At 37.5% G+C, this 72,089-nt stretch overlaps 1 protein-coding gene across 1 annotated transcript; it reads right to left on the bottom strand.

Annotated features, from left to right (window-relative positions):
- Positions 1-33,198: 33,198 nt before the first annotated feature.
- LOC130469991 (secreted RxLR effector protein 161-like) lies at positions 33,199-35,365 on the bottom strand. The gene is made up of 2 exons (XM_056839544.1): positions 34,776-35,365; positions 33,199-33,250 (listed from the first exon to the last, which is right to left on the bottom strand). The coding sequence occupies exons 1-2, from the start codon at positions 35,363-35,365 to the stop codon at positions 33,199-33,201; spliced, it is 642 nt and encodes a 213-aa protein (XP_056695522.1).
- Between the last annotated feature and the right edge of the window lie 36,724 nt (positions 35,366-72,089).

Raw genomic sequence — 72,089 nt, 5'->3', positions numbered from 1 at the left:
TGCATAAGGAACGGGACGTTTAACTTTAGCAAAAGAAAGAGAGAGATGGGCGTCATAACACCCAGGACGCCTCCACAGAACACTATAAACGATAAAAAAGAGGGGGCCCATAAGCATGCAGAAAACAAGAGTTTTAATAGAGAACTTACTAGAAAATGATCAAACTGATGAGAAGTCTTGATAAATCTTCTAAATCCTCAGGAACAATGAACAAAGAATCCACGAACACTCAAACACAAACACAAGCAGATCTTTGGCAAAACGAAATTCTCTTTCTCTCTAAGAAAATTGCTCTGAGGTAACAAAAGAAAAATGAAAGAAGTTCTGAAGGTTTTAAAGGAAAACCTGAGCTCTGAAAAGCTCTCACACGTGGCACTCCCTCCGATCAAGCAGCCTACCCCATAGGGGCAAGGGGCATCCTCCTTGAGGGGCAAATGATGTGGCCTAAAAGAACGCCACCTGCCTGTACCATTAAAGCCCAGAAAGAAGGCCCAAAAGCCCATCAGCAGGCAAATCTCAAACCCACATGCACACGCAGGGCCAAGACCCATCAGTGGATCATGGGACCCACTTACTCAGGAAGGAGCCCATTCTGCTATTTTCCAAAGAGAAAGGCCCAAATACTTAAGAGGCCCACTTTGTAATATCCCTAATATTTTATGGTATAATTTTTTTTTTTTAGCTTTTGAAACTAAAGTCACTAAAGTTTTCCTAACTTTAACTTTCGAGACGAAACTTATTTTTTAGGGGGATAGATTGTAATACCCTAAAATTTCTTAACTTTAAGTTTCGGGACGAAACTTCTTATAAGGGGGATAGATTGTAATACCCTATATTTTTCAAATGTTAAGTTTCGGGACGAAACTTCTTTTAAGGGGGATAGATTGTAATACCCCAATATTTTATGATTTTATAAAATATACTTTTATCCAGAATAAGGTTAGAGTAGTATTTATCTATTATGAATGTTGTCCTAAATTAAATAGCCTAATTATATTTTTGAATAAAACCTATTTTAGTTTTAGTAGGACTCTTTTTACAAACATTATAAATACTCTTAAACCCTATTATTTTATAGTTCAGCCGTCGTGAGTTTAGGCATGAGTGTGTTCTTGATTGAAGAGAATATTAGTTGATCCTTGATAAAATCTTTATGTATCATAATTAGCATCATCCCTTAATGCTTCGGTTATCAAGCATGCAGACCAAATTTGTAATTCGTCGTATGTGAATCTGCGAGTTCGTGTGCTAGTGATTCTTGCTGCAAGTTTCAATTGGTTACTCGATATTAATGGAATAGGTAATCACCCGCACTGTTAACTTTGAGTTGTTAGATTATATTAATTATTGTTATATAGCCGTACTCTTATTAGCTTATTGGATTGCAGATGTGCGAAATTGTTATGTGATTTAGTCTTATGTGTTTATTACGTACGATTAACATTTACTTGTGCGTGTGTTAATTTTAATGTCTCTGGTGTTCTTTTATATGATATTTTGACGATTTCTGATTTTTATACATGCGTATACATATTATATTGATACGAGTTCTTAATAGTTTTGGTGATAATATACTTTCAGTAGTAGTTTAGCTCAATTATAATTTACGCACCCATTGAGGATTTTGGCTCATTGAGGAGTTGGTTTTGTATTAGAATTAAGATTAGTGTAGTACAGTAGTAGTATATTGAGGACTCATAGTTCAATGATTTGAGTTTGATCAAGAGCCACCGAGTGCCCAAAAGAATAGTTAAGGTACTAGATTTATAATAATGTGGGGTTCTTGTGCCAATATTGAGAAGTACATTATTTAACTTATGATAAGTACATTGATGATATTATGAGAAGGATGAGAATCGTCATATATACATATTATTGATTTGAGGCTCAACGTTATAGACCTTAGTCCTTTGCATGTTGGTAAGGAGATGATAACCATTAGTAGAAGAGCAAGATACGATCTTTATTATTTTCTTTATATCTCCAAAGTGGGATTTGGTCCAAAAGTGGCCTTGACTCAGAGAGTCTTTCTTAGCAGCTATTGAGAGTTTCAAGTTTTTATACTTGTTGGTTTATTCATTCGAATTACCCATGTCCAAGGCTAGGTATAGAACAAAGAGCAAATATGGCACCTATTGGTTTGAGTACGTTTAGTAGAGGAAAAGATCATATTAATATATTTGAGGTTCATAGGAAGAGAATATTTATAGTTTCCATAGAGTATGGGGTTAGTCATACCTTTGGGATTATACGTGTAACGTAGTTTCATACTACGTTGTTTAAATGAACAAGTATTATTCTATATTAGTATGTTTCTGCTTGTAACAGGTGATTACTCAGCTTTTTGCTGACGTGTGTGTTTATTTGCTATGTGTGTTTGCGGCCATGTCTTTTTCTTATGGTGGCCCTGCGACGACCCTTTTGGAATTTGTCCTCTATGGTGAGCAGTCAAGATGACTGGAGCAGATTGATCGTGAAGGATTGCAGTTAGAAGTTGAAGGAGCTCAAGTTCTATCGTTTAGTCTTGTATGACAGTTTAATATTATTCAGTTGTAAGGTTGTAAATAGATCACCTAGTAATTGAGTTGTAATAGTTTGAGTTTTGTAAGCCTTAGCACTTGACAATGTGGTCAAGTGTGGCGGTGATACCTCCGATCTAGTTATAAGCTTCCGCAATATTTTCTGTAAAGTCTTGTATATTTCTTATTTATTTAAAGTTAGTAAATCGGGGGTGTTACAAAAATTGTAATACCCTATATTTTTCAAATGTTAAGTTTCGGGACGAAACTTCTTTTAAGGGGGATAGATTGTAATACCCCAATATTTTATGATTTTATAAAATATACTTTTATCCAGAATAAGGTTAGAGTAGTATTTATCTATTATGAATGTTGTCCTAAATTAAATAGCCTAATTATATTTTTGAATAAAACCTATTTTAGTTTTAGTAGGACTCTTTTTACAAACATTATAAATACTCTTAAACCCTATTATTTTATAGTTCAGCCGTCGTGAGTTTAGGCATGAGTGTGTTCTTGATTGAAGAGAATATTAGTTGATCCTTGATAAAATCTTTATGTATCATAATTAGCATCATCCCTTAATGCTTCGGTTATCAAGCATGCAGACCAAATTTGTAATTCGTCGTATGTGAATCTGCGAGTTCGTGTGCTAGTGATTCTTGCTGCAAGTTTCAATTGGTTACTCGATATTAATGGAATAGGTAATCACCCGCACTGTTAACTTTGAGTTGTTAGATTATATTAATTATTGTTATATAGCCGTACTCTTATTAGCTTATTGGATTGCAGATGTGCGAAATTGTTATGTGATTTAGTCTTATGTGTTTATTACGTACGATTAACATTTACTTGTGCGTGTGTTAATTTTAATGTCTCTGGTGTTCTTTTATATGATATTTTGACGATTTCTGATTTTTATACATGCGTATACATATTATATTGATACGAGTTCTTAATAGTTTTGGTGATAATATACTTTCAGTAGTAGTTTAGCTCAATTATAATTTACGCACCCATTGAGGATTTTGGCTCATTGAGGAGTTGGTTTTGTATTAGAATTAAGATTAGTGTAGTACAGTAGTAGTATATTGAGGACTCATAGTTCAATGATTTGAGTTTGATCAAGAGCCACCGAGTGCCCAAAAGAATAGTTAAGGTACTAGATTTATAATAACGTGGGGTTCTTGTGCCAATATTGAGAAGTACATTATTTAACTTATGATAAGTACATTGATGATATTATGAGAAGGATGAGAATCGTCATATATACATATTATTGATTTGAGGCTCAACGTTATAGACCTTAGTCCTTTGCATGTTGGTAAGGAGATGATAACCATTAGTAGAAGAGCAAGATACGATCTTTATTATTTTCTTTATATCTCCAAAGTGGGATTTGGTCCAAAAGTGGCCTTGACTCAGAGAGTCTTTCTTAGCAGCTATTGAGAGTTTCAAGTTTTTATACTTGTTGGTTTATTCATTCGAATTACCCATGTCCAAGGCTAGGTATAGAACAAAGAGCAAATATGGCACCTATTGGTTTGAGTACGTTTAGTAGAGGAAAAGATCATATTAATATATTTGAGGTTCATAGGAAGAGAATATTTATAGTTTCCATAGAGTATGGGGTTAGTCATACCTTTGAGATTATACGTGTAACGTAGTTTCATACTACGTTGTTTAAATGAACAAGTATTATTCTATATTAGTATGTTTCTGCTTGTAACAGGTGATTACTCAGCTTTTTGCTGACGTGTGTGTTTATTTGCTATGTGTGTTTGCGGCCATGTCTTTTTCTTATGGTGGCCCTGCGACGACCCTTTTGGAATTTGTCCTCTATGGTGAGCAGTCAAGATGACTGGAGCAGATTGATCGTGAAGGATTGCAGTTAGAAGTTGAAGGAGCTCAAGTTCTATCGTTTAGTCTTGTATGACAGTTTAATATTATTCAGTTGTAAGGTTGTAAATAGATCACCTAGTAATTGAGTTGTAATAGTTTGAGTTTTGTAAGCCTTAGCACTTGACAATGTGGTCAAGTGTGGCGGTGATACCTCCGATCTAGTTATAAGCTTCCGCAATATTTTCTGTAAAGTCTTGTATATTTCTTATTTATTTAAAGTTAGTAAATCGGGGGTGTTACAAAAATTGTAATACCCTATATTTTTCAAATGTTAAGTTTCGGGACGAAACTTCTTTTAAGGGGGATAGATTGTAATACCCCAATATTTTATGATTTTATAAAATATACTTTTATCCAGAATAAGGTTAGAGTAGTATTTATCTATTATGAATGTTGTCCTAAATTAAATAGCCTAATTATATTTTTGAATAAAACCTATTTTAGTTTTAGTAGGACTCTTTTTACAAACATTATAAATACTCTTAAACCCTATTATTTTATAGTTCAGCCGTCGTGAGTTTAGGCATGAGTGTGTTCTTGATTGAAGAGAATATTAGTTGATCCTTGATAAAATCTTTATGTATCATAATTAGCATCATCCCTTAATGCTTCGGTTATCAAGCATGCAGACCAAATTTGTAATTCGTCGTATGTGAATCTGCGAGTTCGTGTGCTAGTGATTCTTGCTGCAAGTTTCAATTGGTTACTCGATATTAATGGAATAGGTAATCACCCGCACTGTTAACTTTGAGTTGTTAGATTATATTAATTATTGTTATATAGCCGTACTCTTATTAGCTTATTGGATTGCAGATGTGCGAAATTGTTATGTGATTTAGTCTTATGTGTTTATTACGTACGATTAACATTTACTTGTGCGTGTGTTAATTTTAATGTCTCTGGTGTTCTTTTATATGATATTTTGACGATTTCTGATTTTTATACATGCGTATACATATTATATTGATACGAGTTCTTAATAGTTTTGGTGATAATATACTTTCAGTAGTAGTTTAGCTCAATTATAATTTACGCACCCATTGAGGATTTTGGCTCATTGAGGAGTTGGTTTTGTATTAGAATTAAGATTAGTGTAGTACAGTAGTAGTATATTGAGGACTCATAGTTCAATGATTTGAGTTTGATCAAGAGCCACCGAGTGCCCAAAAGAATAGTTAAGGTACTAGATTTATAATAACGTGGGGTTCTTGTGCCAATATTGAGAAGTACATTATTTAACTTATGATAAGTACATTGATGATATTATGAGAAGGATGAGAATCGTCATATATACATATTATTGATTTGAGGCTCAACGTTATAGACCTTAGTCCTTTGCATGTTGGTAAGGAGATGATAACCATTAGTAGAAGAGCAAGATACGATCTTTATTATTTTCTTTATATCTCCAAAGTGGGATTTGGTCCAAAAGTGGCCTTGACTCAGAGAGTCTTTCTTAGCAGCTATTGAGAGTTTCAAGTTTTTATACTTGTTGGTTTATTCATTCGAATTACCCATGTCCAAGGCTAGGTATAGAACAAAGAGCAAATATGGCACCTATTGGTTTGAGTACGTTTAGTAGAGGAAAAGATCATATTAATATATTTGAGGTTCATAGGAAGAGAATATTTATAGTTTCCATAGAGTATGGGGTTAGTCATACCTTTGGGATTATACGTGTAACGTAGTTTCATACTACGTTGTTTAAATGAACAAGTATTATTCTATATTAGTATGTTTCTGCTTGTAACAGGTGATTACTCAGCTTTTTGCTGACGTGTGTGTTTATTTGCTATGTGTGTTTGCGGCCATGTCTTTTTCTTATGGTGGCCCTGCGACGACCCTTTTGGAATTTGTCCTCTATGGTGAGCAGTCAAGATGACTGGAGCAGATTGATCGTGAAGGATTGCAGTTAGAAGTTGAAGGAGCTCAAGTTCTATCGTTTAGTCTTGTATGACAGTTTAATATTATTCAGTTGTAAGGTTGTAAATAGATCACCTAGTAATTGAGTTGTAATAGTTTGAGTTTTGTAAGCCTTAGCACTTGACAATGTGGTCAAGTGTGGCGGTGATACCTCCGATCTAGTTATAAGCTTCCGCAATATTTTCTGTAAAGTCTTGTATATTTCTTATTTATTTAAAGTTAGTAAATCGGGGGTGTTACAAAAATTGTAATACCCTATATTTTTCAAATGTTAAGTTTCGGGACGAAACTTCTTTTAAGGGGGATAGATTGTAATACCCCAATATTTTATGATTTTATAAAATATACTTTTATCCAGAATAAGGTTAGAGTAGTATTTATCTATTATGAATGTTGTCCTAAATTAAATAGCCTAATTATATTTTTGAATAAAACCTATTTTAGTTTTAGTAGGACTCTTTTTACAAACATTATAAATACTCTTAAACCCTATTATTTTATAGTTCAGCCGTCGTGAGTTTAGGCATGAGTGTGTTCTTGATTGAAGAGAATATTAGTTGATCCTTGATAAAATCTTTATGTATCATAATTAGCATCATCCCTTAATGCTTCGGTTATCAAGCATGCAGACCAAATTTGTAATTCGTCGTATGTGAATCTGCGAGTTCGTGTGCTAGTGATTCTTGCTGCAAGTTTCAATTGGTTACTCGATATTAATGGAATAGGTAATCACCCGCACTGTTAACTTTGAGTTGTTAGATTATATTAATTATTGTTATATAGCCGTACTCTTATTAGCTTATTGGATTGCAGATGTGCGAAATTGTTATGTGATTTAGTCTTATGTGTTTATTACGTACGATTAACATTTACTTGTGCGTGTGTTAATTTTAATGTCTCTGGTGTTCTTTTATATGATATTTTGACGATTTCTGATTTTTATACATGCGTATACATATTATATTGATACGAGTTCTTAATAGTTTTGGTGATAATATACTTTCAGTAGTAGTTTAGCTCAATTATAATTTACGCACCCATTGAGGATTTTGGCTCATTGAGGAGTTGGTTTTGTATTAGAATTAAGATTAGTGTAGTACAGTAGTAGTATATTGAGGACTCATAGTTCAATGATTTGAGTTTGATCAAGAGCCACCGAGTGCCCAAAAGAATAGTTAAGGTACTAGATTTATAATAACGTGGGGTTCTTGTGCCAATATTGAGAAGTACATTATTTAACTTATGATAAGTACATTGATGATATTATGAGAAGGATGAGAATCGTCATATATACATATTATTGATTTGAGGCTCAACGTTATAGACCTTAGTCCTTTGCATGTTGGTAAGGAGATGATAACCATTAGTAGAAGAGCAAGATACGATCTTTATTATTTTCTTTATATCTCCAAAGTGGGATTTGGTCCAAAAGTGGCCTTGACTCAGAGAGTCTTTCTTAGCAGCTATTGAGAGTTTCAAGTTTTTATACTTGTTGGTTTATTCATTCGAATTACCCATGTCCAAGGCTAGGTATAGAACAAAGAGCAAATATGGCACCTATTGGTTTGAGTACGTTTAGTAGAGGAAAAGATCATATTAATATATTTGAGGTTCATAGGAAGAGAATATTTATAGTTTCCATAGAGTATGGGGTTAGTCATACCTTTGGGATTATACGTGTAACGTAGTTTCATACTACGTTGTTTAAATGAACAAGTATTATTCTATATTAGTATGTTTCTGCTTGTAACAGGTGATTACTCAGCTTTTTGCTGACGTGTGTGTTTATTTGCTATGTGTGTTTGCGGCCATGTCTTTTTCTTATGGTGGCCCTGCGACGACCCTTTTGGAATTTGTCCTCTATGGTGAGCAGTCAAGATGACTGGAGCAGATTGATCGTGAAGGATTGCAGTTAGAAGTTGAAGGAGCTCAAGTTCTATCGTTTAGTCTTGTATGACAGTTTAATATTATTCAGTTGTAAGGTTGTAAATAGATCACCTAGTAATTGAGTTGTAATAGTTTGAGTTTTGTAAGCCTTAGCACTTGACAATGTGGTCAAGTGTGGCGGTGATACCTCCGATCTAGTTATAAGCTTCCGCAATATTTTCTGTAAAGTCTTGTATATTTCTTATTTATTTAAAGTTAGTAAATCGGGGGTGTTACAAAAATTGTAATACCCTATATTTTTCAAATGTTAAGTTTCGGGACGAAACTTCTTTTAAGGGGGATAGATTGTAATACCCCAATATTTTATGATTTTATAAAATATACTTTTATCCAGAATAAGGTTAGAGTAGTATTTATCTATTATGAATGTTGTCCTAAATTAAATAGCCTAATTATATTTTTGAATAAAACCTATTTTAGTTTTAGTAGGACTCTTTTTACAAACATTATAAATACTCTTAAACCCTATTATTTTATAGTTCAGCCGTCGTGAGTTTAGGCATGAGTGTGTTCTTGATTGAAGAGAATATTAGTTGATCCTTGATAAAATCTTTATGTATCATAATTAGCATCATCCCTTAATGCTTCGGTTATCAAGCATGCAGACCAAATTTGTAATTCGTCGTATGTGAATCTGCGAGTTCGTGTGCTAGTGATTCTTGCTGCAAGTTTCAATTGGTTACTCGATATTAATGGAATAGGTAATCACCCGCACTGTTAACTTTGAGTTGTTAGATTATATTAATTATTGTTATATAGCCGTACTCTTATTAGCTTATTGGATTGCAGATGTGCGAAATTGTTATGTGATTTAGTCTTATGTGTTTATTACGTACGATTAACATTTACTTGTGCGTGTGTTAATTTTAATGTCTCTGGTGTTCTTTTATATGATATTTTGACGATTTCTGATTTTTATACATGCGTATACATATTATATTGATACGAGTTCTTAATAGTTTTGGTGATAATATACTTTCAGTAGTAGTTTAGCTCAATTATAATTTACGCACCCATTGAGGATTTTGGCTCATTGAGGAGTTGGTTTTGTATTAGAATTAAGATTAGTGTAGTACAGTAGTAGTATATTGAGGACTCATAGTTCAATGATTTGAGTTTGATCAAGAGCCACCGAGTGCCCAAAAGAATAGTTAAGGTACTAGATTTATAATAACGTGGGGTTCTTGTGCCAATATTGAGAAGTACATTATTTAACTTATGATAAGTACATTGATGATATTATGAGAAGGATGAGAATCGTCATATATACATATTATTGATTTGAGGCTCAACGTTATAGACCTTAGTCCTTTGCATGTTGGTAAGGAGATGATAACCATTAGTAGAAGAGCAAGATACGATCTTTATTATTTTCTTTATATCTCCAAAGTGGGATTTGGTCCAAAAGTGGCCTTGACTCAGAGAGTCTTTCTTAGCAGCTATTGAGAGTTTCAAGTTTTTATACTTGTTGGTTTATTCATTCGAATTACCCATGTCCAAGGCTAGGTATAGAACAAAGAGCAAATATGGCACCTATTGGTTTGAGTACGTTTAGTAGAGGAAAAGATCATATTAATATATTTGAGGTTCATAGGAAGAGAATATTTATAGTTTCCATAGAGTATGGGGTTAGTCATACCTTTGGGATTATACGTGTAACGTAGTTTCATACTACGTTGTTTAAATGAACAAGTATTATTCTATATTAGTATGTTTCTGCTTGTAACAGGTGATTACTCAGCTTTTTGCTGACGTGTGTGTTTATTTGCTATGTGTGTTTGCGGCCATGTCTTTTTCTTATGGTGGCCCTGCGACGACCCTTTTGGAATTTGTCCTCTATGGTGAGCAGTCAAGATGACTGGAGCAGATTGATCGTGAAGGATTGCAGTTAGAAGTTGAAGGAGCTCAAGTTCTATCGTTTAGTCTTGTATGACAGTTTAATATTATTCAGTTGTAAGGTTGTAAATAGATCACCTAGTAATTGAGTTGTAATAGTTTGAGTTTTGTAAGCCTTAGCACTTGACAATGTGGTCAAGTGTGGCGGTGATACCTCCGATCTAGTTATAAGCTTCCGCAATATTTTCTGTAAAGTCTTGTATATTTCTTATTTATTTAAAGTTAGTAAATCGGGGGTGTTACAAAAATTGTAATACCCTATATTTTTCAAATGTTAAGTTTCGGGACGAAACTTCTTTTAAGGGGGATAGATTGTAATACCCCAATATTTTATGATTTTATAAAATATACTTTTATCCAGAATAAGGTTAGAGTAGTATTTATCTATTATGAATGTTGTCCTAAATTAAATAGCCTAATTATATTTTTGAATAAAACCTATTTTAGTTTTAGTAGGACTCTTTTTACAAACATTATAAATACTCTTAAACCCTATTATTTTATAGTTCAGCCGTCGTGAGTTTAGGCATGAGTGTGTTCTTGATTGAAGAGAATATTAGTTGATCCTTGATAAAATCTTTATGTATCATAATTAGCATCATCCCTTAATGCTTCGGTAATCAAGCATGCAGACCAAATTTGTAATTCGTCGTATGTGAATCTGCGAGTTCGTGTGCTAGTGATTCTTGCTGCAAGTTTCAATTGGTTACTCGATATTAATGGAATAGGTAATCACCCGCACTGTTAACTTTGAGTTGTTAGATTATATTAATTATTGTTATATAGCCGTACTCTTATTAGCTTATTGGATTGCAGATGTGCGAAATTGTTATGTGATTTAGTCTTATGTGTTTATTACGTACGATTAACATTTACTTGTGCGTGTGTTAATTTTAATGTCTCTGGTGTTCTTTTATATGATATTTTGACGATTTCTGATTTTTATACATGCGTATACATATTATATTGATACGAGTTCTTAATAGTTTTGGTGATAATATACTTTCAGTAGTAGTTTAGCTCAATTATAATTTACGCACCCATTGAGGATTTTGGCTCATTGAGGAGTTGGTTTTGTATTAGAATTAAGATTAGTGTAGTACAGTAGTAGTATATTGAGGACTCATAGTTCAATGATTTGAGTTTGATCAAGAGCCACCGAGTGCCCAAAAGAATAGTTAAGGTACTAGATTTATAATAACGTGGGGTTCTTGTGCCAATATTGAGAAGTACATTATTTAACTTATGATAAGTACATTGATGATATTATGAGAAGGATGAGAATCGTCATATATACATATTATTGATTTGAGGCTCAACGTTATAGACCTTAGTCCTTTGCATGTTGGTAAGGAGATGATAACCATTAGTAGAAGAGCAAGATACGATCTTTATTATTTTCTTTATATCTCCAAAGTGGGATTTGGTCCAAAAGTGGCCTTGACTCAGAGAGTCTTTCTTAGCAGCTATTGAGAGTTTCAAGTTTTTATACTTGTTGGTTTATTCATTCGAATTACCCATGTCCAAGGCTAGGTATAGAACAAAGAGCAAATATGGCACCTATTGGTTTGAGTACGTTTAGTAGAGGAAAAGATCATATTAATATATTTGAGGTTCATAGGAAGAGAATATTTATAGTTTCCATAGAGTATGGGGTTAGTCATACCTTTGGGATTATACGTGTAACGTAGTTTCATACTACGTTGTTTAAATGAACAAGTATTATTCTATATTAGTATGTTTCTGCTTGTAACAGGTGATTACTCAGCTTTTTGCTGACGTGTGTGTTTATTTGCTATGTGTGTTTGCGGCCATGTCTTTTTCTTATGGTGGCCCTGCGACGACCCTTTTGGAATTTGTCCTCTATGGTGAGCAGTCAAGATGACTGGAGCAGATTGATCGTGAAGGATTGCAGTTAGAAGTTGAAGGAGCTCAAGTTCTATCGTTTAGTCTTGTATGACAGTTTAATATTATTCAGTTGTAAGGTTGTAAATAGATCACCTAGTAATTGAGTTGTAATAGTTTGAGTTTTGTAAGCCTTAGCACTTGACAATGTGGTCAAGTGTGGCGGTGATACCTCCGATCTAGTTATAAGCTTCCGCAATATTTTCTGTAAAGTCTTGTATATTTCTTATTTATTTAAAGTTAGTAAATCGGGGGTGTTACAAAAATTGTAATACCCTATATTTTTCAAATGTTAAGTTTCGGGACGAAACTTCTTTTAAGGGGGATAGATTGTAATACCCCAATATTTTATGATTTTATAAAATATACTTTTATCCAGAATAAGGTTAGAGTAGTATTTATCTATTATGAATGTTGTCCTAAATTAAATAGCCTAATTATATTTTTGAATAAAACCTATTTTAGTTTTAGTAGGACTCTTTTTACAAACATTATAAATACTCTTAAACCCTATTATTTTATAGTTCAGCCGTCGTGAGTTTAGGCATGAGTGTGTTCTTGATTGAAGAGAATATTAGTTGATCCTTGATAAAATCTTTATGTATCATAATTAGCATCATCCCTTAATGCTTCGGTAATCAAGCATGCAGACCAAATTTGTAATTCGTCGTATGTGAATCTGCGAGTTCGTGTGCTAGTGATTCTTGCTGCAAGTTTCAATTGGTTACTCGATATTAATGGAATAGGTAATCACCCGCACTGTTAACTTTGAGTTGTTAGATTATATTAATTATTGTTATATAGCCGTACTCTTATTAGCTTATTGGATTGCAGATGTGCGAAATTGTTATGTGATTTAGTCTTATGTGTTTATTACGTACGATTAACATTTACTTGTGCGTGTGTTAATTTTAATGTCTCTGGTGTTCTTTTATATGATATTTTGACGATTTCTGATTTTTATACATGCGTATACATATTATATTGATACGAGTTCTTAATAGTTTTGGTGATAATATACTTTCAGTAGTAGTTTAGCTCAATTATAATTTACGCACCCATTGAGGATTTTGGCTCATTGAGGAGTTGGTTTTGTATTAGAATTAAGATTAGTGTAGTACAGTAGTAGTATATTGAGGACTCATAGTTCAATGATTTGAGTTTGATCAAGAGCCACCGAGTGCCCAAAAGAATAGTTAAGGTACTAGATTTATAATAACGTGGGGTTCTTGTGCCAATATTGAGAAGTACATTATTTAACTTATGATAAGTACATTGATGATATTATGAGAAGGATGAGAATCGTCATATATACATATTATTGATTTGAGGCTCAACGTTATAGACCTTAGTCCTTTGCATGTTGGTAAGGAGATGATAACCATTAGTAGAAGAGCAAGATACGATCTTTATTATTTTCTTTATATCTCCAAAGTGGGATTTGGTCCAAAAGTGGCCTTGACTCAGAGAGTCTTTCTTAGCAGCTATTGAGAGTTTCAAGTTTTTATACTTGTTGGTTTATTCATTCGAATTACCCATGTCCAAGGCTAGGTATAGAACAAAGAGCAAATATGGCACCTATTGGTTTGAGTACGTTTAGTAGAGGAAAAGATCATATTAATATATTTGAGGTTCATAAGAAGAGAATATTTATAGTTTCCATAGAGTATGGGGTTAGTCATACCTTTGGGATTATACGTGTAACGTAGTTTCATACTACGTTGTTTAAATGAACAAGTATTATTCTATATTAGTATGTTTCTGCTTGTAACAGGTGATTACTCAGCTTTTTGCTGACGTGTGTGTTTATTTGCTATGTGTGTTTGCGGCCATGTCTTTTTCTTATGGTGGCCCTGCGACGACCCTTTTGGAATTTGTCCTCTATGGTGAGCAGTCAAGATGACTGGAGCAGATTGATCGTGAAGGATTGCAGTTAGAAGTTGAAGGAGCTCAAGTTCTATCGTTTAGTCTTGTATGACAGTTTAATATTATTCAGTTGTAAGGTTGTAAATAGATCACCTAGTAATTGAGTTGTAATAGTTTGAGTTTTGTAAGCCTTAGCACTTGACAATGTGGTCAAGTGTGGCGGTGATACCTCCGATCTAGTTATAAGCTTCCGCAATATTTTCTGTAAAGTCTTGTATATTTCTTATTTATTTAAAGTTAGTAAATCGGGGGTGTTACAAAAATTGTAATACCCTATATTTTTCAAATGTTAAGTTTCAGGACGAAACTTCTTTTAAGGGGGATAGATTGTAATACCCCAATATTTTATGATTTTATAAAATATACTTTTATCCAGAATAAGGTTAGAGTAGTATTTATCTATTATGAATGTTGTCCTAAATTAAATAGCCTAATTATATTTTTGAATAAAACCTATTTTAGTTTTAGTAGGACTCTTTTTACAAACATTATAAATACTCTTAAACCCTATTATTTTATAGTTCAGCCGTCGTGAGTTTAGGCATGAGTGTGTTCTTGATTGAAGAGAATATTAGTTGATCCTTGATAAAATCTTTATGTATCATAATTAGCATCATCCCTTAATGCTTCGGTAATCAAGCATGCAGACCAAATTTGTAATTCGTCGTATGTGAATCTGCGAGTTCGTGTGCTAGTGATTCTTGCTGCAAGTTTCAATTGGTTACTCGATATTAATGGAATAGGTAATCACCCGCACTGTTAACTTTGAGTTGTTAGATTATATTAATTATTGTTATATAGCCGTACTCTTATTAGCTTATTGGATTGCAGATGTGCGAAATTGTTATGTGATTTAGTCTTATGTGTTTATTACGTACGATTAACATTTACTTGTGCGTGTGTTAATTTTAATGTCTCTGGTGTTCTTTTATATGATATTTTGACGATTTCTGATTTTTATACATGCGTATACATATTATATTGATACGAGTTCTTAATAGTTTTGGTGATAATATACTTTCAGTAGTAGTTTAGCTCAATTATAATTTACGCACCCATTGAGGATTTTGGCTCATTGAGGAGTTGGTTTTGTATTAGAATTAAGATTAGTGTAGTACAGTAGTAGTATATTGAGGACTCATAGTTCAATGATTTGAGTTTGATCAAGAGCCACCGAGTGCCCAAAAGAATAGTTAAGGTACTAGATTTATAATAACGTGGGGTTCTTGTGCCAATATTGAGAAGTACATTATTTAACTTATGATAAGTACATTGATGATATTATGAGAAGGATGAGAATCGTCATATATACATATTATTGATTTGAGGCTCAACGTTATAGACCTTAGTCCTTTGCATGTTGGTAAGGAGATGATAACCATTAGTAGAAGAGCAAGATACGATCTTTATTATTTTCTTTATATCTCCAAAGTGGGATTTGGTCCAAAAGTGGCCTTGACTCAGAGAGTCTTTCTTAGCAGCTATTGAGAGTTTCAAGTTTTTATACTTGTTGGTTTATTCATTCGAATTACCCATGTCCAAGGCTAGGTATAGAACAAAGAGCAAATATGGCACCTATTGGTTTGAGTACGTTTAGTAGAGGAAAAGATCATATTAATATATTTGAGGTTCATAGGAAGAGAATATTTATAGTTTCCATAGAGTATGGGGTTAGTCATACCTTTGGGATTATACGTGTAACGTAGTTTCATACTACGTTGTTTAAATGAACAAGTATTATTCTATATTAGTATGTTTCTGCTTGTAACAGGTGATTACTCAGCTTTTTGCTGACGTGTGTGTTTATTTGCTATGTGTGTTTGCGGCCATGTCTTTTTCTTATGGTGGCCCTGCGACGACCCTTTTGGAATTTGTCCTCTATGGTGAGCAGTCAAGATGACTGGAGCAGATTGATCGTGAAGGATTGCAGTTAGAAGTTGAAGGAGCTCAAGTTCTATCGTTTAGTCTTGTATGACAGTTTAATATTATTCAGTTGTAAGGTTGTAAATAGATCACCTAGTAATTGAGTTGTAATAGTTTGAGTTTTGTAAGCCTTAGCACTTGACAATGTGGTCAAGTGTGGCGGTGATACCTCCGATCTAGTTATAAGCTTCCGCAATATTTTCTGTAAAGTCTTGTATATTTCTTATTTATTTAAAGTTAGTAAATCGGGGGTGTTACAAAAATTGTAATACCCTATATTTTTCAAATGTTAAGTTTCGGGACGAAACTTCTTTTAAGGGGGATAGATTGTAATACCCCAATATTTTATGATTTTATAAAATATACTTTTATCCAGAATAAGGTTAGAGTAGTATTTATCTATTATGAATGTTGTCCTAAATTAAATAGCCTAATTATATTTTTGAATAAAACCTATTTTAGTTTTAGTAGGACTCTTTTTACAAACATTATAAATACTCTTAAACCCTATTATTTTATAGTTCAGCCGTCGTGAGTTTAGGCATGAGTGTGTTCTTGATTGAAGAGAATATTAGTTGATCCTTGATAAAATCTTTATGTATCATAATTAGCATCATCCCTTAATGCTTCGGTTATCAAGCATGCAGACCAAATTTGTAATTCGTCGTATGTGAATCTGCGAGTTCGTGTGCTAGTGATTCTTGCTGCAAGTTTCAATTGGTTACTCGATATTAATGGAATAGGTAATCACCCGCACTGTTAACTTTGAGTTGTTAGATTATATTAATTATTGTTATATAGCCGTACTCTTATTAGCTTATTGGATTGCAGATGTGCGAAATTGTTATGTGATTTAGTCTTATGTGTTTATTACGTACGATTAATATTTACTTGTGCGTGTGTTAATTTTAATGTCTCTGGTGTTCTTTTATATGATATTTTGACGATTTCTGATTTTTATACATGCGTATACATATTATATTGATACGAGTTCTTAATAGTTTTGGTGATAATATACTTTCAGTAGTAGTTTAGCTCAATTATAATTTACGCACCCATTGAGGATTTTGGCTCATTGAGGAGTTGGTTTTGTATTAGAATTAAGATTAGTGTAGTACAGTAGTAGTATATTGAGGACTCATAGTTCAATGATTTGAGTTTGATCAAGAGCCACCGAGTGCCCAAAAGAATAGTTAAGGTACTAGATTTATAATAACGTGGGGTTCTTGTGCCAATATTGAGAAGTACATTATTTAACTTATGATAAGTACATTGATGATATTATGAGAAGGATGAGAATCGTCATATATACATATTATTGATTTGAGGCTCAACTTTATAGACCTTAGTCCTTTGCATGTTGGTAAGGAGATGATAACCATTAGTAGAAGAGCAAGATACGATCTTTATTATTTTCTTTATATCTCCAAAGTGGGATTTGGTCCAAAAGTGGCCTTGACTCAGAGAGTCTTTCTTAGCAGCTATTGAGAGTTTCAAGTTTTTATACTTGTTGGTTTATTCATTCGAATTACCCATGTCCAAGGCTAGGTATAGAACAAAGAGCAAATATGGCACCTATTGGTTTGAGTACGTTTAGTAGAGGAAAAGATCATATTAATATATTTGAGGTTCATAGGAAGAGAATATTTATAGTTTCCATAGAGTATGGGGTTAGTCATACCTTTGGGATTATACGTGTAACGTAGTTTCATACTACGTTGTTTAAATGAACAAGTATTATTCTATATTAGTATGTTTCTGCTTGTAACAGGTGATTACTCAGCTTTTTGCTGACGTGTGTGTTTATTTGCTATGTGTGTTTGCGGCCATGTCTTTTTCTTATGGTGGCCCTGCGACGACCCTTTTGGAATTTGTCCTCTATGGTGAGCAGTCAAGATGACTGGAGCAGATTGATCGTGAAGGATTGCAGTTAGAAGTTGAAGGAGCTCAAGTTCTATCGTTTAGTCTTGTATGACAGTTTAATATTATTCAGTTGTAAGGTTGTAAATAGATCACCTAGTAATTGAGTTGTAATAGTTTGAGTTTTGTAAGCCTTAGCACTTGACAATGTGGTCAAGTGTGGCGGTGATACCTCCGATCTAGTTATAAGCTTCCGCAATATTTTCTGTAAAGTCTTGTATATTTCTTATTTATTTAAAGTTAGTAAATCGGGGGTGTTACAAAAATTGTAATACCCTATATTTTTCAAATGTTAAGTTTCGGGACGAAACTTCTTTTAAGGGGGATAGATTGTAATACCCCAATATTTTATGATTTTATAAAATATACTTTTATCCAGAATAAGGTTAGAGTAGTATTTATCTATTATGAATGTTGTCCTAAATTAAATAGCCTAATTATATTTTTGAATAAAACCTATTTTAGTTTTAGTAGGACTCTTTTTACAAACATTATAAATACTCTTAAACCCTATTATTTTATAGTTCAGCCGTCGTGAGTTTAGGCATGAGTGTGTTCTTGATTGAAGAGAATATTAGTTGATCCTTGATAAAATCTTTATGTATCATAATTAGCATCATCCCTTAATGCTTCGGTAATCAAGCATGCAGACCAAATTTGTAATTCGTCGTATGTGAATCTGCGAGTTCGTGTGCTAGTGATTCTTGCTGCAAGTTTCAATTGGTTACTCGATATTAATGGAATAGGTAATCACCCGCACTGTTAACTTTGAGTTGTTAGATTATATTAATTATTGTTATATAGCCGTACTCTTATTAGCTTATTGGATTGCAGATGTGCGAAATTGTTATGTGATTTAGTCTTATGTGTTTATTACGTACGATTAACATTTACTTGTGCGTGTGTTAATTTTAATGTCTCTGGTGTTCTTTTATATGATATTTTGACGATTTCTGATTTTTATACATGCGTATACATATTATATTGATACGAGTTCTTAATAGTTTTGGTGATAATATACTTTCAGTAGTAGTTTAGCTCAATTATAATTTACGCACCCATTGAGGATTTTGGCTCATTGAGGAGTTGGTTTTGTATTAGAATTAAGATTAGTGTAGTACAGTAGTAGTATATTGAGGACTCATAGTTCAATGATTTGAGTTTGATCAAGAGCCACCGAGTGCCCAAAAGAATAGTTAAGGTACTAGATTTATAATAACGTGGGGTTCTTGTGCCAATATTGAGAAGTACATTATTTAACTTATGATAAGTACATTGATGATATTATGAGAAGGATGAGAATCGTCATATATACATATTATTGATTTGAGGCTCAACGTTATAGACCTTAGTCCTTTGCATGTTGGTAAGGAGATGATAACCATTAGTAGAAGAGCAAGATACGATCTTTATTATTTTCTTTATATCTCCAAAGTGGGATTTGGTCCAAAAGTGGCCTTGACTCAGAGAGTCTTTCTTAGCAGCTATTGAGAGTTTCAAGTTTTTATACTTGTTGGTTTATTCATTCGAATTACCCATGTCCAAGGCTAGGTATAGAACAAAGAGCAAATATGGCACCTATTGGTTTGAGTACGTTTAGTAGAGGAAAAGATCATATTAATATATTTGAGGTTCATAGGAAGAGAATATTTATAGTTTCCATAGAGTATGGGGTTAGTCATACCTTTGGGATTATACGTGTAACGTAGTTTCATACTACGTTGTTTAAATGAACAAGTATTATTCTATATTAGTATGTTTCTGCTTGTAACAGGTGATTACTCAGCTTTTTGCTGACGTGTGTGTTTATTTGCTATGTGTGTTTGCGGCCATGTTTTTTTCTTATGGTGGCTCTGCGACGACCCTTTTGGAATTTGTCCTCTATGGTGAGCAGTCAAGATGATTGGAGCAGATTGATCGTGAAGGATTGCAGTTAGAAGTTGAAGGAGCTCAAGTTCTATCGTTTAGTCTTGTATGACAGTTTAATATTATTCAGTTGTACGGTTGTAAATAGATCACCTAGTAATTGAGTTGTAATAGTTTGAGTTTTGTAAGCCTTAGCACTTGACAATGTGGTCAAGTGTGGCGGTGATACCTCCGATCTAGTTATAAGCTTCCGCAATATTTTCTGTAAAGTCTTGTATATTTCTTATTTATTTAAAGTTAGTAAATCGGGGGTGTTACACACTTGGTCTAAACCAAGCCTCCAAAACTTAGCAGGACACGTGTCCTGATCTTGCATAACATCCAATCATGCAGGACCAGTTCCCAAGAAACCCTAGCACTATAAATAGTGCAGATCCCTAGGTAAAAGGCAATCAATTCATTCCCACCAACCTAAAACTATCTTTGCTCTGTCTTCTCTCTACAAATTACTTCTCTCTCTAGCTTATACTTACTTAAGCATCGGAGGGAATATTCTTACGGGAATATTCTTGTTTTGCAGGTTGCCAGAAGTTCGTGCCAGGTCATACTTGATACCTCCGAGGAACGCGTGCCACGTCAGCACCGTAAAAGATCCCACAACAGTTTTTGCAAAGTATTGATTTAAAATTTAGTACAAGTATTTTAAAAAATCACTTAATCCTCAATATTAGGCACGGAGAATTTTTTTTTTTTTTTGACATCATTCCACCCAAAGACCCTAGCAAATAGCACGTCACATCAATCATCCTTTTTTGCACATCTGTTACCTAGGACAAATACTTGCAGTCACATAATCCATATAGCCCGAAGATACCTTGTTTGTGAACCATCTCACTCAGATGACTTGCACATAAAATAACAATTAACTCATCTTTCGAAAATAAATACTTCATCCGTTCCATAAATATCGCACCATCTTATTTTTTTTACACTATTCACACTAGAACTTTGTTCATGTTTTTGTGATATTTACCGAAGAAAAATTGTAGTCATGTGAAATCTTGTTAGATTTGTATCAATATATATTTTCTAAATATAAAATTTTATAATATTTACTTATACACAATTCGAGATATTAAGACTCAAAGTATGCGTTAGGAAGCATAAAGTCAACCATGAGGCAATATTTAAGAAACGGAGGAAGTATATACATTTACTTGAAATGCTAAAGTGTATAACAAACTTACATCATTAAAATAGAAAATTGAGACTATCTTATCTCTCTTTGGAAGCACCAATCGAGCATGTCTTCATAATATAAGGCATTACTTTGCTCATTTTGAAACACTGTAGCAGGGATTATGAAGAATTTGGCTTCTCTGCTCTTTTTCATTCCAATAGCTACATCCTTGAAAACTCGAACCAAACTAGACGTCAACTTTAACTTATCTTCAAAATGATTGTATAGCTTCGAGTGGATGATGACTGTGATAATGGCGAGCGCGGAGATGGTGTTGTGAATTCCTTTGTGACTTTTTTATAGCCTTGTAATAAAGAAAAATAAATAAAAAATGTAAAAAATTATATGCCGAATAACAAATTAAAAATATATTGTATAGATAATTTTAAGTTGAAACACAAACTTTCGGTAATGTACCTCTTTATCAAAAAAACCAAATGTGCAGGCCAAATAAAGAACAGATACATACTGCACTTACCTATTCTCTCGATATGTTGGAGTGGCGTTTGTGATGAAAGAAGCTTATCCTGCCATAACTACTTAGTGGATTCGCCAAATAGTTTTAGCTAGCCTTGTTGGAGAAAACTAACAAAACGTTGTTTTGTGATATAAGAGTACTGAAAATGCCAGATCCATAGAGGCTTGGATATTTGATCACAATAGAAATTGGTTCCTGTTGTGGGAACTTTTGATGATGCTAACGTGGCACCCTTTCCACGGAGGTATCAGGTATGCGCTGGCACAATCTTCTTACAACCTACAAAACAAGAATATTCCCGTAGGAATATTCCCTCCAATGCCTAAGTAAGTATTTAATAGAGAGAAAGTGTTGTAGAGAGAAGGTAGAGCAGAATATTTTAAGGTACCTTGAATTGATTGCCCTTTTACCTTGTAATTTGGACTATTTATAGGGCTGAGGATTAGGTATTTGTTCCTAAACCCTAGCTATCTGATTTGTTGATGCTTTTAGATGAGGACATGTGTCCTTAATAGGATTTGGATGGAGGGCTTAGTATGTGCCTCTTATTGGACTTTCCCTAGTTGGTGCCACGTTTTTAGGAAGTTGTTTGTCATTTTTGTTGCTTTCCTTTTCTTGTGGCGGCCCCTTCTGGTTTTCTGAGGATGGCGGCCTTGTGCCTACTGCTCCTTGATTCAAAGGTAATTCTCTTGTTTTGAGGAAGTTGTTTGTCATTTTTGTTGCTTTCCTTTTCTTGTGGCGGCCCCTTCTGGTTTTCTGAGGACGGCGGCCTTGTGCCTACTGCTCCTTAGCAAGGTTGATGCCCCTCGACTTAAGCCAACCTTTCGCCTTCTTTTTGCAGGATGCCATGGTAAGAATAGCTGAAGATCCTGATTTTGAATGTGAGTCCTCGTCTCAAGTAGGAGATGATGAAAACATGAAAGTGGAACGCTATGGAAGGGGGGAGTCCTCTTCAAAGAGTGAGGAGGGTCATCTATAACCGTCACAGATCTTCCCCCTGCAGTGGTGGTTAGACGGTTTAAAGGAGGACGCCGCGGAATATAGAGATATGTTGAACCTGGGGGAAGGCTATGATTTGAGGATGTCGTTAGGCATGGACTGCACCACTACCGGCCTGATAGACGGAAAGTTTTCCGTCTACGCCTCTACTCTGAAGTTGAGGCTGAGGTTTCCTCCCCACCCATTTGTGACAGAGATTCTAGACGGCTACAATATAGGCGTCAATCAAATGACGCCCAACTCCTGGGCCAGCGTTTTCAGATACATCGCCAAATGCGAGCTTAATGGCGTGGTCCCTTCTTTCTCGGCCTTTTTTAGGCTGATGACTTTGTCAAAGAGCCAGGAGCATCAGATAGATGGCTAGACCTGAGCTACAAGGGTTCTTATCGAATGATGGTAGGGAAAGCGTCCAAATGGCACTTCTGGTGCAAGAAGTGGATAGTCCTTCATACGTCCGATAAAGAGATGGTCCGGCGAGTGAAACGTTAGACAAAGCAACCTCGCTTCTGCGGAAAAAGCGAGCCCTTTCCCCCGGTGTCTGCGCAGGAGTCGAAGCTGATTTCCTCCTTCTTCAAGGCCAAGCAGTACGCCGTGGGCACAAAGAGTGTGTGGGTACCGGAGAGCTGGCTGCCCCACCTAGATCAGTTTGAGGACACCACCTTCCTCTCGGTTGTGAGCATGTGTCCTTATATGCCGAGAGGTGATGATCAAAGTTGTTTCACTAATAACGTTTCATAACTTCTAATTTCTAACCAGTGCTGTTTCTATTTCAGACGAAGCCATGGAAAAACTGGACGATTCCTCCCAGGGCGTAGTGGTATGCCCAAGTGGTTGGTCGAGGTGCTTAGCGAAGGCGCACTCAAGGCCATCGAGAAGAAGGAGACGGATCCAGGGGATAATGTTGCTATCCCGCAGGTGGCCACATCAAAGGTACTTTGCCACTTCTATCTTTTCTTTTGCGGAGTGGTATTGAGTTATTGACGGTGTTGTTTTTGTTAATGTGTAGATTATGCTTGTGTATGTAGTATCATGCATAGGTTTTTATTTAAGTCATTTAGTATCATGTCATATGTGAATGTCGTGATTAATTGACTAAAAAAGAAGTATGATATATATTTTATTATGTATTCGTTAGTAGAGCATGTTTGTCATTATTTAAGTATGCAATCATGTAGTATAAATTGTGCAAGAGTCTCATTCATTCTAGAATCAAGAGAGGTTATTATTTGCATGTGAGTTTATTGTCCATGTGAATCAAGGAGAAGCATTATTTGCATGTGAGTCATAGTACCCATGTAAATTCAAGTATAGCATTTATGAATGTGTGTCTAGGTACCCATGCTAAGCAAGCAAGTTTAATATCACATGTGTGTCCTTATACCCTTGTAATCCGACACGATACCATTAGAGGGCTAGGGCTTGGCTACTTAGTAGGTGACTGTCTAGTAGTAGTAAACAAAGCATTCAATTAATGTATAAGCACTAAAAGCTCTTGGATCGTATACCTTGAGTGGACGTATGGGGGGGGGGGGGGTTCATATGGTGTATCCTTTTGATTTCCGCCGTGGTACATGACGCTGTTCCATATTTATATTTTAATGCGCTGGAATTCTGCCACATAATTGTGACATAGTTGGTCTAATGGGTTGCTCCCGTGACGGTCGTCCCTTTTGTGGACGAAGTAGTAAGAAACCCGGTTTTTTGCTTATACCAAGTATTCGGAATTTATATTCCATCAAGAAGGAAATAAGTTATCTAGTAGTAGTCAAGAGTAAAAGTCAAGAGTAAAGTCAAGTAGAGTCAAAAGTAAAAGTCAAGAGTATTGTTATTCATTCAATAACTAGTGGAAAAAGCCCCTATTGTAGCACCCTTGTTGAGGGGGGCATATATAAGTGGGCCTCAACAACCACTTAGTCAACGCGGGTCAAATGGTTTAATAACAGATTGGGGCGGGCTTTTATGGAGTTCGCTTCAATAGAACCTGTTGAAGGGGGCTTTATTATGCCCGCCTCATTAGATACTAGTCTAAAGGGGCGGGCTTTGTTTTGTTCGCTTCAACAGATATGTCCCCTTCACAAATTTTAAAACAATTAAAACACTACAGCTTCTCACCGTGGGCTAGGTATTCCAATCCCTTCAATTCTCTATTCGAACAAAGCAAGTACCTTCCAACGCAATCTGCATTGCATATTAATTAGAATGTCAAGTAGTAGTTGTTAGCGATTATTACAGTTGTCAATTGAAGCATGTTTTATTGCATTTCTATTTCATATATGTACTATTGTACGCTAGCTTTGCTGAATCGTGTTTTCTTGTTTGTCTTGATCATGGCCTTTGCCTTAATGACCCTATGATGATCCATACTTTATATTTTTTATTATGGTGAGCAGTTCTTACAGGTGTTAAGTGATGAAGCATTTCATTATCATTCATTTCGGGTTGTTGTGAGTGACTCATTATGATTCGAACGCTTTTAAAGTATTTCTATTAAGTATTGGTTTCAGTGATGAATTTTAAATATTTAAAGGTTTTGAGGATTTGAATTAATGTTTTGGCGGGCCTTTAATGGTTCCAAGCTGTTTGAACTATAAGACTTTGCAAAGCATAATTAGTAGTAGTAGTAGTAGTTAAATTTCCGCTGCAAAATTCTGATAATAGCCTTAACCATTTTTCATAGTGGCGGTAATGCCTTGGTAATTCCTTTTATTTATTAAAGAAAATAGTTATAAAAAACAAGGAATTATTAGGGTGTTACACTCGAGCTCTTTGTCTCATGTTTGAACAAGAAACAACACCAATTATCTCTGATGACGTCATGGTTCAAATGGTTACTCAAATCGAAGACTTTGATCCCTCTAAGCTCATTGCTCCTGGCAAAGAGGTGATCAATGGATGGAGGAAGTCTCTCAAGATCACCACACCAAATGGCAAGACGTTCAAAATTACTGTTGGTGAAAGACCTATGATGATCGAGTCCGAGGGTGATTCCAAATATGAGTTTGGGGACGAGTCTAAGAGTTTAGAGTTAGAGTCTTGCATCAATCAGCTTAAGCCTGTAGAGGCTGAATGTCAATCTAAAGCTGTCGATGTGATGATTGCAGAATTTAATAATAATTCCATTTCCTCCTACTCTTCAACTTCAAAACGAATTCCTTAACCTGACTTTGCTTCTCAAAAAAAATTACCATGAAATCCTAAAAGCAATTGAAAATCATGAAAACAGAACACGAATAATTGAGGAGAATGAAAAAGTTAACCTTTCTAACAACAGTGATCCAAAACTAGTTCAGATTGGTTTGACTTTATCTCAAGAAGAGTGTGATAATCTTGTCCAGCTGATACGGTCATAGATGGAGAAGGCCCGATGGGTGATGACCAATTGGAACCGAGGCTTATTTGGGTTCGATGGCTCATTGTGTGTGTATGGTGTCCTGGATTGGGTTCATTTGATCAAGGCTGTACGTTGGTCCGTTTGATCAAGGTTGCACATTACAAAGTTAACAAGGCTTTAAGTTTATTTCTTTCAAGTTAAATCAGATTAAAAAGGGGACAAGAGATGTAATACCCCATTTAGTTTAATTCCTTTTATAGCTTTTAAATTAGTTGTTACTTTCTTGCATTAAGGGGGTAGTTAATTTCCTTTTATAGCTTTTAATTAGCTATTTTTTTATTTCAGTAAGGGGATTCTTTTGAGCTATTTGAAACGCCTATTAGGGCTGATTGGTTGGGCTTACCTTCTGTCATTAAGGGAGGGTATTTTGAGCTGGTTGTAAACGCCAGTTATGGCTGATTACTTGGGCTAATTATAGCCATTTTTAGCTGGAGAAATAATCCATCAATCATTCACAAACAAACACTTGTTTTCAGCAATGCTTTGAATTATTCCGTATAATTCAGTCTTGTCATTGTTTAGGACGCGATTCCTAACCGTGGCCTTGATTGTGAGTCAATAGGTCTTGGCTTACAATCGTGATTGTCGTGCTACAGGTCTAGCTTGCCAATCTACTATCCTTGTTCGTATTTCCGCTGCCAATTCGTATCATTTGTGGTATCAGAGTGGGAGCTCGTGATCCTAACGGGCAAAGATGAATTTTGACGATCTAATTTTCTACAACATTTCCGTGAGGCCTTGAGGAACATCCAAGATGGAGAGCCTCGTAGGCAGCACCACGGGTTGTGGATAAATTAAAAGTGACCAAACTCCTCGAGTTTATTGGTGGGACAAATCCTGAGGTATATTTGGAGTGGGAGCGCAAGATCGGTAGAATGTTCGATTCCAAAAACCTCGATGATAAGAAGCCATGTAAGTAAGCAATACTGAAACTAGGGCGAGGGGGCTCATTATGGTTCGAGGGACTGAAAGCCACCGAACTCTTGCCGGAAAAGAGAAAATCGCATCTTGGGAGTCCTTGAAGCGTAAGCTCAGAAAAAGGTATGTGCCACCAACTCATAGGGCAACTACTTATCGTAAAATTGCTGAGTTTAGGCAAGGGAAATTTAGTGTGGGGGAGTATATTGATGAGTTTTAAAGTTTGTCTTTGATGGATGAAAGGGATGAAATAGAGGAACAGAAAATGTCACGATTTCTACGTGATCTGAACTTCAATATTGCTCATACGGTCGAACTATATCCTTATTATGACTTTGATACACTTTGTGGGTTGTGTTTGAAACTGGAGACCCAAAGAAAAACGAAATATGGGGGAGGGTCGAGTATGGAGTATGGTAAAGCCAAACCTTAGTTTAAACTCGAGTCTACCTCAAAATTAAACGCATCCCCTAGCCCCGTAGGCGCTAGTAATCCCACGGTTGTCCCAAAATTGGCTAGTTCGACTAAGGAAACGAGTCTGTCCAAGGTTTGATGTTTTAAAGTCAAGGGTTTGGTCATTATCAAAATGCGTGTCCAAATAAGCGAGAGTAACCTTGAGGGACGCCATTGAGTACCGTGAGGAGTTGTTTGAGGAGGAGAAAAGGTTGGGTGACATATTTGTGTTTGATGAGGGCAACGAGGATGAGGAGGTGGAAGGGTATGAGGTTCTATTGTATGATAAGGCCCTGGTTATTAGAACTCTACAGACCCAGATTGTATCCACTGATTCGGACCAGAGAGACCAATTATTTCATACTAAATGTTAAGTCAAGGATAAGTGGTGTAGTGTGATTATTGATGGGGGGGGGGGGGGGGGAGTTGCCATATGTTGCTTCTAGTGAGATGGCCCCGAAACTGGGTTTAGTCACTACGGTTCATCCTAAGCCTATACGCACTCCATTGGTTAGATGATGGCAATAGTGTGAAGGTATCAACTAGGTGAGGGTTGGACTGACTATCGGTTCCTGTGTGGATAAACTTTTGTGTGACGTTATTCCTATGGATGCTTGTCATATTTTGTTAGGGCGTCCTTGGAAATTCGATAGGGATATCGTACACAAGGGAAGGAGCAATGAATATGAGTTGAGGGACAAGGGCAAGAAAATTGTGTTAAACCAATGTCTTCACAAGCGGTTCGATCCATGAGTACTAAAGAGAAAAAGAGACCGAATCTGACCATGTTGGCTAGCGAACGGGAGATTGAGCAGGCCCTTAATCACACAGATATGGTAAAGGAACAAACTTCAAGGAAGGACAACCCCGTTGTCGATTTACTGTTTGAGTACAAAGATGTGTTCCCCGGTGACTTACCACTAGGTTTGCCTCCTATTCGCGGCATTGAACATCAAATTGATCTTCCGGAGCCTCATTGCCCAATAAGGCTGCCTATCTCTGTAATTCAGAGGAAACCAAGGAATTACAGAAGCAAATTGATGAAGTTATGAGTCGGGGTTATGTTCGAGAAAGCTTGAGTCCATGTGATGTACCCTTTTTGCTTGTACCTAAGAAGGATGGAACGTGGCGGATGTGTGATGATAGTAGGGCAGTGAATAACATTACCATTAAGTATCACTTCCCCATTCTGAGGCTCAATGATATGTTAGATGAGCTCCATGGTTCGGCGGTGTTCTCAAAGATTGATTTGAGAAGTGGCTATCACCAAATTCGGATGCGTGAAGGGGATGAGTGAAAAACAGCTTTCAAGACGAAACATGATTTGTATGAGTGGACCGTCATGCCATTTGGTCTCACAAATGCTCCTAGTACGTTATTGAGGTTAATGAACGAAGTAGTTAAATCGTTCTTGGGAAGATTCGTTGTAGTTTACCTCGATGATATATTGGTGTATAATATGAGCGAAGAAGAAAATTTGGTGCATTTGAGCGATGTTTTTGAAACCCTTAGAGCTCAAAAACTCTATGGGAAACAGGAGAAGTGTTCGTTTCTTGTTGATATGTGGTGTTCTTGGGTTATGTGGTTTCGAAAAAATGGAGTGTCCGTGGATCAATCCAAGATTGAAGCTATCAAGACCTGGCCTAATCCTAAAACAGTAAGTGAGGTGCGTTCATTTTATGGCCTTGCATCATTTTATAGGCATTTTATTCGTGATTTCAATACCATTACTAGTCCCATTACTGGTTGTTTGAATAAAGGTGCGTTTGTGTGGGGCGGAGACGCTCAAAGGGCGTTTGGATTGATTAAGGAACGTTTGTGTGCTGGTCATATATTTGCATTACCTGATTTTTCTCAGCCTTTCAAGGTCGAGTGTGATGCTAGTGGTGTAGATATCGGTGCTGTGTTGATCCAACGTAAGCGACCCATAACTTACTTTTCAGAGAAGTTGGGTGGTGCTCGTTTGAACTATTGCACTTATGACAAGGAGTTCTATGCCATCGTTAGAGCTCTGGATCATTGGAGCCATTATTTAGGTCCGAATAATTTCATCTTGCATTCGGATCATGAGTCCTTGAAGTACATTAATGGGCAGCAGAAATAGAGTCCAAGGCATGCTAAGTGGGTTGAGTTCTTGCAGTCCTTTTACTTTTCTTCGAAGTATAAGGATGGTAAGTTTAATGTGATGGCCGATGCACTATCACGCAGGTATACGTTACTTGCTACCCTTGATGTTCGTTTGCAGGGATTCAAAACTTTGAAAGATTACTATCGTGATGATGTTGATTTTGGAGTTGCATTTGAGAGGTGTACAACTGGTGCCTATGGAGAGTACATGATACAGGATGGGTTTCTCTTTAAGGGTAATCGTCTTTGTATTCTGAAACACTCGGTTCGTGAGCTGCTAGTGCGCGAGGCGCATGGCGGAGGGTTGGTTGGCCACTTTGGTATAGCTAAGACTTTGGAGGTATTGAGGGAGCATTTCGTTTGGCCTAAGATGTTAGGGGATGTGACAAACATTGTGGGAAAGTGTGTGACCTTTTGTATGGCCAAGAGTCCATTTAAGCATGGTTTGTACTCACCATTGCCGGTTCCAGTCCACCCTTGGGAACTTGTTTCCATGGATTCTATAGTAGCTTTGCCTCTCACTCAAAGGGGTAAGGACGCTATCATGGTTGTGGTGGATAGATTTTCGAAAATGGCTCACTTTGTTGCTTGTCACAAAACCGATGATGCTTGTAATGTTGCTGAATTATATTACCGGGAGATTGTGCGTTTACATGGGATTCCCAAGACCATTGTTTCATATCGGGACTCCAAGTTTTTGAGTTACTTTTGGAATACATTATGCAGGAAGGTGGGAACCAAACTGCTATTTAGCATGTCGCATCACCCTCAAACGGATGGGCAAATAGAGGTTACTAACCGGACCTTGGGTATGTTGTTGCGGGGGCTGGTAAGTAAGACCCAAAAGGATTGGGATGTCAAGCTTGCTCACGCTGAGTTTGCTTACAATCGCTCTCCTACTTATGCTACGGGCCATTCCCCATTTGAGGTAGTATATGGAGTTAACCCATACTTGCTGTTGGACCTGGTTCCAATGCCCAAAGACGAGTTGGTTCACCAAGACGCCGAAGCTAAATTGAAGTCCATGATGAAGTTGCACCAACAAGTTCGTGATCGTATTGAATCCGTTAATGTAGCTTATAAACAGAATCGAATAAGAATCGAAAACCACGACTGTTTGTTGAAGGGGACTTGGTGTGCGTTCATTTAAGGAAGGCGCGTTTTCCGAACAAACGCAAGAACAAGCTTATGCCTCGAGCCGAAGGGTCGTACAAAGTAATTGCGCGTGTGAATGACAATGCGTATGAAATCGAACTTTCTGTAGATTATGATGACCACGCTAACTTCAACGTGGGTGATCTCTCAACCTATCTTGATGATGTGGCCTTGCTGAATTGAGGTCAATTCCTTTTAAAGGAGGGGGGGATGATACGGTCATAGATGGAGAAGGCTTGATGGGTGATGACCTTTTGCTTACAATAGGAACCGAGGCTTATTTGGGTTCAATGGCTCATTGTGTGTGTATGGTGTCCTGGATTGGGTCCGTTAGATCAAGGTTTCACGTTGGTCCAGGCTGCACGTTGGTTCGTTTGATCAAGGCTGCATGTTGCAAAGTTAACAAGGATTTAAGTTTATTTCTTTCAAGTTAAATCAGATTTAAAAGGGGACAAGAGATGTAATACCCCATTTAGTTTAGTTTCCTTTTATAGCTTTTAAATTAGCTGTTACTTTCTTGCAATAAGGGGGTAGTTAATTTCCTTTTATAGCTTTTAATTAGCTGTTATTTTCTTTCACTAAGGGGAGTCTTTTGAGCTGTTTGTAACACCTATTATGGTTGATTGGTTGGGCTTACCTTCTGTCATTAAGGGAGGGTATTTTGAGCTGGTTGTAAATGCCAGTTATTGCTGATTACTTGGGCTATTTGTAGCCATTTTTAGCTGGAGAAATAATCAATCAATTATTCACAAACAAACACTTGTTTTCAACAATGCTTTGAATTATTGCGTATGATTCAGTCTTGTCATTGTTTAGGAAGCGATTCCTAACCGTGCCTTGATTGTGAGTCAATAGGTCTTGGCTTACAATCGTGATTGTCGAGCTACATGTCTAGCTTGCCAATCTACTATCCTTGTTTGTATTTCCGCTGCCAATTTGTATCACCAGCTACTCACAGAATACATAGATGTCTTTGCTTGGTCCTATCATGCTATCCTTTGGGTTGATCCAAGCATTGGGTAGCATACAATTCCCCTCACTCTAGGTTCTAAGCCCATCAAGTAGAAACTCCTTCGAATGAAACTGGATGTTTCCCTCAAAATCAAGGAAGAGGTCTCCAAGCAATCAGAGGTCAGATTTATCAGAGAAGCCAAATACCCAGACTGGATTGCCAATGTTGTTCCAGTTCCTAAGAAAGATGGCAAGGTACGAATGTGCTCTGAATACAGAGATCTTAACAGGGCCTGTTCTAAAGATGGTTTTCCACTTCCACATATCGACATCTTGGTCGATAATACAACAAATCACGCCTTACTCTCATTTATGGACGGGTATGCAGGCTACAATCAGATTCCCATAGAAGAGGAAGATATAGAGAAAACAACCTTAATCACTTAGTGGAGTACATATGGCTACACAATTATGCCGTTCGGACTAAAGAACACGGTGTCTACTTATCAGAGAACAGCCACATCCATCATGCACATGATCCACAAGGAATCAGGGGTGTATGTTGATGATAAGATCGTCAAGTCCAAAGATAGTCAAGGACATACAACAGTGCTTCAAAAGTTCTTCGACAAACTCAAGCAATTCAATATGCGGCTCAATTCGCAAAAATGTGCATTCGGGGTAACATCAGGAAAGTTACTCGGGTACTTCATCAGCTCTCAAGGCATTGAAGTTGATCCTTCCAATATCAAGGATATCTCAGCTATGACTCCACCCAACGGATGGAAAGGAAATTCGGGGATTCCTTGGCAAATTACAATACATCAGTTGATTCATTTCCAAGCTCACCGTGGCCTAAGGTATGGGAAGAAGACTGTCAACAAGAATTTGACACCATCAAGGGCTATCTTTCAAATTATCGGTGTTAAAGCCAGCAATCCCGGGCATTCCACTCAGGCTCTATCTTACAACAACCGGCTCAGCAGTTGGGGCAATGCGCGCCCAATAAGTCAATGGCCAAAAAAACGCAGTGTACTACTTGATCAAAAAGCTACTAGAATACGAGACTAGGTACACGTACTTAGCTCGAAAGACTTAGCATTGCCTTGGTTTGGGCCACAAAGAAACTCAAACATCACATGCTCTCCCATATAGTGCACGTGATATGCGAAGCACATCCTCTCAAGTTATTGTTCGAGAAACTGGCTCTCAACGGTCAATTATCCAGATGGTTGGTCATGCTAGCCGAATTTGACTTGAAGTACCTTCCTAAAAAGTCCATCAAAAGTTTCGCGGGCTCAAATTTCTTGGCAGATTGTCCTATCGAAGCCGAGGAAGAATGTTACTACTTGCCAGACGAGCAAATACTAATGACAAGCAATGACAGTTGGTCGTTGCACTTTGACGGTGCCTCCAATCAGAACAGATGTGGTGTCGGGGAAATTCTAATTGCTCCTGACGACACTTACACCCCTATCTTTGCAAAACTCCAATGCAATGTTACAAACAATGCTGCTTAGTACGAAGCCTGGATAATGGGTCTAGAAGCCGCCATAGATCTAGGTGTTTAGAAACTTCGGGTATACGGGGACTCCTCCTTAATCATCAACCAGATTCCGGCAAATTGGAAGTCATAAGTGAAAGTCTAGCTCTATACCAGTCATATCTTGAAAAGATGTCAGAGCATGTCGAAGAGCTTCGGTACACATACCTTCCAAGGGAAGAGAACTAATTCGCCGAAGCACTGGCAAAACTGGCTTCAATGATCAACATTCTGAATAGCATAATTGAAATGCCCCTTGTCATCGAAACTGTGAAGGAACATATAGATGCATAAAGCGGAATTTCAGGAAACAATTTCCTAACATCTATCACAGGATCTCATGCATAACAATAGTATAGATCAGATTAAGTCGAAAGAATAATCACCTTTGTAGCGTGTTCTCCCGTTCGTATGCAAGCTTCGAACATCTTAGAGCCCCACTTGTTGCTCCTCTACTCAGTCCACAAGCACGAATTGAATCCCACGTATGCTAGTACGGAAGAGAGCGATCACAATCAGTCTCTTGCTTTGTTTGGGATGTACGACGTTTAGAGAATGAGAGTTAGGGGTTTTGTGGTTTCCTTTTGTCAGATATTTTTTGATTGAACGTGATTCCTAAATCCCTGACATTATAACTATTAGAATGTGAGAGTTTTAGGTTAACACAAAACTAAAGCCCAACATTCTTCCCTTAACAGACCGGTTGCCATCGGGCCTTTTGGGCCCATTCCAATTAATGCTTATATGTGTGACCTTATAGGATTAATATATTTTAGTTGTAGGTCCAATCAATATTGTCCTACTAATCACATTTATTCTCTAGCAAGCAAATATGATTACTAAAATAATTAACTTATTATCTTCATAATTAATTCCTATTTATATTTAGTAATTGCCGGAAATGTCTAAGGACATAATTCCTTCAATCTCCCACTTGTCCGAAGACAAGAACGCAATGCTAAATTCCTTAAGTCTCTTAATGCCAAAATTTGATAACACGATGTTATTCTCAAATTCTTGTTTCTTGATTGCTGAGTTCGAACTTGTTCAAATAAAGATTAACATTTTAATCTCATTCCGCATGGCCATGCAATTTTTCAGTTCTCGCTCATCAAGAGGCCCAGACACCATTCCTATCAAATAGGAGGACTTATTCACTCTTGTATGACCATAACTCCCACTCAATTCTTAGCCCACCTGGTCACTGCCTTTATAACCTCCTTTTACGGCGCGGCGTTTAACAACGTCAAGGTTAAACTAATTGTCTCATGGTTATTAAGACATACTCATGTCTAAGGAATCCACTAAATATAGAAGTTTGATTCTACTTTTAGAATCTAGTTAGGTCAAGTCTCAATGTATCAACTATGCATCCACATGATTAATTAGACATCTCTATGTCTCCATAGCCCATGGAATGCGCTATCAATTAATTACATGCTAGTCTTCACATAAATCACTTATGTCCAATTTAGTGATTTAGACTAGGGACTTAATAAGTTGTGATTTCAGTTCACTTTATAGGGTTCCATTATCAAAACGTTTTCGATAATCCTATTTGAAAACACAAGTTATTTGGACATTTTATTTAATACTAAACCAAACAATTAAATAAGAATGAATTTTTATTGATAAACATTCAAAGCATAATAAATGTCTTTACAATTGTAAACATGAAGTAAACAACCTAAAGCCATTCTCCCATATGCCTAAGCCCCATAGACCTAGTATGACTCTCATGCTTAGGTTGAGCAAGCGGTTTAGTCAAAGGATCAGCCACGTTATCCTCAGTATGAACCTTGCTTACTTTCACATCCCCTCTTTCAACGATCTCTCGAATAAGATGGAATCTCCTTAGCACATGTTTGGATTTTTGGTGCGATCTGGGTTCCTTGGACTGAGAAATGGCACCATTGTTGTCACAATACAACTCAATGCCATTTTCAATGCTAGGAACTACACCAAGTTCACTAATGAACTTTTTGATCCAAACAGCTTCTTTTGCTGCATCACTTGCTGCAATATACTCAGCCTCTGTTGTAGAATCTGCGATGGTACTCTGCTTAGAACTCTTCCAGCTCACAGCCCCTCCATTGAGACAAAATATGAAACCAGATTGTGATCGGAAATCATCTTTGTCACTTTGGAAGCTTGCATCGGTGTATCCAGTGGCAACCAACTCATTATCTCCACCGTAGACCAAGAAATTATCCTTAGTCCTTCTTAAGTACTTAAGGATATTTTTTGCTGCCATCCAGTGCGCCTCTCCTGGGTTTGACTGGTATCTGCTGCACATACTCAAAGCATATGCAACATCCGGTCGAGTGCATACCATGGCATACATAATGGACCCTACTGCAGAAGCATAAGGGACATTACTCATGCGCTTGACCTCATCAGGTGTCGAAGGACACTGAGTCTTGCCAAGTGAAATGCCATGTTGCATGGGAATGAAACCTCTTTTGGAGTTTTCCAGCTTGAACCTTGCAAGAACCTTATCAATATAAGTCTCTTGGCTAAGTCCAATCAGCCTTTTGGATCTATCTCTATGGATCCTTATTCCCAAGATGTACTCAGCTTCTCCTAGGTCTTTCATGGAAAAACAACTTTTAAGCCATTCCTTGACTGACTTAAGCATGGTCTTGTCGTTTTCTATGAGAAGTATGTCATCCACATACAAGACTAGGAAGGAAATACTACTCCCACTCAACTTCTTGTATATACAAGATTCCTCTTCATTTCTGAGGAAGCCAAAAGATTTGACTGCCTCATCAAATCTGAGGTTCCAACTCCGGGATGCTTGCTTAAGCCCATAAATGGACTTCTTAAGCTTGCAAACTTTTCTTGGACTGTTTGGATCTTCAAAACCTTGTGGTTGTGTCATGTACACATCCTCTTTCAAGAACCCATTCAAGAAAGCGGTTTTGACGTCCATCTGCCAGATCTCATAGTCATGAAAGGCAGCAATCGCAAGAATTATCCTGATGGATTTCAGCATGGCTACTGGTGAGAAGGTTTCATCATAGTCAATACCATGAATTTGTCTAAAACCTTTTGCCACTAGTCTTGCCTTAAAGACATCAATGTTTCCATCTTTGTCCTTTTTAGTTTGAAAATCCATTTGCAACCTATGGGTTTAACCCCATCAGGCAAAGCAACCAAGTCCCGTACTTGATTTTCAAACATCGAATCCATTTCGGATCTCATGGCTTCAAGCCATTTCTCGGAGTCTTGACTCATCAAAGCATTTGTGTAGCTAGTAGGTTCCTCATGTTCTAAAATCTCTATTTCAGAACTTTCAGTCAAAAGGAAATCAATATATCTCTTTGCCGGAATGACGGTCCTACTAGACCTACGTTGGGGAACAACAGCAGAAGTTTCCACCTCATTAGGTTGAGGGACTTCGCATGGATTATCTCCAAGTGGGACGGTAGAAGGCGCATGAATGGAATGCACCGCCTCCTGAGCATTTTCATGCTGGGTCGTCTCTGACGAGGTGTGAACCTCATCCATTTGTTGCTCATCTCGAAGAAATTCGAGATATACATTACTCCCACTTGTTTTTCTGGAAATAAACTCCTTTTCCAGAAAGACACCATCGCGAGCAACAAACACTTTGTTTTCGCTTTGGTTGTAGAAGTAGTATCCCTTAGTCTATTTTGGGTAACCCACAAAAAGACACTTATCGGACTTGGGTGAAAGCTTATCAGAAAGTAAACGTTTTACATAAACTTCACAACCCCATGTCCTTAGAAAAGACAATTTTGGAACTTTTCCAGTCCACATCTCATATGGCGTCTTTTCTACTGCTTTGGACGGAGCTCTGTTGAGTGTGAATGCCGCTGTGTCAAGCGCAAATCCCCAAAATGAAGCAGGAAGGTTAGCAAGACTCATCATGGACCGAACCATATCTAATAGAGTTCGGTTCCTTCTTTCGGAAATCCCATTCAACTGTGGTGTCCCTGGTGGAGTCAATTGCGAAAGTATTCCACAATCTTTCAAATGATCACCAAACTCTTGAGATAAATATTCACCACCACGATCGGATCGCAATGCTTTAATTTTCTTTCCAAGTTGGTTTTGTACTTCATTTTGGAATTCTTTGAACTTTTCAAAGGATTCCGACTTATGCCGCATGAGGTAAACATATCCAAATCTGCTCACATCATCAGTAAAAGTAATGAAATACCCGTACCCTCCCCTAGCCAAGGTACTCATAGGTCCGCACACATCAGTATGTATGAGGGCTAAAAGATCATTGGCCCTTTCACTTGAGCCTGTGAAAGGAGACTTTGTCATTTTCCCCATTAAGCAAAACTCACAAACTTCAAATGATTCAAAATCAAATGATTTGAGAATTCCATCCTTATGAAGTTTCTCTATGCGCTTTGAGCTTATATGGCCTAATCGACAATGCCATAGGTAAGTAGGGTTCAAATCATTTGGTTTGTGTTTCTTGTTTTCTATGTGATAGATATGGTTTTGTAAGTCTAGTACATATAAACCATTTGATAATTTAGCAGAGACATAGAACATACCATTCAAATATGCTGAACAACAATTATTCATAATTTGAAATGAAAAACCTTCCAAATCCAAAATTGGAATCGAAATTATGTTCTTGGTAATAACTGGAACGTAATAACAATTATATAGTTCTAGTATTAAACCAGAAGGCAAGCGTAAACTATAATCTCCTACAGCTAAAGCAGCGACTCTTGCTCCATTGCCTACTCGGAGATCTACTTCGCCTTTGCTCAAGCTTCTACTTCTTTTTAGCCCTTGCACATTACCAATAATGTGCGACCCACAAGCGGTATCAAATACCCAAGAAGTAGTTGTAGCTAAATTAACTTCTATGACATTGATACTCTTGAACTGCTTACTTCTCTTGACCATTAGAACATCATTATGTTCAGGCTCACCAGGTAAGTTCCCTTCGTCCTGAACCATCATACTATGCAACCTCTCTAATTTAGCATTCTTCTGAAACAAAGTTTTCAGTTGCTGGATTATTGTGTAGGCATCCAGACCATCAAAACGCTTTTGATACTCTGGTTCCATGCAAGCAAGCATCAAACATGTTACTTGCAGAGAGTTATCCTGGAGAGTTTGTTTAGCTCGACATTGAGCAAAAATTAATTAAATCACGATTTAATGATTCCAATCAATTAATATCATATATTAATTTTGCAAATTCAAGCCATAAATAAATCTTCCCTTAATTGAATCAAAATAATAATGTTACATTACCAATAATGTGCGACCCACAAGCGGTATCAAATACCCAAGAAGTAGTTGTAGCTAAATGAACTTCTATGACATTGATACTCTTGAACTGCTTACTTCTCTTGACCATTAGAACATCATTATGTTCAGGCTCACCAGGTAAGTTCCCTTCGTCCTGAACCATCATACTATGCAACCTCCCTAATCTAGCATTCTTCTGAAACAAAGTTTTCAGTTGCTGGATTATTGTGTAGGCATCCAGACCATCAAAACGCTTTTGATACTCTGGTTCCATGCAAGCAAGCATCAAACATGTTACTTGCAGAGAGTTATCCTGGAGAGTTTGTTTAGCTCGACATTGAGCTTCAGTAGCATTTTCTGGCAAGGGTTCAAGAGGGAGTGGATTGTCAAGAACACTTTCTTTTTCTTCCGATCTGAGAACAATTCTCATAGCCTTTTCCCATTGTAGGAAGTTGTGTGCATTCAGTTTGTTTTCAATTAGAGGGCACAAGTTAAAAGTAGAGTTGTCATTTGTACTAGACATGATAACTACAACAAAATGGTAAAGCAAGATTCAATATAATGTTTATCAAAAGTAGCAATTAAACAAATTCAATTCACTACTACCCTTTATTCAAAATTAGAAGTCCCCGTTGAATAAAGAATTAACCAAGATCCCCTCCCACTACAATCAAACGGACTTTGGCCCTGCTACTTTAATTTATAGTATTTGAGGTAAGTAAACATTTTACTAATTATCACTGATTATAACTCTTGGTAGACAGGTTAACAACTCTTTGTATTTTCCTATCTCTTAGCTTCAAAACCCAAAACTTTGTCTTTTGATAGTTTTGTTGAGTTAACATGTAAGTTTCAAAAACCTACCCTACTATCCCCGGAATTATAAGCAACACCCTGATTTGGCAGAACCTATTACTCATAAGATCTAAGGCTTTATAGGTGTTGTATGGAAAAGCACATAAACTCAATATTATTTGGGACCTAAGTTTACTATGTTGGTTAATTAAAGTGAACACATTGCTTTAAATAACCACATACATAAACTCAATAAGCATTTTAAGGCAATATAAAATGCATAAAAAAAATGTGATCCTAGTATGGCCCCTAAAATAAGCTCAAATCTTCTTGGGTTCCTGTTCATCTTTCTTGGATCTCCATCCTTGAATTTCTGATTGAACCTTCTTACTCCATCGAGCTCATAATACGAACTTTATAATCTAATTTAAGCTTTTAAATTAAATTACAACAATACAGAACGATGCGCAGATCGTATTTCAAAATTTACAAGAATACAAAACGATACGCAGATCGTATTTTCTATCCTATTTTGGGCCATACTAGTCACTTGCCTGTAACAAAATATCATAATATTCCATACACGCAAATAATATCAAAATATATTAGACACAAATTATTTACTTATTAACTATTAATAAGCAAATAACATTTCCAAAATAATTATAAAAACTTAAACAATTTAAGTTTAACATTATTTAAGAAACCTTATTATTTTAAGTCAATTACTATTTAAATATGGCTAGAATAATCTTATTAATCAAGAATTTGCATTTATTGGAAACTTATGAATTTATGCTCTTAGAAAATCTAATTTTGAATAAATAATAAAATATTTTAAAACTTACCAAAATTGATTTGGAAATTTATTTAAAGATTGATTTTGGAACTCTTCCAAACTAATGTAGGAGTATATACGGAGCTTATTTAGGAGCATTAGATGTTCCTTTTCCTTTTCCTTTTCCTTTTTTTTTATTAGAAAAAATTAGAACGAAAGAACTATTGGAGTAGCATTAAACCAACACAGCTTTCCCTTCTTCCGCTTTTGCCTTTGCAGTAGGATTAAAAACAACACAGCTTCCTTGAACTTTACCAATCATCGCCACCCAACGGCTACCAGGGCCTCCGACCAGCTACCACAGCCTTTTCCAGTCGCGTTGGTCGAACCAGCCACCAGGCGAAGCCAGAAGCACGGCCAAAACAGCCGCAGCCAGAACTACCGCAGCAACCAATTGCACAGTGTTCTGCCGCTGCTTCTTCCGCCGCCTCTTCCGGCATCTCAGGCGCCGCGACTGAGTCCCTAAGTCACCCTCCACCGTGGCTCCACCGTCGTAGGTGGGGCCACCCAGCCATGGTGGGTAATTATTTAAATTTGTGCAACAATTACCCAAATTTAATTAATCTTTATCCAATTTTGTTTAAAGATTAACAAAATTAATTAGGTGTGATAATCCGAAAATTATGGCAGAAATTTTGAATAAATTAACAAACCTTAAACTGAATTTTAGGGTTGTTAGAATCAGATTTCAATTTATAATCTTATTAAAAATTTAAATCTAACTATAATTCAAAATCTAAGGCATAATTATCTAATTGTATTAAAAAAAATCAGAAAAATAACAATTATTTTCCGGAAAATTCAAAATAAATTACCAGGCTGATCTATTGAATTTTCTTAACAAATAAAATCAAGAATTTTAATTGTTATCCTTAAATTTTATGATTAATCGAATTAAACATAAAAATTAACCAAATTCAATAATTAATATACCAAAATTCCGAAAATTAGGTAAAAAATTACCAAAAAATTTCGGCTATTATATAAAAATTAGGGGATAATCAGTAGATTTATTTAACAAATTAAAAATCAAAATTTTAATTGTTAACAAATTATTTCCATGATTAATCTTATTAACCAATAAATAATTTAAAATCTATCGAATTTAATTTTAAAAAAATCCGAAAATTTTTGTGTGATATTAACTTTAAATTTCGACCCTGTGATAAAAATTTCGGAATTTTATAAATTTATATTGAGCAAAAATTAATTAAATCATGATTTAATGATTCCAATCAATTAATATCATATATTAATTTTGCAAATTCAAGCCATAAATAAATCTTCCCTTAATTGAATCAAAATAATAATGTTGCATACAATCATGATCATAAAATATTATGCAAGAGGCTAAAACTGATACCACTGAAGGAACATATAGATGCATAAAGCGGAATTTCAGGAAACAATTTCCTAACATCTATCACAGGATCTCATGCATAACAATAGTATAGATCAGATTAAGTCGAAAGAATAATCACCTTTGTAGCGTGTTCTCCCGTTCGTATGCAAGCTTCGAAGATCTTAGAGCCCCACTTGTTGCTCCTCTACTCAGTCCACAAGCACGAATTGAATCCCACGTATGCTAGTACGGAAGAGAGCGATCACAATCAGTCTCTTGCTTTGTTTGGGATGTACGGCGTTTAGAGAATGAGAGTTAGGGTTTTTGTGTTTTCCTTTTGTCAGATATTTTTTGATTGAACGTGATTCCTAAATCCCTGACATTATAACTATTATAATGTGAGAGTTTTAGGTTAACACAAAACTAAAGCCCAACATTCTTCCCTTAACAGACCGGTTGCCATCGGGCCTTTTGGGCCCATTCCAATTAATGCTTATATGTGTGACCTTATAGGATTAATATATTTTAGTTGTAGGTCCAATCAATATTGTCCTACTAATCACATTTATTCTCTAGCAAGCAAATATGATTACTAAAATAATTAACTTATGATCTTCATAATTAATTACTATTTATATTTAGTAATTGCCGGAAATATCTAAGGACATAATTCCTTCAAACTGGTCAAGAATCAGCATATGTCTATGCTTTTGATGTTCGGAGACATCCTAAAATACTTGCAAACTTTAGAATATCCGCCTCACTTCTGAAGAAAACACTAAAGAGCTTTGCCACTCCAAGCAACAAACTTTGTCATTAAGGTGGTAATTTGTACAAAACAGCTCCAGACGACCTTAATCTTTGATATATCAGTAAACATGAAGCATAGAGTGTCATGGAAAATGTGCATGTTGGAGTCTGCGGTACTCACATGAATGGGAGTATGTTATCTCTCAAGATCATAAGGGCTCGGTATTTCTGGACCACGCTCGAACAGGACTGTCACTTCTTTGTCAAGAGGTGTCCCACATGCCAAAAGTGTTCCAATATGAGGCACATTCCACCATCTTTTCTATACTCACACTCTTCACCTTGGCCTTTCTAAAAATGGGGAATCGACGTCATTGGTTAAGTCACTCCAACAGGCATCGTGGATATTGAGTTCATACTAGATGTTATTGAATATTTCACCAAATGGGTTAAGCCGGATCTTTCAAAGTGCTGGGCTCCAAGCAGGTAGCACAATTTATCAAAGAAAACGTCATATGTCGATATGGTATTCCTCATGAGTTCATCAGTGATCAAGGAACCCACTTTCAAGGTGAGTGTGAGGATCTATTCAAACAATACACTATTCAGCATCACCGGTCTTCTCCTTATCGCCCACAGACAAATGGGGCAGTCGCAACGGCAAACAAGAATGTCAAAACTATCATCATGAAAATGACACAAAATCTTCATTTCGCATTGTGGGGGTACCGAACATCAATTCACATTTCGACCAACGCAACCCGGTTTTTCTTGGTCTTTGGAAAGGAAGCCGTACAACATATTGAACTTGAGCTACCTTTTTTGAGAATAGTTCTTGAAAGAAAAATTCCAGAAGTTGGATGGGTGTAAGCAAGATATGATGAGCTAATCCTGCTAGATGAACATTGGCTCCAGGCCTCTCATCATGTTGAAATTCACGCCGAGTTTCCATACACTTCAAGAAGAAAGTTCAAACTCGTAGCATCAAGGAAGGCGAGGTTGTCCTGAAAGCCCTTCGCAAAAGCATCATGGACCCAAGGGGAAAATTCAAACCCAGCTGGGTCGGACTGTACATTGTCAAGAAGATCTCTCTGGGGGAGCATTTGAGCTAACAGATGTCGATGGTACCGAGTTTCGTTCTCTGATGAACTTGGATCAACTCAAAAATTCTATTTCTAATTCAAATGCATTTCAAGAAGTTCTGTATCAAGAACTACGTTCGCCCTGATTCCTTAACGGGACACGTAGGCAACCTTATTCCGAGGCCCAACCACTTTAATATTCAAAAAAATTCAAAGTCTCCTCAATTAAGGCATTCTAAAAGTCAATCAATGTTCAAAGCACGAATTCGAATTTTACAACCCATTTGTTATTGTTGCTCTTATTCCAAACATGCAAAAACATAAAAGCAAAGTATGTTCAAGAGGAATTTAGCACAGTTTTCAAATATGAGAAAGTGGTGATATTTCTCATTCATTAAACTATTTTCGAACAAGTACAAATGGCTTTAAACCCTTAATTCAAAAGCTAATTCGATTACAAGATTGGGATCAAGTGAAACAAAATCATTTCAAGCCTTTTCACTTTTCCCAAACACATCACTAAACACATTTCTAGACACATTGTAGACGCCTACATTTGTCCCCAGGCTAGAAGAGAATAGTTTAATGATGAAACAAAACATCCACTTGTCAAACATATTCCAAATCAAGCAACAAATGTTTGACAAGTGGATTGAAAAACATAAAAAGAATTTACGTCAAATGGGCAGAGTTGCACTCCAACTAAACCCTTAAAAGAGATTGAAAAACATAAAAAGAGTTTTAGTCGCATTCCAACTAAACCCCTAAAAGAGATCGAAAAGCCTAAAAAATAGTTTTAGTTGGAAATAACTCAAAATAAGATTGTAAAGCGTAAAAAGGGTTTTAATCCGCGATAAAACGCATGGAAAATAAACGTGCGCGCACAGGGCCCAGCGCAACTAATCATTCGCGCCAACATCCACGTGGAAGAATGATCTCGCGTCCTTTTTTCAGTCGAGCCGAAATACAAACTCTGAAAGCAAAAATAAGATTGTAAAGCGTAAAAAATGGTTTAAATCCGGGATAAAACCGGATTAAGTTGGATAAAACGCATGGAAAATAAACGTGCGCAAGAATTTTCTTACGCACAGGGCCCAACGCAACTAATTATTCGCGCCAACATCTACGTGGAAGAATTATCTCGCGTCCTTTTTTCAGTCGAGCCGAAATACAAACTTTGAAAGCAAATCTGACGCCAGCCTAACAAATCTGGCGCTTTCCCCTGTGTGCGAGAAATTTCTCAAGTCAGGTGTTGTGTCCGAGAAATTTCTTGCACATAAAATTGTTTCGGTAGTTTTGAAATTGCGAACATCTCTATCTTTCACGACACCTTTTCCTATAAATAGGGCCTTAAACTAGCCGAGTAAAGGTCACCAAATCAGAATCTCTATACTATACCCAAGTTATAAGCCTAAGTTTTAAGTTCTCCATACGTCCTTATAATTGTTGTGTGTACTTTGTAGTTCCGCTGCATTAACTCTTGTTAAGCGGAACTCTGCCCGTATAACCGCTCCAATTAAGCCTGTATCCTTTCCAAGAGTCTAGTCAAGTCAAGGAAAGTAGGTTGCGTAAAAGGAAAATAAGTAACATGCCATAATCTGTTTTATTTCTTTTATATCTAAATATTTATAACGCCTAAAAATATATTCTTTGGACAATTAGGATTATTGTTAGGTACCTTAAACTAATCAAAATCATATTCTTAACGTCTGTTAGTTAATACTTGTGCATTAAAGTAGTGGGAGCAGTTTTAGAATCAAGTAAAACCTTTTCTTGGAAACAAGGAATTCTGAAACAGAATTCAAAGTTGATTTTATTAAAATCGTTTTATTTATTTTCCAAAGATTTTTCTTAATAAAACTTTATTTTATTTACAAATACTATTTTCTCAAAACATATTAAAACACACATGTTCTTTTTGTTCCATATTATGCATAAACAGTATTAAAATACTTACATAAAATCTGAACATAAACTCATATGTTGTAGCTTTCATGTTGGCACCTTTTGAAGCTTTGTTTGAACGCTTCATGCATTGTTCCTTCTCCAGAACATTGAGGCACTTCATTATATATGAGGAGCCCGCTTAATAACTTGCTTAGGATCTTGCTGATGATTTTCGTTGAGGATCAGTCGTATGAGGATCAGCCGTTGAGAGGGTTGGTAAGTCAACGCAAAAGGATTGGGATGTCAAGCTTGCTCACGCCGAATTTGCTTATAATTGTTCTCCTACTTATTCTACTGGTCATTCTCCATTTGAAGTGGTGCATGGGATTAATCCATATTTTCCATTGGATCTGATTCCATTGCCGAAAGATGAGTTGGTTCACAAAGATGCCGATGCCCCAAGTTGAAATCTATGATGAAATTGCACCAACAAGTTCGTGACAGTATTGAAGCTATCAATGCCTCTTATAAACAGAAATCAAATAACAATCGCAAGCCTCGGGTGTTTGTCGAAGGTGATTTGGTTTGGGTTCATTTGAGGAAAGAGCGTTTTCCACGCAAACGCAAGAACAAGCTTATGCCTAAGGCCAAAGGTCCTTACAAGGTGGTTGCACGTGTGAATGATAATGCTTACAAGATCGAGCTTCCGGGAGATTATGGTGTCCATGCTACTTTCATTGTGGGTGACCTCTCACCCTATCTTGATGATGATGGCCTTGCTGAATTGAGGTCAATACCTTTTAAAGGGGGAGGGGATGATACGGTCATAGATGAAGGTGATGGTCAAGGTGACAGTCTTATGCTAACAATTGGAACCAAAGCTGATTTGGGTTCGATGGCTCATTTTGTGTGCATGGTGACTTGGATTGAGTGAGTCGTTTGATGGTTCGTTTAATCAAGTGTGTTTGATGGTCCGTTTAATCAAGTGCATTTGATGGTCCGTTTAATCAAGTGCGTTTGATGGTCCGTTTAATGGAAGTGTGGCTGGTGGTCCGTTTAAGCTTATCTTTATTTGTTTTTGTTTAATTCAGTTTAATAAGGGGACAATTGTTTTAATCCCATTTAAATTCAGTCTTGTACTTAGCTTTAAATATTGCTGTTTGTTAGGAGGGTTTTAAGCCTTTGTAACCTCCAAATTGGTGACTGAATTAGGAGGCTTTTAGAGCTTTGACCACCGGTTTTAAAGGCTCTTAAATGGCTTTTAAATGGATGTTTATAGCTCTTGTAACCACCGGTTTTTAGCTTAGTGTTTAGGCTATTTATACCAGCTTGTTGAATGGAATAAAACAACCAATTTTGAAGAATAAACACTTGTTTTCTGTTTACTTTGAATTATTGATTATACCTTAACCTTTTCTTTGTTTTGGACGTGTTTCCTACTCCAAGAGCCGATTGTGAGTCAATAGGTCTTGCCTTTCAATCACGTTTGACGAGCTATAGGTCTAGCTTGTTAATCAACTATCCTTACTCATACAACGAGTTTTTAAACTCGTATCATTTGTGGTATCAGAGCTGCTGTTCGTGATTCTTACGAGCTAAAATGAATTTTGACGATCCTGACTTTCTACAACATCTCCAAGAAGCCTTGAAGAACGTTCGAGATGGGGGATTTTGAAGGCATCCTAGACGTGATCCACCACGGGTTGTGGATGAATTCAAAGTTACGGAACTTCCTGAATTTGTTGGTGGAACAGATCCGGAATCTTATTTGGAATGGCAGCGCAAGATAGAGCGAATGTTCGATTTCAAGGACATTGATGATGAGAAGCGTTGCAAGTATGCCATATTGAAGCTAGGACGAGGAGCTTCATTGTGGTTCGAAGGACTGAAATCCAAGAGAATTCGTGATGGGAAGGAGAAAATAGCCTCTTGGGAGTCTTCGAAACGTAAGCTACGTAAAAGGTATGTGCCAACAACTCATAGAATAACGACTTATCGTAAAATTGCTGAATTGAGGCAAGGGAAAATGAGTGTGGCTGAATATATTGATGAGTTTGAAAAGTTGTCCTTAGTGGGGGAAATTGAGGAAATTGAGGAACAAAAATTGTCTAGATTTTTAAGGGGTTTAAACTACAATATTGCCAATACCGTAGACCTTTTATCCATATTCTGATTTTGATACTCTTTGTGGACTTTGTTTAAAATTGGAAAACCAAGGGAAAGAAAAATATGGGGGAGGGTCAAGTATGGATGGTAAGGCCAAGTCCTGGTCTAAATCCGAACCTATCTTGAAACCAAACACATCACCTAGTACCACAGGTTCAAGTAATTCTACGGTTTCCCCAAAATTAGTTAACTCAACCAAAGAACAAGTCTATCCAAGGTGCGTTGTTTTAAGTGTCAAGGGTTTGGGCATTTTCAAAACGTGTGTCCAAATAAACGGGTAGTGACCTTGAGAGAAGCTGTTGAATGCCGTGAGGAGTTGTTTGAAGAGGTGAAGAGGTTGAGGGACGTATTTGTGTTTGATGAGAGTGGCGATGAAGAGGAGGAGGAGGGGTATGAGACTCCAGTTTATGAGACAAATCTGGTTCTTAGAGCTCTACAAACCCAAATTGCATTTACTGATTCGGACCAACGAGATCAGTTGTTTCATACTAAATGTCTAGTGAAAGATAAGTGGTGTAGTGTGATTGGATGGGGGGGAAGTTGCACCAATGTTGCTTCTAGTGAGATGGTTTCAAAATTAGGCTTAATCACTACATCCCATCCTAGGCCATACGCACTCCATTGGCTCGATGATGGTAATAGTGTGAAGGTGTCAAAACAAGTAAGGGTTGGTTTGACTATGGGTTCGTATGTGGATCAAATTCTTTGTGATGTTATTCCTATGGATGCTTGTCATATTTTGTTGGGACGTCCTTGGCAGTTTGATAAGGACGTGGTTCACAAGGGGAGAAGCAACGAGTATGAATTGAGAGACAAAGGCTAGAAGATTGTGCTAAAGCCTATGTCATCACAAACGGTTCGATCCATAAGTGTGCAGCAAAAAAAGAAGCCGAATCTCACCATGTTGGCTAGTGGGAGAGATTGAGCAAGCTCTAGATAACGGAGACTCATGATACCACTGTAGGGGAATACATTTAAACATAATAAATCCAATAATTCATAATAATTCATAATAAATCCGAAAATTCAACAAAAATTCCCAAAATGTTGACAACAGCAAAAACAAATAAAACATGCTAAAAAATGCTTTGAATACATAAGGCCCATGATACCATTGTAGGGGAATACAGTTAAACATAATAACATGTGCGGGAAACGATCCCCAAAGCCAGGAAGCATGTATAAAGCACAAATTAAGCATACTTACGTTTGAAATGTGTTTTCCTCAGTAATCTGTCAACAAACACGAACATAGAACTCCACCTGTCGTTACTCTACTTGGTTCACCGACACGACCAGATCCGTCTTGATAATCGTAGCTTAGACAATCGATCAAGAGTGTTTGCTTTTGGGAAGAACTCACTTTAGAGGCACAGGGAGAATTAGGGTTCTCTGAGTCTCTAGGGTTTGAGTATGATTGAATTGTGTTAGGAAAACTTGGGTGAGTAGGTTATTAGAATAACCTACTAACCGGCCAAGCTAATAAGGCCACGACCGGCCAGCAACCCCACGCGACATACACACACGAGCACGCAGCCAGCTAGGCCGTGGGCCGCGCGCTGCTGCTGCTGCTGTGTTGTTGTTGTCTCGGCCCGCGTGCGCACACGCAGCTGCTCGGCTTTGGGCCAGCGCTGCTGTGCTTGCGTTGCTTGCGCACCGAGCGCCCATGGGCCCTGAGTGCCTCGCACATTTGCCTCGTGAGCTGCTCTTCGTATTTGCGACTTAATATCGTTCCGGATATTACTTATTGTTTCGTATACGACAACGATACAATTTATTCGTTTCGCCCAGCTTACGAATATTCGCGATACGATGTACGATTCCGATGCAAGGTCATATCGTATAATACGTTTTTTAAACTAATTCTCGAAAAGCTATTAAATGAATTTCCGATTCATTTAATCCGATGATCTGTTACGTGCCATTGGTGTGACCTTGTAGGTTCAGTCAAGAGTAAGTTGTAAGCTTAATATTCATTAGAACTCACTGATCGGAAGCATTTTTCCAGCTAGCTGTTCCGATCACTTGATCTCACTAAATTAATTGTTCGCAATTAATCTGAACCTTGGTTTTAGACGTAATGCACCTTGGGTGAAGGACATATTTCCTTCAGTCTCCCACTTGTCATTCAGACAAGTGTGCATTCACATTCCTTTGTCACTTAGTGTCTTACTGAACATAAGGTAAGATCCAAGCCATCCTTACTAGGTCCAAAAGTGTTTCTTGGATTACAGAGCTCAACTGTTAAACTTTTACAGAAGATTAAGCCTTAACCATTCTGAGCACGGCCATGCATTTTTCAGTATCTAACTCTCCGAGAGGCCTTGTTACACAACAACACCATATTCTATCAAAGATAGGAGGATAATCCATTCTTTCAATCTATGAACACTCACTTTGATTCATAGTACGCCCAATAACTGCTTTTATAGCCTCCTTTTACGGTGCAACGTTTAGCTAGCATCAAAGCGAACTAATTCTCAAACGAGCAGACATAACCGCTCATGTTCTGAGGAACGATTTCTAATCACCATTAATGGGAACTACCTATGACATGACTTTAATCTTTTAAAGTGTTCTCATGGTCAATCCGATACAAGATCCAATAAGTATCTATGCAAAAGATTCTGACATCCAGTCACTCTAGTTCAAGAAACAGAACTAAAAAATCTACTTGCAATCTAATCTTCATTAGTCATTGGACGTCCACCTTTCAATGACCTGGATTAGGGATCCTTTGTGACTTCAATATTCAAGTTCACTTATGGGTGTTTCTTTGTCGAAGAATCCATCTTGACATCCCATTTGAATGATTTGAATCACATGGACTTATCATTTAATACTAAACCAAAATTAAATGAATATGAAATAATAAATTTCATAAATATGAAATGGTTAAACCAATTTTTTTAAACATAGATCTAACAGATGTTCTAAAACAATACTTAGAAAATCAAAGCCAATCTCCAACATGCTTGATTCCCATGGTTGCTACATGTGCGTTGTGTTTCACTCGTGGCAACGGTTTAGTTAATGGATCTGCGACATTGTCGTCACTTCCAACCTTGCAAATCTCGATTTCCTTTCTTTCAACGATCTCTCGAAGTATATGAAATCGCCGCAGTACGTGCTTGGACTTCTGGTGGCTCCTAGGGTCCTTTGCCTGGGCAATGGCTCCGATATTATCGCAATACAAAGCCACTGGTCCTTTAATGGAGGGGACAACTCCAAGTTCTCCGATGAACTTCCGAATCCAAACAGCTTCCTTTGCTGCTTCTGAGGCAGCAATGTACTCGGCTTCAGTTGTAGAATCCGCAATAGTGCTTTGCTTAGCACTTTTCCAGCTTACTGCTCCGCCGTTGAGGTAAAACAGAAACCCAGACTGTGATCTGAAATCATCTATGTCGGTTTGAAAGGTTGCGTCCGTATAGCCCTTAATAATCAACTCATTTGTACCACCATAAACCAGAAACTGATCCTTAGTCCTTTTCAGGAACTTTGGGATGTTCTTGGCAGCAATCCAATGTGCCTCACCTGGTTCTGACTGGTACCTGCTCGTTGCACTGAGTGCGAACGAAACATCCGGCCTTGTACAAATCATAGCATACATGATGGATCCAATAGCCGAAGCGTATGGATTTCCACTCATCTTTCTACGCTCATCAGATGTTCTAGGACACTGATTCTTGCTTAGATATGTGCCATGTGACATTGGTAGATGGCTTCTCTTGGCTTCCATCATATTGAACCTAGCTTGCACTTTGTCAATGTAAGTGCTTTGGCTTAGTCCAGTCATCCTCTTGGATCTATCCCTATAGATCTTGATGCCCAATATGTACTGTGCCTCCCTAAGTCCTTCATTGAGAAACACTTTCCAAGCCAAGTCTTTACAGACTCCAACATAGGAATGTCGTTTCCAATAAGTAGTATGTCATCAACATACAAGACTAGGAATGCAATTTTGCTCCCACTGACCTTCTTGTATACACAAGATTTGTCCTGATTCTTGATGAAGCCAAACTTATTGACTGCTTCATCAAATCGTTTATTCCAACTCCTTGATGCCTGCTTTAGTCCGTAGATGGACTTCTTAAGCTTGCATACCTTTCCTTGGTTCTTTTGATCGACAAAACCCTCCGGCTGCGTCATAAACACAGTCTCTTCAAGAACACCATTCAAGAAGGCAATTTTGACATCCATTTGCCATATTTCATAGTCTTGAAAAGCGGCAATCGCAAGGATTATCCGAATAGACTTAAGCATCACGACTAGAGAAAAGGTTTCATCGTAGTCAACGCCGTGAACTTGCCTGTAACATTTTGCTACCAATCTAGCCTTGTATATGTATACAATTCCATCTTTGTCTTTCTTCAATTTGAAGATCCATTTGCATCCGATAGGTGTAAACCCATCCGGCAAATCAACCAAATCCCAGACTTGATTTTCAGACATGGAGTCTATTTCAAATTTCATGGCCTCTAACCATTTAGTAGAGCTTGGACTCGTCATAGCTTGCTTGTAAGTCATAGGTTCATCACTATCTAATATGAGAACGTCTAAGTTTTCAGTCAAGAGGACGCCTGTCCATCTGTCCGGCTGAAATATAGTTCTACTTGACTTACGAGGGGCAACAACGTTTTGAGGAACTACTCCCACTGGCCTTTTCTAAAGACCTTGGAGGTTCATCAATCTGAACTGCTTCTAAAGAGTTCTTAGTTCGTTGTTCGTCTCGAATCTCTTCGAGGTCTATTATTCTCCCAATTGTCAATTTGGAAATATGATTTCTTTCCAAAAAGACACCGTCACGAGCAACGAAAACCTTGTTGTCTGACTTGTTGTAGAAATAATACCCCTTTGTTTCTTTTGGATACCCGATGAAGAAACACTTGTCAGATTTTGGTTCGAGCTTGTCCGAAATTAATCGCTTGACATATGCCTCGCAGCCCTAAATCTTCAGAAAAGACAACTTTGGAAGTTTCCCAGTCCATAATTCGTATGGAGTCTTATCAACAGCTTTTGACGGAGCACAATTCAATGTGAGTGCTGCAGTTTGCAACGCATGTCCCAAAAGTTGTAAAGGAAGTTCGGCTTGACCCATCATTGACTTGACCATATCGAGTAAGGTCCTGTTTCTCCGTTCCGACACTCCATTCCATTGAGGTGTCCCCGGAGCAGTCAATTCAGAAAGAATATCGCATTCTTTTAGATGGTCATCAAACTCATGGCTAAGATATTCACCTCCTCGATCCGATCTTAAAGCTTTGATTTTCTTGCCATGTTGATTCTCTACTTCATTCTGAAATTCTCGGAATTTCTCAAACGATTCAGACTTGTGTTTCATCAAGTAAATATAGCCATATCTACTGAAATTGACGTTATGAAATAGCTGAAATCACCTCTAGTTTTCGTACTCATAGGCCCACATACGTCCGTATATATTAGTTCGCTTGCTCTTTCTCCCACCTTTGAGAAAGGTTGCTTTGTCATTTTGCCAAGTAAACAGGATTCGCATTGATCAATCTTCTCTAAGTCGAATGATTCTAGAATTCCCTTCCGTTGAAGTAATTCCATGCACTTTGTTTTTATATGGCCTAAACGACAATGCCACAGAAATGTGAGATCTGAATCACCAGTTTTAGCCTTTTTAGTATTTATGTTATAAATGTGTTTGCTCGTATCTAGCACATATAGACCATTTTCTTGTTGTGCTGAACCATAAAACATTCCATTCAATGAAAAAGAACAACTATTGTCTTTAAATTGAAAACTAAAACCTTTAGAATCCAAACTTGAAACGGAAATAATGTTTCTGGTGATACTAGGAACATAGTAACAGTTTTCTAGTTCCAAAACAAACCCACTAGGCAAAGAAATAAAATAAGATCCTACGGCTAATGCAGCAATCCGTGCTCCATTTCCCACGCGTAGATCCATCTCGCCTTTATCAAGCCTTCTACTTCTCCTTAGTCCCTGCGAATTGGAACATAAGTGTGAGCCACAACCAGTATCTAATACCCAAGAAGTAGAATTAGCAAGATTAGTGTCACGTAGATATTTTTATTAATTAATTATTAATATTACGCATATACAATTTTATCCAAAAACAAACACTCTCATAATTAAAAAAAATGAAATTCAATGCAAAATCAAAAACTAATCTTATCTAATACGAATTATATAAAATTGGTATATGCATAGGATTTTTATTTAAACATAACAACTTAATATAATCCGTGCATCGCACGGGCTAAAATCTAGTTTTTACTATGTGAGACTAGCTATCCCACATTGGTGGATTGCAACAGAATGAATAGTGAGATGCATATAAATTAAACTCATTATATTGAAATATTTATTCTTTATTTTGGACATTTGAATATATCTTTGCAATGGGTTGTTTTGATTTACCAAGTTTTAAGAATATGTACTAAAACCAAAAGCAAAAGTGCGCAGAAAATCTAAAGCACCCATCTACTATTCTACTTTCTTGTAAGTATATTGTTCTACCATCTACTTTCTTGTAATTATTTGAAGCTACCAGCCTACCATCTACTTTCTTGTAATATCGTTTGGTGGAAAAGATTACTATGCATAATTTAGTGGAAAACCCTCGGAGTTTCAGATATTAAATCATGTTATGCTACTGTCAGTTGTTAATCGAGCTAATCTACCGTTGTAAAAGTCAGTTATACAGGTGTTGTGAAATAAGAATTATAGAGCTCTACTAGCTGAGTAGAGAATGATTGTTGATTACTGTAAGCGGTTGGGCACTTGGGCTAATGTAGAGATTAAGAGCTCCACAAACTCGTCGTGGGAACACTGATGTCTTGTTACCATGAATGGTTGCAAATAGTTGTTGACTGCAATTAAGAACTTGGCGCTTTACATCTGTGAACAAAGTCAGCTTCGAACAAAACAGTGGTTCGATGGCCCATAGAAAGTTTAATAGGAGAAACCATATGATAAAATTGAAGGGGTAGACGAAAGAAAGGGGAAGAAAGTTATTGCTTGAGCTTGCCATCAATCAATTTTTTTTAAGGAATCTTTATTCTCCCACATCGGCAAAGATAAATAAGAAGCCAACTAGAAACCCTTATAAAATGAAATGCCTAGTATGTACACTGGATATGGCATCAAATATAACAAGTTTTGGGCCCTACAAAGTTTAATACTTTGGATATATTTTGACCTTTAAGCTAATTTTGAATTGGGCCGAGTAGATTTGGGTCCAGTAATTAAGTATTTTTATTTGATACGAGCCACCCACTAACTGAGCCCAGTTTAAATGTTACGAGCTTGTTTTACAGGCTCGTTAAACATCGAGCTCGAGCCGAATCAAGCCTAGTTTCGAGCCCGAGCTCGAGCTCTGTTTCCAAGGCTCGCCGAGCTTCAAGCACGAGCCGAGCCTGAAGTTAGAAGTATCGAGCTCGAGCCGAGCATGCCTAAGTTCGGTCTCGGCTCGGCACGTTAACACCCCTAGCTTAGACAATCGATCAAGAGTGTTTGCTTTTGGGAAGAACTCACTTTGGAGGCACAGAGAGAATTAGGGTTCTCTGAGTCTCTAGGGTTTGAGTATGATAGAATTGTGTTAGGAAAACTTGGGTGAGTAGGTTATTAGAATAACCTAGTAACCGGCCAAGCCAATAAGGCCACGACCGGCCGGCAAGCCCACGCGACACACACACACGAGCACGCAGCCAGCTGGGTCGTGGGCCGCGCGCTGCTACTGCTGTGTTGTTGTCTCGGCCCGTGCGCACATGCAGCTGCTCGGCTTTGGGCCAGCTGTTGTGCTTGCGTTGCTTGCGCACCGAGCGCCCATGGGCCTTGAGGGCCTCGCGCATTCGGCTCGTGGGCTGCTCTTCGTATTCGCGACTTAATATCGTTCCGGATATTATTTATCGTTTCGTATACGACGAATCACCGTCGTACGATACGATTTATTCGTTTCCCCCAGCTTACGAATATTCGCGATACGATATACGATTCCGATGCAAGGTCGTATCGTATAATACGTTTTCCAAAACTAATTCCCGAAAAGCTATTAAATGAATTTCCGATTCATTTAAATGAATTTCCGATTCATTTAATCCGGTGATCTGTTACATGCGATTGGTGTGACCTTGTAGGTTCAGTCAAGAGTAAGTTGTGAGCTTAATATTCATTAGAACTCACTGATCGAAGCATTGCTCCAGCTAGCTGTTCCGATCACTTGATCTCACTGATTTAATTGTTCGCAATTAATCTGAACCTTGGTATTAGACTTAATGCACCTTGGGTGAAGGACATATTTCCTTCAGTAATGTGGCTGATTTGTATTATAAAGAGATTGTTCGTTTGCATGGAATTCCCAAGACTATTGTTTCGAATCGTGATTCCAAGTTTTTGAGTTACTTTTGGAATACATTGTGGAGAAAGGTGGGAACCAAATTGTTGTTTAGCACTTCACATCACCCTCAAACTGATGGAAAAACGGAGGTTACAAATCGAACCTTTGGAATGTTGTTACGAGGGTTGGTAAGTAAGATGCAAAAGGATTGGGATGTCAAGCTTGCTCACGCTGAATTTGCTTATAATCGCTTCTCCTACTTATGCTACTGGTCATTCTCCATTTGAAGTGGTATATGGGATTAATCCATATTTTCCATTGGATCTGATTCCATTGCCGAAAGATGAGTTGGTTACCAAAGATGTCGATGCCAAGTTGAAATCTATGATGAAATTGCACCAACAAGTTCGTGACTGTATTGAAGCTATCAATGCCTCTTATAAAAAGAAATCAAATAACAATCGCAAGCCTCGGGTGTTTGTCGAAGGTGATTTGGTTTGGGTTCATTTGAGGAAAGAGTGTTTTCCAAGCAAACGCAAGAACAAGCTTATGCCTAGGGCTGAAGGTCCTTACAAGGTGGTTGCACGTGTAAAAGATAATGCTTACAAGATCGAGCTTCAGGGAGATTATGGTGTCCATGTTACTTTCAATGTAGGTGACCTCTCACCCTATCTTGATGATGATGGCCTTGCTGAATCGAGGTCAATTCCTTTTAAAGGGGGAGGGGATGATACGGTCATGGATGAAGGTGATGGTCAAGGTGACGGTCTTATGCTAACAATTGGAACCAAAGCTGATTTACGTTCGATGGCTCATTTTGTGTGCATGGTGACTTGGATTGAGTGAGTCGTTTGATGGTCGGTATAATCAAGTGCGTTTGATGGTCGGTTTAATCAAGTGCGTTTGATGGTCCGTTTAATCAAGTGCGTTTGATGGTCCGTTTAATCAAGTGCGTTTGATGGTCCGTTTAATCAAATATGTTTCATGGTCCGTTTAAGCTTAGCTTTATTTGTTTTCGTTTAATTCAGTTTAATAAGGGGACAATTGTTTTAATCCCACTTAAATTCAGTCTTGTACTTAGCTTTAAATATTGCTGTTTGTAAGGAGGGTTTTAAGCCTTTGAACCTCCGAATTGGTGACTGAATTAGGAGGCTTTTAGAGCTTTGTAACCACCGGTTTTAAAGGATCTTAAATGGCTTTTAAATGGCTGTTTAAAGTTCTTGTAACCACCGGCTTTTAGCTTAGTGTTTAGGCTATTTATAGCCAGCTTGTTGAATGGAATAAAACAACCAATTTTGAAGAATAAACACTTGTTTTCAGTTTACTTTGAATTATTGATAATTCAACCTTTTCTTTGTTTTAGAAGTGTTTCCTACTCAAAGAGCCGATTGTGAGTAAATAGGTCTTGCCTTTCAATCACGTTTGACGAACTATAGGTCTAGCTTGTTAATCAACTATCCTTACTCATACAACAAGTTTTTAAACTCGTATCATTTGTGGTATCAGAGCTGCTGTTCGTGATTCTTACGAGCTAAAATGGATTTTGACGTTCCTGACTTTCTACAACATCTCCAAGAAGCCTTGAAGAACGTTCGAGATGGGGGATTTTGAAGGCAACTTAGACGTGATCCACTACGGGTTGTGGATGAATTCAATGTCACGGAACTTCCTGAATTTGTTGGTGGAACAGATTCGGAAGCTTATTTGGAATGGGAGCGCAAGATAGAGCGAATGTTCGATTTCAAGGACATTGATGATGAGAAGCGTGGTAAGTATGCCATATTGAAGCTAGGACGAGGAGCTTCATTGTGGTTCGAAGGACTGAAATCCAAGAGAATTCGTGATGGGAAGGAGAAAATCACCTCTTGGGAGTCTTTGAAACGTAAGCTACGTAAAAGGTATGTGCCAAAAACTAATAGAATAACGACTTATCGTAAAATTGCTGAATTGAGGCAAGGGAAAATGAGTGTGGCTGTATGTATTGATGAGTTTGAAAAGTTGTCCTTAGTGGGGGAAATTGAGGAGATTGAGGAACAAAAACTGTCTAGATTTTTAAGGGGTTTAAACTACAATATTTCCAATACCGTAGACCTTTATCCATATTCTGATTTTAATACTCTTTGTGGACTTTGTTTAAAATTGGAAAACCAAGGGAAAGCAAAAATATGGGGGAGTGTCAAGTATGGATGGTAAGGCCAACTCTTGGTCTAAATCCGAACCTATCTTGAAACCAAACACATCACCTAGTACCGTAGGTTCAAGTAATTCTACGGCTGCCCCAAAATTAGTTAACTCAACCAAAGAAACAAGTCTATCTAAGGTGCGTTGTTTTAAGTGTCAAGGGTTTGGGCATTTTCAAAATGCGTGTCCAAATAAACGGGTAGTGACCTTGAGAGAAGTTGTTTAATGCCGTGAGGAGTTGTTTGAAGAGGATAAGAGGTTGGGGGACGTATTTGTGTTTGATGAGAGTGGCGATGATGAGGAGGAGGAGGGGTGATTCGGACCAACGAGATCAGTTGTTTCATACTAAATGTCTAGTGAAAGATAAGTGGTGTAGTTTGATTGTTGATGGGGGGAGTTGCACCAATGTTGCTTCTAGTGAGATGGTTTAGAAATTAGGCTTAATCACTACAGCCCATCCTAGGCCATACGCACTCCATTGGCTCGATGATGGTAATAGTGTGAAGGTGTCGAAGCAAGTAAGGGTTGGTTTAACTATGGGTTCGTATGTGGATGAGATTCTTTGTGATGTTATTCCTATGGATGCTTGTCATATTTTGCTGGGTCGTCCATGGCAGTTTGATAGGGACGTGGTTCACAAGGGGAGAAGCAACGAGTATGAATTGAGAGACAAAGGCAAGAAGATTGTGCTAAAGCCTATGTCATCACAAGCGGTTCGATCCATGAGTGTGCAGAAAAAAAAGAAGCCGAATCTCACCATGTTGGCTAGTGAACGAGAGATTAGGCAAGCTCTAGATCATGGATAGTTGGTGTATTTTCTCGTGGCTAAGGAAAGTTCGATCGAAGGCCAAAACTGGAAAGAAGGCAGTCCCATTGACGAGTTGCTTTTTGAGTTCAAGGATGTATTTCCCGACAAATTACCACCTGGTTTGCCTCCTATTCGTGGTATTGAACATCAAATTGATCTTGTTCCAGGGACTTATTTGCCTAATAAGGCTGCTTATCGTTGCAATCCGGAGGAAACAAATGAGTTGCAAAAACAATTGATGAACTTGTGAGTCGAGGCTATGTTAGAGACAACTTAAGTCCATGTGCTGTTCCAGTGTTGCTTGTGCCTAAGAAAGATGGGACATGGCGTATGTGTGTTGATAGTAGGGCTGTGAATAACATTACCATCAAGTATAGTTTCCTATTCCGAGACTTGATGATATGTTAGATGAGCTCCATGGTTCGAAGTTGTTCTCAAAAATTGATTTGCGGAGTGGTTATCATCAGATTCGGATGCGTGAAGGAGATGAGTGGAAAACGGCTTTCAAGACAAAACATGGTTTGCATGAATGGACCGTCATGCCATTTGGTCTCACTAATGCTCCTAGTACGTTTATGAGGCTAATGAATGAAGTGCTTAAATCATTTTTGGGCAGATTCCTTGTGTTATATCTCGATGACATCTTGGTGTATAGTAAGAACGAAAAGGAGCTCTATTGAACATCAAATTGATGTTGTTCCAGAGACTTCTTTGCCTAATAAGGCTGCTTATCGTTGCAATCCGGAGGAAACAAAGGAGTTGCAAAAACAAATTGATGAACTTTTGATTCGAGGCTATGTTAGAGAAAGCTTGAGTTCATGTGTTGTTCCGGTGTTGCTTGTGCCTAAGAAAGATGGGACATGGCGTATGTGTGTTGATAGTTGGGCTGTGAATAACATTTTCATCAAATATCGTTTTCCAATTCAGAGACTTGATTATATGTTAAATGAGCTCCATGGTTTGAAGTTGTTCTTAAAAATTGATTTGCGGAGTGGTTATCATCAGATTCGGATGCGTGAAGGAGATGAGTGGAAAACGGCTTTCAAGACAAAACGTGGTTTGTATGAATGGACCGTCATGCCATTTGGTCTCACTAATGCTCCTAGTACGTTTATGAGGATAATGAACAAAGTGCTTAAATCATTTTTGGGCAGATTCCTTGTGGTATATCTCGATGACATCTTGGTGTATAGTAAGAACGAAGAGGAGCATCTGATTCATTTGAGGGATGTTTTTGAAACCCTTAAAGCTCAAAAGCTCTATGGCAAGCTAGAGAAGTGTTCGTTCCTTGTTGATAATGTGGTATTCTTGGGCTATGGTGGTTTCAAAGGATGGGGTGTTCGTGGATCAGTCCAAGATCGAGGCTATCAAATCATGGCCTAGTCCTAAAACTATAAGTGAGGTGTGTTCATTTCATGGTCTTGCTTCATTTTATAGACGTTTTATTCGTGATTTCAGTACCATTACTAGTCCTATTACTAGTTGTTTGAAGAAAGGTGCGTTTGTATGGGGAGAGGACGCTCAAAAGGAATTTGATGTAATTAAGGAGCGTTTGTGTGCTGCTCTTATTTTGGCATTGCCGGATTTTTCTCAACCTTTCGAGGTCGAGTGTGATGCTAGTGGTGTGGGAATTGGTGCTGTTTTGATCCAAAGGTAAGCGTCCCATAACTTATTTTTCGGAAAAGTTAGGTGGTGCTCGTTTGAATTATTGCACTTATGATAAAGAGTTCTATGCCATTGTTAGAGCTTTGGATCATTGGAGTCATTATTTGCGTTATAGTCACTTTGTCTTGCATTCTGACCATGAATCTTTGAAGTATATTAATGGGCAACAAAAATTAAGTCCAAGGCATGCTAAATGGGTTGAGTTCTTGCAATCCTTTCATTTTTCTTCGAAGTACAAAGATGGTAAGAGCAATGTGGTGGCTGATGCATTATCACGGAGATATACTTTGCTTGCTACACTTAATGTTCGTCTATTGGGGTTTGAGACCTTGAAAGACTGATGGGGACTTTGGAGTTGCATTTGAGAAATGTGTAGTTGGTGCCTATGGAGACTACATGTTGCAAGATGGGTTTCTTTTCAAAGGCAATCGTCTTTGTATTCCCAAGCACTCAATTCGTGAGCTACTAATTCGCGAGGCTCATGGTGGAGGGTTGGCTGGTCACTTTGGCATAGCTAAGACCTTGGAGATATTGAGGGAGAATTTCTTTTGGCCTAAAATGTTGGGCGATGCAACGAACATTGTGGGTAATTGCGTGACTTGTCATATGGCTAAGAGTTCCTTCAATCCGGTGTGTACTCACCATTACCAGTTCCGATTCGTCCTTGGGAAGATGTTTCTATGGATTTTATAGTGGCTTTGCCTGGTACTCAAAGAGGTAAGGATGCTATCATGGTCGTTGTTGATAGATTTTCCAAGATGGCTCTTTGTTTCTTGTCACAAAACGGATGATGCTTGTAATGTGGTTGATTTGTATTATAAAGAGATTGTTCGTTTGCATGGATTCCCAAGACTATTTTTTCGGATCGTGATTCCAAGTTTTTGAGTTACTTTTGGAATACATTTTGGAAAGGTGGGAACCAAATTGTTGTTTAGCACTTCACATCACCCTCAAACTGAAGGGCAACGGAGGTTACAAATCGAACCTTGGGAACGTTGTTACGAGGGTGGGTAAGTAAGACACAAAAGGATTGGGATGTCAAGCTTGCTCACGCTGAATTTGCTTATAATCGTTCTCCTACTAATGCTACTGGTCATTCTCCATTTGAAGTGGTATATGGGATTAATCCATATTTTTCATTGGAACTGATTCCATTGCCGAAAGATGAGTTGGTTCACAAAGATGCCTATGCCAAGTTGAAATCTATGATGAAATTGCACCAACAAGTTTGTGACCGTATTGAAGCTACCAATGCCTCTTATAAAGAGAAATTAAATAACAATCGCAAGCCTCTGGTGTTTGTCAAAGGTGATTTGGTTTGGGTTCATTTGAGGAAAGAGCGTTTTCCAAGCAAACGCAAGAACAAGCTTATGCCTAGGCTGAAGGTCCTTACAAGGTGCTTGCACGTGTGAATGATAATGCTTACAAGATCGACCTTCCGGGAGATTATGGTGTCCTTGCTACTTTCAATGTAGGTGACCTCTCACCCTATCTTGATGATGATGGCCTTGCTGAATTGAGGTCAATTCCTTTTAAAGGGGGAGGGGATGATACGGTCATGGATGAAGGTGATGGTAAAGGTGACGGTCTTATGCTAACAATTGGAACCAAAGCTGATTTAGGTTCGATGGCTCATTTTGTGTGCATGGTGACTTGGATTGAGTGAGTCGTTTGATGGTCCGTTTAATCAAGTGCGTTTGATGGTCCGTTTAATCAAGTGCGTTTGATGGTCCGTTTAAGCTTATCTTCATTTGTTTTTGTTTTATTCAGTTTAATAAGGGGACAATTGTTTTAATCCCATTTAAATTCAGTCTTGTACTTAGCTTTAAATATTGCTGTTTGTAAGGAGGGTTTTAAGCCGTTGTAACCTCCAAATTGGTGACTGAATTAGGAGGCTTTTAGAGTTTTGTAACCACCGGTTTTAAAGGCTCTTAAATGGCTGTTTAAAGATCTTGTAACCACCTGTTTTTAGCTTATTTTTTAGGATATTTATACCAGCTTGTTGAATGGAATAAAACAACCAATTTTGAAGAATAAACACTTGTTTTCATTTTACTTTGAATTATTGATTATAATTCAACCTTTTATTTGTTTTGGACGTGTTTCCTACTCAAAGAGCCGATTGTGAGTCAATAGGTCTTGCCTTTCAATCACGTTTGACGAGCTATAGGTCTAGATTGTTAATCAACTATCCTTACTCATACAACCAGCTGCTGTTCGTGATTCTTACGAGCTAAAATGGATTTTGACGATCCTAACTTTCTACAACATCTCCAAGAAGCCTTAAAGAACGTTCGAGATGGGGGATTTTGAAGGCATCCTAGACGTGATCCACTACGTGTTGTGGATGAATTCAAAGTCACGGAACTTCCTGAATTTGTTGGTGGAACAGATCCGGAAGCTTATTTGGAATGGGAGCGCAAGATAGAGCGAATGTTCGATTTTAAGGACATTGATGATGAGAAGCGCTGTAAGTATGCCATATTCAAGCTAGGACGAGGAGCTTCATTGTGGTTCGAAGGACTGAAATCCAAGAGAATTCGTGATGGGAAGGAGAAAATCACCTCTTGGGAGTCTTTGAAACGTGAGCTACGTAAAACGTATGTGCCAACAACTCATAGAATAATGACTTATCGTAAAATTGCTGAATTGAGGCAAGGGAAAATGAGTGTGGCTGAATATATTGATGAGTTTAAAAAGATGTCCTTAGTGGGGGAAATTGAGGAGATTGAGGAACAAAAACTGTCTAGATTTTTAAGGGGTTTAAACTACAATATTGCCAATACCGCAGACCTTTATCCATATTCTGATTTTGATACTCTTTGTGGACTTTGTTTAAAATTGGAAAACCAAGGGAAGGCAAAATATGGGGGAGGGTCAAGTATGGATGGTAAGGCCAAGTCTTGGTCTAAATCCGAAACGGTCTTGAAACCAAACACATCACCTAGTACCGTAGGTTCAAGAAATTCTACGGCTGCTCCAAAATTAACTAACCCATCCAAAGAAACAAGTCTGTCTAAGGTGCGTTGTTTTAAGTGTCAAGGGTTTGGGAATTATCAAAATACGTGTCCAAATAAACGGGTAGTGACCTTGAGAGAAGTTGTTGAGTGCCGTGAGGAGTTGTTTGAAGAGGAGAAGAGGTTGGGGGACGTGTTTGTGTTTGATGAGAGTGGCGATGAAGAGGAGGAGGAGGGGTATGAGGCTCCAGTTTATGACACAAATCTGGTTCTTAGAGCTCTACAAACCCAAATTGCATCTATTGATTCGGACCAACGAGATCACTTGTTTCATACTAAATGTCTAGTGAAAGATAAGTGGTGTAGTGTGATTGTTGATGGGGGGAGTTGCACCGATGTTGCTTCGAGTGAGATGGTTTCGAAATTAGGCTTTATCACTACAGCCCATCCTAGGCCATACGCACTCCATTGGCTCGATGATGGTAATGGTGTGAAGGTGTCAAAACAAGTAAGCGTTGGTTTGACTATGGGTTCGTATGTGGATGAGATTCTTTGTGATGTTATTCCTATGGATGCTTGTCATATTTTGTTGGGTCTTCCTTGGCAGTTTGATAGGGACGTGGTTCACAAGGGGAGAAGCAACGAGTATGAATCGAGAGACATGTTGGAAATTCTCATTGGGAAACACAAAGGAAAAAAGAGAGTGAAAAATAAGAGAGTCCCACATGGAAACTCTTCATATTCTCCTTGTTAATTAATTGGGGAATGGGTGTAACTCTTGTTTAAGAAAGTGTGAGAGTGGTATGGGTGGACACATATCACACACGCGCGCGCGCCGGGCCGGGCCTCGGGCATCGGGCCATGGGCCATGGGCCTTGGGCTCTTGGGAATGAGGTTGCCGGGCGTGCTCTTAAGACAAAACATGGTTTGTATGAATGGACCGTCATGCCATTTGGTCTCATATGGCCAAGAGTTCTTTCAAGCCCGGTTTGTACTCACCATTACCAGTTCTGGTTAGTCCTTGGGAAGATGTTTCTATGGATTTTATAGTGGCTTTGCCTCGTACTCAAAGAGGTAAGGATGCTAGCATGGTCGTTGTTGATAGATTTTCCAAGATGGCTCACTTTGTTAGAGCTTTGGAGTCATTATTTGCGTTCTAGTCACTTTGTCTTGCATTCTGACCATGAATCTTTGAAGTATATTAATGGGCAACAAAAATTGAGTCCAAGGCATGCTAAATGGGTTGAGTTCTTGCAATCCTTTCATTTTTCTTCGTAGTACAAAGATGGTAAGAGCAATGTGGTGGCTGATGCATTATCACGGAGATATACTTTGCTTGCTACACTTGATGTTCGTCTATTGGGGTTTGAGACCTTGAAAGACTGATGGTGACTTTGGAGTTGCATTTGAGAAATGTGCAGTTGGTGCCTAGGGAGATTACATGTTGCAAGATGGGTTTCTTATCAAAGGCAATCGTCTTTGTATTCTCAAGCACTCAATTCGTGAGCTACTAGTTCGTGAGGCTCATGGTGGAGGGCTGGCTGGTCACTTTGGCATAGCTAAGACCTTGGAGATATCGAGGGAGCATTTTTTTTTGGCCTAAAATGTTGGGCGATGTAACGAACATTGTGGGTAAGTGTGTGACTTGTCATATGGCCAAGAGTTCTTTGAAGCCCGGTTTGTACTCACCATTACCAGTTCCGGTTAGTCCTTGGGAAGATGTTTCTATGGATTTTATAGTGGCTTTGCCTCGTACTCAAAGAGGTAAGGATGCTATCATGGTCGTTGTTGATAGATTTTCCAAGATGGCTCACTTTGTTGCCTGTCACAAAACAGATGATGCTTGTAATGTGGCTTACTTGTATTATAAAGAGATTGTTCGTTTGCATGGAATTCCCAAGACTATTGTTTCGGATCGTGATTCCAAGTTTTTGAGTTACTTTTGGAATACATTGTGGAGAAAGGTGGGAACCAAATTGTTGTTTAGCACTTCACATCACCCTCAAACTGAAGGAAATAATGCCCTTGGTCCAAGTATGCATTCAATGCTAAGTCTAATAAATGCGGTTTAGTATTAATTAATTATACAAGTTAATAATTCAGTGAGATCAAGTGGTCGCTTCAGTTCAAGTGGAATTAATAATATTAATCCACAGCTTACTCTTGACTGAACCCGTAGGGTCACACAAATAGTACGTGAACGGATCAAGTATTTAAGTGAATTAAATACTCCATTTATGGATATTCGGAATCGACGAATCTCGGTTCAAGTGGGAGCTGAAATCGTCAAAGGAAAATTATAAATACCCCGGAAACGATGATATTGCCGAAAACGGAAATATGGATCGTATCAGAAATATAAATATTATCCAAGTCGTAGATGTTGCCGGAAACGGAAACATGGTACGTATCGGAAAATATTATCGGAAATGGAAATATTGCCGAAATCGGAAATATTGCCGGAAACGGAAATATGTCGGAATCGGAAATATTATTGGAATCGGAAAATATTTCCGCAATCGGAAATATTAAATATTTGTTCGAAATGGAAATTAATTCCGGAATCGGAAATATTAAATATTGTTCAAATCGGAAATGAATTCCGGAATCGGAAAATTAATCGGAAGCCAACGTACGAAATAAACATCGGACGAGCTTGCTAGACGCAAGGCCCAGCACGAAGCCAGGCCTGCGCCTAGCAAGCCCATGTGCGCAAGGCAGCAAGGCAGCCCGCCAGCATCCCAAGGCCCAGCCAAGCAAAGCGCAAGGCCAGGCCTAAGCGAGGCCAGCAGGCTGGCACGCCCACTCGTGGGCTGCAGCACTGCTGGGCCGAGCCTTCTCCGCGCGCGCGCACCTTGCGCCCCTCGTGGGTTGTGCGTACGTGTGTGCGTTGAGTTCGTGCATGCATCGAATCCTTAAGCAATTAGGATTAGATTAAAGATTAATTTCCTAAAGCTACTAGAGTTAGTTGTTAAATTAAACATTAACTTAATAAGTTTTAACTAATGTCTAAGGTCCTGTTCTGTTCACCTTATTTCCACTTATTTTAGGAAAAATAAGTTCAGATAAGTTCAGTTAAGTTCAGATAAGATAAGTTCAGGAAAAATAAGGGTTGGCCAAGTACAATTTATAACTAAAATAAGTTTTGATAAGTTCTAATAAGTTCATTTAAGTTCAGATAAGTTCAGATAAGATAAGTTCAGGAAAAATAAGTGGAAATCAGGTGAATAGAACGCAGCCTAATTCTAATAGGATTAGATTAATTGAAACCTTGTAGGCTTCTAGTTCCAATAATCCAACCCTATAAATAGGTGATGGTATTCCCAAATTATTATCACCCAATTCTACTATTCATATAGTTTTAAGGTTAAAACTAAAGTTAATAATTTGCCACAAATTATATTCGAATAACTTAAAACCTTAGGTTGAATTCTAGTTAATTAAATCTAAGGCGGATCCGAACGTGTTGTGGACTATCTACGGAGGGACTACACTTGGAGTCCTAAACTTGTTCTTGTTCGGTTCGGAAGCAGCTAGGGAAGGCACGCTACATAAGTATGTATCCTAAATTATGCTAATTGTTATGTGACAATTAATTTGGATTCCTGGCTTTATGGTTTTTCCGCATGAAATATATATGCTTTATATTTGTCATAATCTAACAGGGGTATCACGAGCCTCTAGTTAACATGGTTAAATTTTATACATTTGCAATGAATTAAAGGGGTGATTAATTTCGTTTTTTGTAATTAATTGCAAATTCGTGTGATTATTTAATTATATGTTCTCAAAATTTTCGGCAGTTTAGTCAATAATGGTCGGAATCGTATAATTTTATAGTGAATTTCGCATGTAAACGGCGTTTTAAAATTTTGACTAAAATCAAAGATTTGATGCCGAACCCAGAATTCCCAAATTCGAATCCTAACTATGACTTTTCGGAGGTTTTAGTTTTTCGAACGCAAAATTTGTAATTTTTAAGATGTTAAATTAAATATATCTTGAATCTATGATTGACCTACTGTATATGTTTAACAATTTTAATTCCTAAGCTTGTTAATTATACAACCTAATTTGTAATTGTAATTAATTTGTTGAAATTCGAATAATTTAGAATTTGATTTGATTTTCATAATTAATTTACAATTTAATTAGGAATCCATGATTAAAAATTAACATGAAATTTGTTAAATTTGGAAAATTTTAAATTTTATGACCTAGATTTGAATCCATGAAAATAAACTTGATCGGAAATTAATTTGAATAATAAATTTTTGATTTTTCGCCCTAAATTTATGAAATTAATATGATTTATTAATTAGTCTATAAATTTAAATTATAAAGTTTTGATTTTTATAAAAACCGCTCACGAAACTTGCACGCACAAAGCAATGGACGCTAAGTGTTACCCTTAAGGGGTGTTGTATAGTGCGGGCATGCGACGACGAGCAAGGGAGCTCGTCGCCCATGCGGTACGTATGCAGCGAGCAAGCGTGTGGCACGAGAGCACAAGGCAGTAGCCCTGCCTTGCGTCGAGTGTTGCGACGTGCATGGGCGGATGGGGCGAGAGGCAAGGCACCAAGCAAGCAGGCCGCAGCGCGGGCAGCAAGGAAGCCTCGCCCAGCGAGCGCTGCCTCGCCACAAGCTGCGCGTAGGCGTGGCTCGGCTTGCTGCGTCTACGCGTGGCTGCTCGTGCCTTGCTCTGCGATTAGTCGAGTAGGGCGATGCTGCCTCGTGGACTCGACGGGGCATGGGCGCAAGCCCATGGCCTCGTCTTGACACGATTGATACGCTTTAATTTAATTTTTAATTTTCAGTTGAAAAACGATTTTAATTAAATTTAAAATTCATAATTTAATTTTTTCTCGGAATTTAATTTTGAATAATTTAATTATTATGAATTTTATTTATACTAGTTATTTTACTAAAATAAAAACCTTGATTAAATTTAAATTAATTAATTTAATAAACTGAAAATAAATTAAATGATTCAAATAATAATTTATATGAGCTTTAAATTTTAATTAAATTTGTATGTTTCCGGTTAGACTAGGAAATACAATTTTATGTTTAAAATTAGTAAAGCATGTAAATTTCTTGGTTTAAGTGGGAGCGTTTTAGTCATAAACTCTTGATTAGGTCTACATCCCTTTAAGGTTAAAACAACATGATTAGAATTAATAAGGATTGAATAATTGGTAGATTATTGGAAGCCTTGATTAATTGCTGCAAATATTTATGTGATGCATAATATGTTCTACTAACCAGCTATGTGGGCCATTCATTGATAAATGAATGGGTGAATGGTATATCGTGAATGTACTGTTTTGCACTATGGAAAGTGACTAGTATGGCCCAAATAGGATAGAAAATATGGTCTGCGTACCATTAATTTGAATGTAATTTTGGTCTAAAGTACCAAATTTTATTGCTTTAAATATGGTCTGCGTACCATCAAATAGTTGTAATTAGTTTAAATTATAGCTTATCCTATTTGGAGAAAATGGCGCCTCCCATGGTGAAATTCAAGACGGAGTTTCCAATCCATTTTCAAAGACGAAGTTTGAAGTTGAAGCTTCAAGATGAAGTCGGGCCATACTAGATCACAATTATATCTTATGCATGTTTTAAGTTATTTATTGCTTTAAATATATCTTAATTATGCATGAGATTGTGGCTTGATTATGTTGCATGATTAAGGATTTTAGTTCACTTAAAATCTAACCAACATAGTAAGAGCCTTAAGTTCCAAACTTTAAAAAATTGAGTTAAAAGGTGCCATGCCAAAATAACACTTACTTGGATAACCTTTACATCAATCTTAGTAATAGTTTTCCGCCTAAGCGAGGTGTTACTTATTGATCCTAAAGGGGTAAGGTACACAAATATTTGTGAGTACATGTTAGTTTTGGTGAAACTCAACGATATAAGTAAGGAGTCCTTTTATGTCGTGGCAAATGAGATAGGTTTACCTAATAAGTTCTTAGACGTACCTATCAACCAAGAGTAGTTTCTAGACTATTAGCAAAGGCTTTGCTTACCTAAAATATTTTAGAATTGAGTCTAAATACATAATATGCTTAATTCTTCAATGATTTAAGGATCTTGGAATCATTTTATTCACACCTGCCGGAACACATAATTTGAATAAAATGCTTGATAAATGATAAATTATGCATGTATGCTAGAATTTAAGTTTATTAAGAGAAACTGTGAATGGTTATTTATTTGTTTATTCTTTTTCAATTGTAGTTTTTACTATGGCAAACAACAATCAAAACATCATCATGGGTTCTGGGCTTATGGTCAAGCTGAACCTAACAAATTTTCTTGAATGGGAAGCTAAGCTAGTTGAAGTAGGCAGACTCAATGGATTTGAGTATGTACTGTTCAATCCAATGCCAAGCTACTATGCCAAAGACATGACCCCTGAAAGACATGCCGCCTGGGATGCGGATCTCAAAAAGGTTATGAGTCTCATGCTGAACAATATCCCTGATGAATGGGCTAGGAGGTTTGTAGCTTACGAACCTTTTATGCTCATCAAGAATCTGAGGGATATCTGTCGTGGAAACACGGAAGACAGAGACCTAAATGTCCATGAGTTGATTGAATCAATGTCAGGCCTGAAGGTTAGTTCTCATAACAGATGTTTTAGGATGGAAGTCCAAGAAACACATGTTCAGGTCCTTCGCACTAAACAAAGGGTGGGCGTTCCACTAAGGTTCCATGTAGACCATATGCTTTCATTGTTTGATCGCTTAAGTCTGCTAGGAACACCAATAAGCGAAAGGATGGAGTCTCTATCTTGCCCAATTCAGTACACAGTGGGTTTGGTTGCTTTAAGCAACTATACCTAAGTGAACCAAGAGAAGAAACAGTTGCAGAGTTTGTTCACCTGGTCAAAAAGGCTGAGATAATACTCGACTGTGAAGCCAAGGATTTATTCAAGGCTAAAGGGAGACCCTTCAAGAAAGGTGGAAAGTCCAAGGGCAATGCTGAGTCAAGATAGAAGACAAAGCAGGACAAGTCCACATCAAGATGTCTTTATTGTGATGGAATTGGCCATTACAAGAGAGAATGTCTGAAGCTTAAGGAAGATCAAAAGAACGGAACAGTTGTTCCATCTTCAGGTATTTTTGTTATAGACTGTATACTTGCTAATTCAACTTCTTGGGTATTAGATACAAGTTGTGGCTCACACTTATGTTCCAATTCACAGGGACTAAGAAGAAGTAGAAGGTTAAGCAAGGGTGAAGTCGACCTAAGAGTGGGAAATGGAGCAAGGATTGCTGCATTAGCTGTAGGAACTTATTATTTATCGTTTCCCTCTGGGCTAGTTTTGGAACTGGAAGAATGTTTCCATGTTCCAAGCCTTACTAAAAACATCATTTCTGTTTCTTGCTTATATGCTAAGGGATTTTCCTTTTTAATAAAAGACAATAGTTGCTCGTTTTATTTTAAAGAGATGTTTTATGGATCTGCTAGATTAGTCAATGGACTTTATTTATTATATCACGACAAACAATTTTATAACATAAATACCAAAAAGGACAAAAGGAATGATTCAGATCTCACCTATCTGTGGCATTGTCGATTAGGCCATATAAACATAAAGCGCATAGTGAGACTTCAAAAGGAAGGAATTCTAGAACCATTTGACTTAGAGGATTATGGTAAGTGCGAATCATGTTTACTTGGCAAAATGACAAAGCAACCTTTCTCTAAAGTTGGAGAAAGAGCAACTGAATTATTGGGTTTAATCCATACAGATGTATGTGGACCAATGAGTACAAATGCAAGAGGTGATTTCAGCTACTTTATCACTTTCACTGATGACTTCAGTAGATATGGTTATGTCTACCTAATGAAGCATAAGTCTGAATCCTTTGACAAATTCAAGGAATTTCAGAGTGAAGTAGAGAATCAATTAGGCAAGAAGATTAAGGCACTGCGGTCTGATAGAGGCGGTGAATATCTGAGCTATGAATTTGATGACCATCTGAAAGAATGTGGAATTCTATCAGAATTGATTCCTCCCGGAACACCTCAATGTAACAGTGTGTCTGAACAGAGGAATAGAACCTTGCTAGACATGGTTAGATCAATGATGGGTTATGCCGAACTTCCAATAGAATTTTGGGGACATGCACTAAATACAGCTGCACTCACTATAAATAGAGCTCCGTCTAAAGCTGTCGAAAAGACTCCATATGAGTTATGGTTTGAAAAGCCTCAAAATGTATCTTTTTTAAGATTTGGGGTTGTGAAGTATATGTCAAACGATTAATTTCAGACAAACTTCAACCAAAATCTGATAAATATATCCTTGTGGCTATCCAAAGGAAACAAAGGGATATTACTTCTACAATACATCTGAGAACAAGGTGTTTGTTGCTCGAGATGGTATCTTTTTGGAAGGAGATCACATTTCCAAAATGACAAGTGGGAGAAAAGTAGACCTTGAAGAAATTCGAGTCGAACAACAAACTCTAGAGAATCCTCAAGATGACATTCAGGATGAAACTCAGAGATCTTTAGAAGTATCTGGTGGGAATCAAGGACCATCTAGAAATGTAACCCCGCGTAGATCGCAGAGATATAGGTCTCAACCGGAAAGGTACTTAGGTATTTTAACAAATGAGAGCTATGAAGTTCAATTACATGAAAGTGATGAACCTGCAACTTACAAACAAGCTATGACGAGCCCTAGATCCAAGCAATGGCAAGAAGCCATGCAATCTGAATTAGACTCCATGTCTGAAAACCAAGTTTGGGATTTGGTCGATTTGCCAGATGGCTACCAAGCCATAGGAAGCAAATGGGTTTTCAAACTGAAAAAAGACAAGGATGGGAAACTAGAAGTTTTCAAAGCTAGATTGGTTGCAAAAGGTTACAGGCAAGTCCACGGCGTGGATTACCATGAAACCTTTTCACTAGTTGCAATGCTAAAGTCTATTCGGATAATGTTAGCAACCGCTGCATATTACGATTACGAAATATGGCAGATGGATGTCAAAACCGCTTTCTTAAACAGCGTTTTAACAAAAATTGTGTTTA

The sequence above is a fragment of the Spinacia oleracea genome, chromosome 3 (genome assembly GCF_020520425.1).
Source record: "Spinacia oleracea cultivar Varoflay chromosome 3, BTI_SOV_V1, whole genome shotgun sequence".
Classification (NCBI taxonomy): domain Eukaryota; kingdom Viridiplantae; phylum Streptophyta; class Magnoliopsida; order Caryophyllales; family Amaranthaceae; genus Spinacia; species Spinacia oleracea.
The sequence above is the reverse complement of the archived record's forward strand: the minus strand, read 5'-3'. Positions and strand labels throughout refer to the sequence as shown.

Bases quoted from the DNA above. Each gene is read 5' to 3' on its own strand.
- LOC130469991 (XM_056839544.1), bottom strand. From the start codon at position 35,365: ATGAGTAATGTCCCTTATGCTTCTGCAGTAGGGTCCATTATGTATGCC. The intron at 33,251-34,775 runs TACTGAGGATAA...GTTCCTTCACAG, and splicing joins GTGAAAGTAAGCAAGGTTCA to TTTCGATGACAAGGGGCATT.